General features: G+C 42.6%; 1 protein-coding gene, 1 long non-coding RNA gene and 1 other non-coding gene across 5 annotated transcripts; 2 read left to right on the top strand and 1 right to left on the bottom strand.

Annotated features, from left to right (window-relative positions):
• Positions 1-371: 371 nt before the first annotated feature.
• Positions 372-39,491, bottom strand: ATP7A (ATPase copper transporting alpha). Of its 3 annotated transcripts, none has more exons than XM_033137452.1 (23): positions 39,355-39,491; positions 26,724-26,864; positions 24,385-24,874; positions 22,300-23,037; positions 21,228-21,452; positions 19,419-19,582; positions 18,128-18,289; positions 16,681-16,757; positions 15,782-16,007; positions 14,733-14,966; positions 14,226-14,317; positions 13,772-13,899; positions 13,462-13,616; positions 12,581-12,715; positions 11,286-11,480; positions 9,933-10,115; positions 9,133-9,346; positions 7,990-8,136; positions 6,397-6,539; positions 5,709-5,912; positions 5,499-5,616; positions 2,161-2,263; positions 372-1,196 (listed from the first exon to the last, which is right to left on the bottom strand). In XM_033137452.1, the coding sequence occupies exons 2-23, from the start codon at positions 26,841-26,843 to the stop codon at positions 920-922; spliced, it is 4,530 nt and encodes a 1,509-aa protein (XP_032993343.1). In that variant the 5' UTR covers positions 26,844-26,864; positions 39,355-39,491; the 3' UTR covers positions 372-919. The 3 variants fall into 3 exon arrangements, with proteins under 3 accessions (XP_032993343.1, XP_032993342.1, XP_032993344.1); XM_033137451.1 differs by lacking the exon at positions 39,355-39,491 and adding an exon at positions 39,260-39,298; XM_033137453.1 differs by lacking the exon at positions 39,355-39,491 and adding an exon at positions 27,928-27,949.
• Positions 39,492-46,139: 6,648 nt separating this feature from the next.
• On the top strand, positions 46,140-46,264 carry TRNAL-CAA. The gene is made up of 2 exons: positions 46,140-46,177; positions 46,219-46,264. It is a non-coding gene; the product is annotated as a tRNA-Leu (tRNA).
• A 17,113-nt stretch (positions 46,265-63,377) lies between these two features.
• Positions 63,378-64,054, top strand: LOC117040041. Its single transcript, XR_004425815.1, has 3 exons — positions 63,378-63,493; positions 63,726-63,760; positions 63,946-64,054. It is a non-coding gene; the product is annotated as an uncharacterized LOC117040041 (long non-coding RNA).
• The last annotated feature ends 6,170 nt before the right edge of the window (positions 64,055-70,224 follow it).

Raw genomic sequence — 70,224 nt, forward strand, 5'->3', positions numbered from 1 at the left:
CAGAATCATAGAACTGGAAGGAACCATGAAGGACACATAGTCCAACCTGCTGCAATGCAGGAATATTTTTGCCCAACATGGGGCTCGAAACCCACGACCCTGAGATTAAGAGTCTCATGCTCTGCTGACCGAGCCACTCCATCTTTATGAAGTTACAAAGACATAGACCTTTGAGTATTGAAAAACATCACAAGGCATGGCCCTGACTCCTCGATTCTTTGTGTGGCAGTGGCTGTGTCAAGAGTGGAGCTCCTCTATACACTTGAAAGCACCGTTCTCACCAGTAGCCTTGGGTGAGTGCACTGAATTGTATATAGCTCTGCAGCTGAGATGGGGAGGAGAAACAAATAACGGGAATTGTTTGCTTTTTTCAAATCATGGGAAAACCTGTGTTGCAATGTTTTCTGAAAAATGCCATTTTACACATAGCAAACTAGGAAGAAATTATAAAGATAACCGTTACAAAATAAGGCACATCTGTGTTTCAAAAAAAAAAAAGGAAAGGAAAAAAGAAGTCATGGTTTCTATCCTTACTTGTTCACGCTCTATAAAAATGTCTCATTGCATGCAAAGACATGGCCTAGAAACCATGTGCTGGTGACTGCCCTTTCATGATTCCAGCAGCTCAGCGGTGTCAGCAGTGTCTTGCTCTGCACTGGCTTCCAGTGCATACTGTGGCTTGCGAGTGTTGATTTTTGGATAAACTCTGGCTTGCTAATACTGGCAAAGCACTGCAGAAATCGCCAACCTCTTGAGTTAGAAGTGATTTTTTGTGGGGGTGGGGGTAGAATTGCCCTGGTCAATTGAGCAATTCGAATCCAATTCAAAACAATCAGAAACACAGTGCAGCTGGTCAACCTCCAGAATTGATCAGTGCATGAAGAGAGACCAAGTCCACTTCTCAGCAAAAAGAAGCCTTTCAGAGAGTTGTATCGTCTTCCTCCCGGGAATCTACAACTAGAAGGGAGTGCTTGTCTGGCTCACTGAGGACTATGCTGCTGAGGGACCGCTTGTCAGAGAAGAGGGAGTTTAAGGAAGCTCGGCTGTAAGTGACAATTCGGTCCATGAGGTTCAGCTTTGGGGATCTTGGTCCAGTTTCATCAATTCCAATGTGGACACTGATTTCAGAAGGGCTCTTCTGCCTCACCTGGCCATGGGTACGCCGTTCATATTTCTCATAGGTAGGTTTCTTATAGCTAAAGGGAAGGGGAAATGCACAAAAATCAGTTCTACATCGGTTTGAAACAGGGTTGCAATTTAATCATTCTGTTAATAATTATTAAAGCTTGTAGTCTGGACTCTGGATGAGAACCTAGAGGCTGAGAGGGAGGGTGTGTCAGAAGGAAGATGAATTGATATTGATTTTTATATATTCATAATTTTGTATTAATGTATCATTTTTATATGTAACTGTGTGTTTCTGTAATATTTTTTGTTGTCTTTTTTGTACTCCTCTTAAAGAGATTTTTTTAATATATTAAGAGGTACAGAAATTAAATAATCAATAATCAAATCAAACTGTGCCAGTTTCCTCCCCTGACTGGCTCCAGAGGTGCCCAGCTACAAAATCATCCATAACCAGAACAGACCAGGCTGAAGAGACCGACAGTTCTCTCTGTTGCCTGCAATGTCTTTTTGGGAAGGGAGGAATTCCTAACTGGGATGGAAATGTGGATATAAAGTTTCCTACTCTTAAAATGCTGCCTCGGAGCTGAGGAGGACAAAGTGGGAATGTGAAAACCATGGTAGTCCAGCAACTAACAGTATTTGTTAGTCTGGTTAGACAACTGCAGTTTGATCCCCAATTTAACCAAGGATCAAATCAGTAACAAGGCTAACAAGCCCAATTGCCAATAATTGCAAAAACTGGCATGCTCTATATAGAGTTGTGATGAGGCTGAATGAGACACGCAATGCATTAAAAATACGTTATTTAAAGCTCACTGCATTGAACAGCAGTTATGGGGCAGGGGATTCTTCTGGAAAACTGCAGGCACAGGTAAGTCCTACCTGAATTTTGAAAAGGTAGGACAGAGCCCAGCTTTCTGGTTATCCTCTTTGGAAGAGCAAATTATTTTTCTCAAAATGCAACCATGGACTTCACAAGCAAGTAATGAAAGTAAGAATGAGGAATGAGAAGCTTGAGGATACTGTACTTACAATTTTAGGAGCAGAGAAGACAACACAACAGAAACGGAAGAGGCAGCCATTGCTGCAGAGCCCATCCAAGGCTGCAGAACCAAACCAACTGGAAGGAAGACGCCTGGGGAGGGAAATTGGAAATAACTCTTGGGGATGTTAAAGAACAAAGTCACAAACATGATTCTGAAATGTATTTTTTAAAAAAATCAATGCATGTTAAATTAGTTAAAACAAAATCGAAAATTCTTTCTAGTAGCACCTTAGAGACCAACTGAGTTTGTTCCTGGTATGAGCTTTCGTGTGCATGCACACTTCTTCAGATACACTGAAACAGAAGTTTCTCTTCTGTTTCAGTGTATCTGAAGAAGTGTGCATGCACACGAAAGCTCATACCAGGAACAAACTCAGTTGGTCTCTAAGGTGCTACTAGAAAGAATTTTCGATTTTGTTTTAACTATGGCAGACCAACACGGCTACCCACCTGTAACTGTTAAATTAGTGTTTATGTAGGGAGGAAAGCAGAGGTGATGGCAAAACCCAAGTATAGGATTTATGAACTTGCGAAGGACCTAGCTAGAGAGTCAATTGTAGAGTTTTGTAGCACTGCATGTTTAATCAAACAGCTGCACTTAGAATAGTCTAGAAACTGCAGCTGGTCCAAAGCAAGGCCAGCTTGGATGACATGGTGATTATGGTAGAAGATCCACAACAGAGCTTAGGAGAAATGTTAAAGGAGGTGGAGGAATTTGGAAAGCTGGCTGGGTTCAAATTGAATAAAGGGAAGACAAAAATGATAGTTAAAAACCTGCAAAAGACTGAGATAGAAGACTTGCAAACATTATCTGGCATTATGGTGGTTAAAAAAGTCAAATACTTAGGAGTCTGGTTATCACCAAAAAATATAAATTTATTCAATGACAACTACGGTCCAGTTTGGAGGGAAATTAAAAGAGATTAAAAGAGATTTGGACATTTGGAGCAAATTAAATCTGACATTTTGGGGCCGAATTGCGAGTGTTAAAATGAACATTCTACCTAGAATTTTATTCCTCTTCCAAATGCTTTAATAAGGGACGACTCAGTTTAAAGAATGGCAGAGGGTGATATCTAAATATATCTGGCAGGGCAAACAACCAAGGGTAAAACATAAGTTGTTGGTTGACATAAAGGAAAGAGGGGGGTTTGGCTTGCCGGATCTGAAGTTATACTTTGAGTCGTCCTGCCTGATATGGGTAAAGGAGTGGATGACACTGGAAGACAAAGAAATACTGGACATTGAGGGATTTAATAACAGATTCGGGTGGCACTCGTATTTGTGGCACGATAAAGCAAAAGTCCATAAAGAATTTCTATCGCATGTGTTCCGGAAACCATTATATGAAGTGTGGCAGAGAAATAAAGCACTATTAGAAAGGAAAACGCCAAGATGGCTGTCGCCCACGGAAATATTAACGGTGAAAAAAATCAATATAGGAGGGAATTGGTTAACGTATGACGACCTCTTAGTAGAGTCTGAGAGAGGCTGGAAAATTAGACCATACGAACAGGTAGCCAACAAATTGACAGGCTGGATACAATACTATCAGGTTTACAATTTATTTAATGAAGACAAAAGGAAAAATAATTTCGATATAAAAAAATCCAAATTTCAAATCGATATATTGGAGGGAAAGGGAAAATTATTATCAAAGATGTATAATTTTTTATTGGAGTGGTTCACAAAAGATGAAGAAGTAAAGGAGGTTATGATCAAGTGGGCGACTGACTTGGGATACAATATACAATTAGAAAGGTGGGAAAGGTTATGGAATCACCACATAAAATTCACGGCCTGTACAAATCTGAAAGAAAACTTAATGAAAATGATGTACCGTTGGTACCTAACACCGGTTAAAATAGCTAAAATGTATAAGAAAGGTAGCAAAAAATGCTGGAAATGCAACGAGAAAGATGGAGACTTCTACCATATGTGGTGGCTGTGTGATAAAGTTAAAACATATTGGGAAGTAATATATAATGAGATAAAGAGAATTTTGCAGTATACATTCCCTAAAAAACCAGAGGCGTTTCTACTCGGCTTGGTTGGTGAAGAGATCAGAGGGAAAGATCAGAGATTTTTCCTGTACGCCACCACAGCGGCCAGAATTTTACTGGCTCAGAACTGGAAGTTGAAAAGTATACCAACGGTAGAAGATTGGAGAATAAAATTAATAGAATATTCGGAATTAGCGATATTGACTGCAAGAATTAGAGACCAAAGAGATCAACGGGTTCAGGATGATTGGAGCAAATTTTTGAAATATTTAGAAGTCCACAATTATGTACATCACTAACAGGGGTGACAGAACACTTGCAACCTAGGAAAAAATATATATAACTAAAGATGGAGGTATTATAATTGAGAAAATGAAATGTGAGATATAAGGGAAAGCGGATGAATGATGTAAACTAAGAAAACTAAAGTAGAGATGGGGGGAAGTTAAAACTCGGCGGAGTTTCTGTAATATTGTAAAAATTATATGCGGCAAATGTGTGTTAAGTTTTGTTGATTCTTGAAAATAAAAAATATATTTCAAAAAAAACAAAAAACAAAAAACAAAGCAAGGCCAGCTTGACCATTTATGGTCCATTTACGGTTACCATCACTTTTTAATTGGTTTTAACCTTTAAACTCATAAATGTGTGGGAACCAGGTTTTCTCTCATGTGTACCTGCCTACCTATTGCTTAAGGCCCTCTTCTGAAGTACAGCTCACTCAAATAACTTTGGGTTATGGGGCAACATGCAAATGCCAAAAATTAAGCAAGCAAGTAAGTAAACCTAATCCAGTTTGTTCAGCCCAGACACTGAGGTCCAGTTCTGAGGGCCTTCTGGCAGTTCCCTCATTGTGAGATGTGAAGCTACAGGGAACCAGGCAAAGGGCCTTCAGTTGTCAAGGAGATAAACAACCATACAACTTTCAATAGACATCTGAAGGCAGCCGTGTATCAATAAGTTTTTTATGTCTGACATGTCATTATTTTTTAATATTCTGTTGGAAGCTGCTCAGAGTGGCAGAAACCCAGTCAGAAAAGTGAGGTATAAATAAATAAAATAAAAAACTGGAAAAGCTTCCTTTTTTCTACCCACTATAATTTGCATGAACATTTAAGACTGAGTTTGGGCATCAGTTGCAACCCTTAACATTCTTTTTTCTGTGCAACATATTTATATCAACTGCAGCTTTCTTCTTTTACTCACACACAAATTTCTCCCACATAAGGAATTGTTAATTGATATATACTTGCAATTAACGTTGCATGGAAGAAAAAAATGCAATATTATACACATTGCCAAAGTCAAGAATCATCACATACCAGCAGCTACAGGAACTCCGACAAGATTATAAATGAGAGCAAAGACAAAGTTGATTCGTATCCTTCTAACAGTCTTCCGTGATAAATCTATGCTTGCCACCACATCCAGCAAATCATTCTGCCAAGTAAGAATTAACAAGACATTGTTACATTGGTGGCACAATTTGTTTTACATTGAATTAAGAGTCTTCACTCCATCCGATCACTTACCCTAATCAAAACCACATCTGCTGCCTCAATGGCCACATCTGTGCCTGTGCCAATGGCAATTCCAACATCAGCCATGGCAAGAGCAGGGGAATCATTGATCCCATCCCCCACCATTGCTACTCGTTTCCCTTCTTCCTGCAGTTGCTTTACTTTGGCAACCTTGTGCGAGGGAAGGACCTCAGCAAACACTTTAGTGATGCCAACCTGAAAAAGAAAAGGAAGTCCAAAATCACACCAGAAGATTCCTCAGACACAAAAAAGTACAGCTGTTAAGAATAATGAGTTCTGTGAAGCTACGAGATTCTCATCTTCGAAAAACATTCCCCCGACAATGAGTGGCATTGCTTAGGAATATCAAACCATTATTTAACTCAGTACATCTCAAGCGATCTGATGCTGTAGTCCAGCAACCCCTGCCTCCAAATGTTCCAGGGACCAGTAGCATATCTGGTCTCTGAAGCATCCCACCCAACTTGAGCTGTGGTGGAATCACCAGGGACTGGCAGCTGGTGGCTCTCAGAACCTGTCTGTGGACCACCACTTTGAGTAACACTGATTTAACTGATGCGCCAATGACTGAATAAGTAATCTATTGCATTTTTAAAAATTGAAGGGGAGAACCTTTGGACCTTGTAGGCATTAGGAAAACTGCCTGAAGCAAGGCAAGCCAACATATGGAGCAGCTTACCTGAGAGGCAATAGACCTGGCTGTTTTGCTGTTATCACCAGTCATCAGAACAACTTCTAAACCCATAGCCTTCAAAGTACGGACTGCCAGCTCTGCTTCAGGTTTCACAGTATCAGCAATAGCTACCAAGCCACAGAGTTCTCCTAGACAGACATGAATATGTTTCCATTAATCCTCTTTGTTTTCTGAAGAGCACAGGAAGACTATTTTTTCCTCTTTCCTTCACCCCCCTTTCTCCTTCCACCCACAGGGCATTGCACAAATTTAAAGACGGGCTGTTCTTCTCACTTTCCAAGGCAGTGATACTGGCTTCGGGGGGGGGGGGGAGCTTCCAGAAAGTTTCCCAAAGCCCAAGAACTATTGGTATTTAGCTTGTCTTACATGCAGAACACAAAACTTTAAAAGTATGCCACATTACATGCCCTCCTTCCCTTTCTTTCTCTCTCTCTCTCGACAAATCTCAAATAATATTTCTAATAGTCAAAACTATCTGAATTGAGGTTCTGAGGGAATCAATAATGCACATTAAATGTGTCTTAAATGTTATATGCAAATGCATTTACTGGCAGCTTTACTTGGAAAGCATTTTAACGGAAGTAATTGTAAATACACAAAGGTCCTGCTATGCAAACATAATCTGTTCCTCTGAAACAGTTTGTAAGGTGGGTGCTCACATAGCAAGTTCCATTCCCTCCTAGGGAGAAAACCCCCAAATTGCCCCAAAATTGTTTAAATAAAACCCAGTAAAACCATTAACAATGTTACTATAATGAATAAAATCACAAACACTGTTACAATTAAACTTCGTACCTGTATTTGTTCAACAAGAAAGCAACGAAACACAAGCCAAACACAGTTTTGTGGCACAAAGAATTGACAAGGGAGGAAGGGAGTGGGGATTTTTCGGTGAATGCAATTGTATATCTGTAAATCTGTTTCTCCATATATCTGTCTCTCTGACTGTTGTTAGGATATCTGATTCAAGACATTCACTTGGTAATGTTAGGTTACAAATCCTTCATGTGTAGATACCTGAAGACTTGTATAACAAGTGTTTACATACTTGGACCTGTGTGTATTTTAAGACACAAGTCAATTGAAAATACTTATTTACATTGCTTAATGTTTAAAGGAAAATAACACTGCATAGGATTACTCTACTGCTTTGTGTTTATATTTGTTATAGGAATAGTCAACAGGGAAAAAGAAGTCAAGAACAATGTTAGACCTGCCAGCTTGACAGGATTTAGAGCCACACATTAGATTATCTATTAATATTATGAAACAATTCATTTTGAGAACTGGAATATTTTATATAGAAAAATGTAGCACTGTGAGAACATAAGAAGAACCTGCTGGATCAGACCAATGGCACATCTAGTTCAGCATCCTGTTATCATATTCTGCTCTCCTCCACAAATTTGTCTAATTCTCTCTTAGAGCTCTCTTTTATCTGTCTTGAAAATATTTTGCTCCTTATTATTGCTTGAAGTACAACTTTTTCAGTCACTGTTTACTCCTCACCTGTGTTCTTCCCTGCCTTTTCAGTGTATCACACATGAAACCCAGTCCTAATCCTCATAGCAAGCTTACCATCCACAGCCACAAGAACAGCAGTGCGACCTCGACGTTCGTGCTCAATCATGGCATTATCAACTTCATTTCTGACAAGCAGACCATTTCTAGACATCCACTCCCGGTTTCCAATTAGAATAGAATACTTGTGGGAACCCCAAGTAGCTGAAAGGAAAATATTACTGCAATTTCCGAGAAACAGGTGACCTGTTAATTACACACTACTGCTGATGCATACTAAGTTTGCAGGAGCATTTACTCATGGCTATTCACGAACATTTATTCACTAGGGACCTATGGCTAGGGACCACAGGTGTGTGGTCAGAATTATCCAGATTATGCACTTGTGCAACAGTGTGCTTACTGCTGAGCTATGTGAGCAGCATAGTCACATGGTACAACTTGTTGGGACTGTATTACTTCAAGCTGAAGGTAGGGGAAATTACATGTTTGAAGGCGCTCCCAATGTATTCTAGTCTAGTTTTAATCCTGACAAAAGGAGGGAGAGAGATTCAGATACACATCTGTCCTGATCTCCAGTAAGAGATTATTCAGTGCAGTGAGAACTGCAACACATGTTTCTCCCACTTGGAATGCCTTGCAATACTATAAATTGATAAAATAAGAGAAATAGTTAACTAAACAAAACTAAAAGAGAGTGAGAGATGCTGCTCTGGGTAGGAAAATATACTAAACTAAGGCTAGCATACACCCCATTTCACTCTCTTCCTCATGCAAAGATAGACAACTGAAAGCTTTCACTTTCGATTCCAAATAAAAGGCAGTTTCTCAATATAGCTGAACTCAAGAAACCAGTTTATAGGAAACCAAAAGCTGGCATTTTCAGTTGTACTTAAAGGAGGGAAAGAGGTAGTGTATGCACTCATCTCATTCTTGTGACACTAAACCACAGTTACATTGGAAGTGGATCAGAATAAAGAAGATCAAGAGGAAATTGCACCCAGTTCCTCTCAGAGCTTTTACAAGGCACTGCTGACACAATTTAAAACTATTGGGCTGGTATTTTACTTTTTTAAAAGCAAAGAAGACATCAAATCCCACTCTCAGTTAAAAAGAAAGGCTGATGCGCCTCTAGCAACAGATGCCAAAACAAGGCTTCTGCTTACATCAAGCACATTTGACAGATTCATCTCAACTTACTTGGCAACTGCTCATCAATAATCAAGGCGGGTTGCATAATTTCCTCAATCTTCTCATCCATTTTCACAAGGGCTGAATTCCTGACATTGTTCTCTTCCATGGTCTCACTCCTGCTGCACAGCAGGGCTTCAATATTGGTGACTTTACAGCTAATGCCACAGCCAGGGACTACTTGAAAATCAGTACAAGTTCCAAGGGTGTCTGTGTCCAATTCCTAAAGAGAATATATAATTGGATAGTGCTTGGGATTTGGTAAATGCATTCTAGACTTTAAAAGTCATTCTGCAAAAGCATACAGTATACACATCCAAGATTGTAATGCGAGAAACTGAGCCTTCAGAGTCATTGGCCCAGTCCTGTGGAACACCCTGCCACTAGGGATTCAGCAGGTGCCATCTGTGCCAACTTTTAAATGTGTACTGAAAACTTTTCTGTTCTGCCAGGTCTATGAAGGCAATAACGAGTATACTCCCACAATGGCCTCTATTGATACTTGTATTTAATTTCCTTTTGCTTTTAACTAGTTTTTAACTTTCTTGTTCGTTTTTAATGTTTTTAAATTGTTGTAAACTGCTGCGATATATTTTTATGATGCAGTGGTATATCAACATTTTTATAAATAAATAATACACAGTAGGTTGAGAGAACAAAAGTACAAAGGTGTGAATATGTAGCAAATGTGGTTATTTCACTGCATGGCAGGACAGTTCATACATGGCTGTAAGTCCCCCACAATTGAGTTGGTGCTTGGCAGATAGTTAAGAGGGTGAATCAAGAAATCTCTGTATTTGCTCCTCTACCTGTTTGCAGTATTTGGTAATAGCTGCTCCCAGGGGGTGCTCACTGTTGCTCTCAGCGGTTCCCACTAGTGCCAAAATCTTATTGCGTGGCATCCGGTTACTCTCCACTAGGATCTTCACCTGCATCACCACTGGAGTTCCATGGGTGATGGTCCCTGTCTTATCAAATACCACAACCTTAACCTGCAAAAAGAACGCAAACCACATTAGAAGCCAAGTGCACAATCAAAAAACAATGGGAGGATGACATAGGATATGAAATCAACCCCACCCAATGGGCCAGAATGTGGTCTAAACCCTCCTTTAAATCCATATCAATGGGGAAAAAAGAACTCACCCTAAAACTAACCTACAGGTGGTATCTAACGCCAGGAAAATTAGCGCTAATATGCCCAGGAACCTCACCAAAATGCTGGAGAGGGTGCACCTCCACAGGCACATACTTCCACATGTGGTGGGAGTGCCCCAAAATCCAACCATTCTGGACAACAACCATCCGAGAAATATGTAAGATAACCAAGCAAGTGCTAGAAACCACCCCAGAATTGGTCTTACCAAACATCTTCCAAGACAATAATGCCCACTTACACCACAAAGAACTCATAACCTATCTACTCTCAGCAGACAGAAACATCATAACCAGACACTGGAAAGACCTGTCAGGAGTAAGCATGGTACCAAGTAGTATGGGAAACAGCCCTACTAGAAAAACTAACCAGTAAGCTGAAACTGACATGGGGACAAACAGAAGAAGATGCCTTCACCCTGGTATGGTTCCCCTTCATCACACACACAGCCCAACAAGACAATGACAAAAATCTATCGACAGCATACAAATCAATATGGCTAGCCTGATCAAAAACACCCACCCCACTCATATAGGAAAACAAAGATCACCACAGCCAACCACAAATGAACAATCACACCCTACGCCAACCCTGACGTCCCTCACCACCAAAGGAGCACAAGCAAACAACAGAGAACCTACACAAACAACACTGACACCAAACCCTACATATATTAAGGAAAATAGAAACATCGTCACCCACCCCACCCATCACCCCATCCCACCCACCTCTTTTCCCCTTTTCTTCCTAATGTCTCAACAACCGAAACTGATTTGTAAAAATGTTACATGGAAAAAATACGAGAGAGACATTGCACACACCTTTGTAAATCAAGAAAATCTTTAATAAAAAATACTTTAAAAAAAAAAGAAGCAAAGTGCTTTCTATTTCCTTTTCCTTCCAGACTAAAGTCATACAAGGTTTGGGGAAAGATGAAGTTAGCCAGATCCTTTTTAGAAACATGACAGTTTGTGGCCAAACTGTAAAGGAAAGTCTGATTTCTTACCTTGTGAGCCATCTCTAGAGGTTCTCCACCTTTGATCAAGATGCCATTTTGTGCTCCTACACCAGTACCCACCATCACAGCTGTTGGGGTTGCTAGCCCCAAAGAACACGGGCAAGCAATACAAAGCACTGTAATGGAGGCTTGGAAAGCAAAGCGGATTATCACTTCGTCTCTAGAAATGCTCTTATTGTACCCCTATTGACAAACAAACAATTAGTTGCTTAGGTATGAACAAGGGTTGCTCACAAGAAAAATACAGCTTATTCTAAGGCAACTTCGACCACTCACCAACTGGCTCACAAATGTATTTAGGGCTTAATTCGAAGTGTGGTGCTGATCTACAAAATTCTGTGTGGCCTAAGCCCCACATATCTATGGGACCACCTCCACTTCAAGGCCAACCTAAATCAATATATTTCCAGATTTCAAGGCTGGGCACTCTCAGTGGCTGGACCTCAAATTGGGAATTTGCTTCTGTGTTTCACTTGACACTTAACCAAGCATGAATCTGGGTGTACTTCCAGAAGCTACACAAGAAGCATTTGTTGAAATTGTATATTGACCCACCTGGAGTGCTTGGGAAGAGGTAGATCATAAGTACAATTAAATAAAATGCCAAGGTTAAAAATTCTAAAAAGTTAGAATTTGGCCCTTGGTGCTCATATAAATCATGTAATTAAATCCATTACCCTTTTTAAGGCTAGTAATTCCTGATCATGCCCTCATTAAAAACTGCATGTAAACAGATTGGTCAATTGATAAGCACATCAAGAATAACCGCAAATGTTCCCACCCTACTTCCATGCTTGAAGGGAAAGGGGGCTGCTCGTTTTCGCTGGACATGCTTCCAAAAGCAGCACTGGGAGAGGGAAGTGTTCCTCCTTCCCAGGACTCCTCTTTGAGGCAGCCCCATGCACTTCAGTGCTAAGCAGGAGTGACCTCTCTCTCAATTGGCCAACACAAAGGGAGATCAATCCAACTTGATTTGGGTGCACAACTGCTCCCTGCAATAAACTCTTTCTACCTCACCCAACATGCTCAATTTGGCTGGGCTTTGGTGTCCTGGCTTCAAAGCACCAAATCACCTGGCACCATTTGTGACATGTCCTGATTGACAGGTAGATGGCCCTGCAAGGCAGATCTTTATAAGGATCTGGTCTGCTGAGCCAGTAAATTCCCCAGCCTTGCATTACTTGTAAGCCCTTCCAAAGACAATGTAGGGTAGTGTCAACAGCATTAAAGGGTTGAAACCTGGAAGTGAAACCAATCTTCCCCAAAAAGAGTACCAGACTTACAAGAAAATAGGTTTCCACAATGTCGAAATCCACAAATCCGATCACTATCCAGGCAAAAAGTGTAAGCACAGAAACACCAACAATAAATGGAACGAAGTAGCCACTAAGTTTGTCTGCAAACTGCTGAATTGGAGCCTAAAGCACAGGGAAAGAAAAAGAAAATAAATTCTAGCCATCTTCTCTGAGGCTTGAGGTTGTCTCAGAGATTGTCTACACCAGGGGTGTCCAACAGGTCAATCTACTGGTTGATCCCTGGGAGGTTTTGGTAGATCGCAGTCGACTGTTGGCTTCTCCATCCATTGCTAGAATGGAAGAAGGAGATCTCGCTATGAGGCTGTTTCATTAGCGATCTCTCCCCCCCCCCCAAAAAAAACCGGGGCTTCCCTCCCTAAAAAAAGCTCAACAACATTAACCTGAACCCACCCCCCCACCGGCCAAAAAAGGGGTAGATCACTGCCAGTTTTTAATTGTGTGGGTCAATTGCATTCTTTTGGAAGATGGCCATCCCTGGTCTACACATTTGCCTAACTAGCAAATTCACTCTGAGTAACAGGCAGTTTCCCCATCACTGGCACCTTTGCACTGGTGTCTTTTTCTGCAGTACTAACAATACATCTTTTTTGCAATGCTTTGCTTGAATAGCTTCCAAATTACACAAAATGATTTGCTTTACAGTCTGCTTACCAACTGCCATGATCAGACAACATGAGACTTATAAGGATGGGAATTTTAAGTTGCCTCTCTGCTGAAGACCAATTTGGTACACTAAGTAAGCATGTAATGATGTCAAATTTGATTCATAAATTTGCTGTACTGAATCAAAGCCAAAGAAACAGGCTGAAAAACTTTACTTCCTTCCTACTATTGCTTATTGAAAGTACCTTGGATGTCTGTGCTTCTTCCACAAGTTTGACGATCTGGGAGAGAGTAGTGTCACATCCAACATGGGTTGCAGAGATCAGCAGTGATCCATTCTGGTTAATAGAGCCTGCAATGACTGTACTGCCAGGTTTTTTAGTCACAGGCATAGCTTCACCTGCATAAATTGATTTGCCATCAAAACATTAAGAGACACAATTCTTTGCATTTCCCCCTCTCATCCCCTAGTCTTAATTTTCACTTTGTCTCTTTCCCTTCCTACCCACACCATTAGTTTCAAGCACCCATTGAAATAAATATAACACAGCTTGCCTGTGATGAGTGATTCATCCACCATAGAATGTCCCTCAAGAACACGGCCGTCCACTGGAAACTTGCCTCCTGGAATCACTTTGACAATGTCACCACGCTGAACCAGCTCAACATCAACTTGCTCTTCACTAAGAGGATACACAAAATTCCTTAGTCCTTATTTATCCACAATTGAAACAAAACCTTAGCATGTGCAGCTGAATCTGTGCATATTCATGGTTTGACCATAAGCCTTGCCACATCTTTCTCTCCCCCAAATACCAGCAATTTAGACTGCAAGTTATTTAGGGCGAAGGATTATCTTCTGCTTCTATTTCTCTACAAATGCCATATATATTGATGGGGCCATACAAAAATAAAGAGCACGGGGGGAAATAACGAGCACAACATACTGAAATGTATTCAGACTGCCTTTCAAAAAAAATTATTTAAAGACTACCATAAAGCACAATACCTCAAGAGGATGTTGTCTGGGCCTAAAGTAACAATAGTTGCTTCTGTTGCTTGTAGTGAAATTAGTTTTGCAAGGGCTTCTGATGTTTTACCCTATAAAAGCATAGAGCCACATATGTTAAATTCAAAGTACCACCTAAAAGATCATTGCAAGCAACAAAGTCATATGTAGCACAAGCTATGTTTCTAGCAAATAAATAAGTTCTAAGTAAGTTTACACCAAACAGTCTTGTTATTCTCCTTGGGATGAAGATGGACTTAAGTGTGGGGGAAGCATGCATTCCGAAGTATTTGTCTTGAAAACAGTGAATGTATATTTAACACAATTCTGCCACATACAGAATGGCATACCTGAATTCTCTCGTGGATTCCTACAAGCATCATGTAATTGACAAATAACGAAGCGCTAAACTTTTAAGATAATCTTACCAAACTAGCAGTGCCAAGTTTGAAAGTGCTTTAATAAATGCCCCCCTAAATATATGAGCATTTATACTTTTATATTTACCTTGGCCACGTGCTCCAGCCATCGCCCCAATGCAATGAATACAAAGAGCATGGGTGGTGTGTCAAAGAAAGTCACAGGGTTGACTTTTGCCCTCTCAACCATTGCAACCAAAAGAATAACAAAGGAGTAGGCAAATGCAATGGTGGTCGCCAAAACGATCAGCACATCCATATTGGCAGTCTTATGCTTCAGTGCTTTGTAAGCTTGGATGTAGAAATACCAGCCACCAAATAACTGCAAGCACAGCAAAATTCACAATTACATTTTGCACATAAACACACTATTGATAACTATATAAGGACTGGAGATCTGTAAACTGTCATTCTCCTCCTGGGTTCAGATAATTCTCCCGGTGGCTAAACAAACAGGCAGCAGACTGCCTAGAAAAATCTGATGGAAGCTCAGCTTTAATAGAGAGGCATTTTGTTCCATCATAATAAAACTTAAAAGGAGCAAGCATTAATATTTCAGATTTTTGTCTAGAGGGGTGGCAATACAGTAAAAGTAACAGACTACAGGGCCTGTGCTCTCAGCTAATAAGAACAGAAGAAGATCCTGCTGGGTCAGGCCAATGGTCTATCTAGTCCAGCATCCTATTCTCACAGTGACCAACCAGATGCTTGAGGGAAACCAGCAAGCAGAACCTGAGCAAAAGGGCACTCTTCCCTCATGTGGCTTCCAGCAACTGGTGTCCAGAAGCACTGCTGCCTCCAAATGTGGAAGGCAGAGCACAGCCTTTCTGGTTAGTAACCATCATTAGCCCTCTCATCCATGAATTTCTCTCACATTCTTCTAAAAGCATCTAGTTCAGTGGACATCACTGCATCTTGTGGGGATAATATGCTGGGGGCTGGATCTAAAATGGGCAGGGCATCCCCTTTTCTTCCCTTATCTCTGTGCTATTCCCCACCCCCAAGCACTCTCAAAAAATTAGGCCAAGGGTTGGCAGCAAGTTTGCCCACTTGCTTTATTCCATATGGTTCATTCAAAGGAATCTTGGCATGAAATTTAAATACTATCACACTAGCATTTGATTTATTTCTACTTGCCTGCACAGGGACACACAACAGAAAGGAGAGCAAATTCATAACAGACAAGCCAGGAAGGATCTGGCGCTCTAAGAACATTGATGAATGATATGCTTCCATTTCTTCTTTGGTCATGTTTACCATCTTGTGCATGGATGACATCTGGCTGTCTATAACCATCATGTAAATCATCAGCCCCATTACAGGAATGCAGAAAATTAGGCTTACGAGGAAGGATCGTTTCCATCTTAATAAATAAGAGAACAAGATAATAGTGAAAAAATCATAACAACATTGAAAGGAAAGTGTTCGACTATAGAGAAAAATTCATGCATCTAGCACCTTAACCATGACAGGAAGCATTTAGTAGAGTGTATGATTCACTTTAATGGAAGGTCTCCCCCAGCCCATCAATGTAAGTTGCAGGTGCAGCAGGAGACTATGGTTTAAAGATCTCTAGCCCAGGATCCTGATCCAGACTGGCCCTCATGCTGGCAATCCACTGGGAAAAGAAGAACCAAAGGGGATCTCTTTTCTAAATGCAAATTGCAATTCGGCTGTGTGTACACTATTGGCTTTAAAGAACACGCAAAGTGCATTTCCACCGTTCAAAGAATTTTGGGCATTGTAGTTTAATCCTCACAGAATTACAATTCCTTTAACTAAATACAGGCCCCTGAATTCACTGAGGGGGGAAATGTGCTTCAAAGGTACAGTGTGTACACAGCCAGAGTGAATGAAAGAGAATATTCATGAATCATGGACTGATAGGAACATGCAGCCCATTGAAATGCTTCTGAGGAAATAGAGCTATTTGGAAGAAAAAGGTTCCCCACCCCAGCTTTATAACAGAACTTCATTCTGAATTCTCACAGAAGGAATCTTGAATGGGATTGGAGCATGAATAAAAGAATACTCACTGCCTTATCTCCTGTTTGTGATCTAAGTGACTAGCAGATCTATCTTTCTTCACCAGCACAGCATTAAATCCTAAATTCTAAAAAAAAGGGGGGGATTTGTTGTAGTGTACAAATGTTGCAGACAGTTTTGAAAGCTAGGGAAAAACACATTCGGAGCGCAAGAAAGCAGATCCCTCCCACAAAGCTGTTTCAAAATGTTAGAGGAGTTTTAACTGTATTTTGGTAAATGATGCAAGCATATGACTCAAACACATAATGCTTCTTGAGGATACCATGCAGTTGTCTGGATATCTGCATATCACCTGTGCATATACTGCTAATAATAAACACCTTAAAAACATGGTGTTGTACAATATGCAACATAAAACAATGTACACCTACCTACAGGAAGGTTTTGGCCAATCGAAACCAGAGATGGGGATTCTCTGGTCTGCAGGCCAAACTTGGCCTGCCAGTCATCTCCCTTTAGCCTGCATGCCTGTTTGGAGAGGCCATACCCACCTCCCTCATACCAGACACCATATATGACATTAGTTGTGAGGCAGGTAAGGGCAGAGCTTCAAAGGAAAAGTCAGGATCTTAAAGTGGGCTCTCACATGTTCCTTTGCTTGAGCGAGGCATGCTCCCAATGGCCCATCAGCTGAAGGAGGGAGAAGTAGTTCCAGTCACTGGAAACTGCATCTCTCTCTAAGCCTCCCTGCACAGCTTATTTCTACCTCTGACATCCGAAGAGAAAAGGAGCCAGGCAGGGTGGTTTGCAAATCCTCCCATGTTTTTTCTTTCAACTTGCAACATCTGGATTGGAGACCAGTGGGGAGGCTCACAAAGAGGATGAGGTAATTTTCTCTCACTCCCATTCACCTGTCCCCCCCATCCCCCGTGTGGGAAGTAATGGAAAGAAGCCTGCATTTTAAACTTATTTCCTTCTCTTGCTTCACACAGCAGCAGCAAGAGGTGGAATATTTTAAAATGCAGGCTTCTCTCTTGTGTGTCCTTGAGCAGCTACTGGTGCTCCAGAACCCTGAAAGGGATGCTCATAGGTGGTCAAGACAACCCAACAGTCAATCACAGGGTGTCATTATATGACATCCTGTGATTGACCAGAAGATGAGGCCCCAAACAGTCAGACTGGCCCATGAGGCCAATCTCAATAAGAATGTGGCCTGTGGAACCAAAAATGTTCCTTGCCCATGATCAAAGCAGACAAACATAAGGAAACAAAGAAGGAAGCATGAAGAAAGAAAGGCAACTGAAAAAAGATAAGAATTGGGGGAGCAAGACAGGGACAGAGACAAAGTCTCCAAGATTACAATTGTCTTTATACTGGTATCTTTACTATCCACAATGGGCCCAACAATCTTCTGTTGCAAAATACTTTCCGCTAACGTGGTAGTATTTATATGTGAAAAATGAACCAGCAAATTGCTACCTTCACAAGACTACTTACCTCTATAATCCGTATAATATCTCTTGGGCCAACTATCTCAGGATCATACTTAATATGTGCTTTATTTGTTGCAAGTGCTACAGAGCTGTACAGAACCCCTTTTGTTTTCATAAGTGTGGATTCTATTTTATGAACACATGAGGCACATGTCATTCCTCTCACCTGTTAAAACAAAAGTTTATTGTTTGCAGAATATTGTCTCTCCAGAGATAATTTTGCATGCATCATAAATAATTAAGTTGATAAGTAATTCCATTCGGAAGATGGCACTGTTCCCAGACAATGACCCAAAATTGCACTAACTTTATTTTATTGATTCTGTAGTACAATTGTTTCACAGTGTTATTTTAATTTGCAGAAGGAAGGCAGAATGCTTTATAAACAGATGCACCTTAAAGTTGTAAATATTTTTATTTATTTTACTTTTTATCTTTTATAAACCACTTCAAGGTTTTTTTTTTACAATCAAGCAGTGTATAAATGTTGTGAAATAAATAAATAAAGTAGAAATGTAAACCTAGCTGGCCAGCAGAGAGTACTGTTGATCAATTGTATTATGAATCAGACACACCAAATTAAAATAAAAACTTGAGCTGCCAAGACAGAGGGCTCATTCACATGTACCTTCCCCCCCCCACTATAAAGCTTCATGTCCAACACCTTCCCCGCCCCCTCAGCACTTTCCCTAGGAAAACCCCCTCCTTAGCACTGACTTGGAACAAATGGCAACTTGGGTTTTCTGTGGGTGGCCTTTTGCTCCGATTCAGCAGTCTGGAGAGGGTTTTCATGAAGAAAGTGCTAACAACAACAACAACAACAACACTCTGACACAGAGCTTTAAAGGATGGACTTGTGCCTAGAAATGTGGCACAAATGGGCATGAGCTCAGACTTCACCTCTCTTAATTCCACCCCCCCTTTTTTTTACTGAAAACTTGATTAAATGTTTATTGCCCTAACACAAGATGGCATGGTGGAGGGTGGGTTTAAATTTTAAGAATTAGCTTCACTCCACCCTTGCTACAGGCCTGACAAAAATTGTTCCACACCAACACCAGGTATCTCTAGCTAATTGCGGGAGCTTGCCAAGTAGTAATCTCTCTGACATACACTTTCTCACACATGCAAAGGAAGAGGAGGTGGGGGAGATAAATTACTCTAAATGCTTTTGGAATCAGAGTTACTTACAATCTGTAGAGGAATTTTCTTTAATTAACTCTGTTTGTATGAAAAGCTCACTAGGTAAAACGGCTGAGTGTTAAGTGGCATTGATTATTAAATTATTTGCTTACGACAAGTTCCAGGATGCCATCTCCTTCATCATAGTTCTCCAGAACTGTAGCTCCAAATCCCAGCTCCCTAATCAATTCCGCTACAGCTGATGGCTGGATGATGGAAGGATTATACCTCACTTCTGCCTTCCCAGCCATTAGAGCAACAAGAACAGAGTGTATTCCTAGAGACACAAGGCCACACAAAGGAACATTTCATAAAGAAATTAGGAGTGTAATATACAGTGGGATGATCTTGCTCAGCCTTCCACAATCAGGTAGTCTTCAAATGTTGTGGACCACCACTCCATTGATGACTAGGGTTTCATGGGAGTTGTAATCCAAAACATCTGGGGAGCACCCATTAGGGAAGGCTGAGTTATGCCATATACCTCTATACAGATTAGGCAAGAACAGCAATACTGGAACATAATAGGCATTACTTGCAACAGCTAAAGGAGCCAACTTATTCACAGAATGTGGCCTGGCTCTAATTTGAGTCAAAGTAAAGGCTTTGATAGCCACCTTGATTTTTTAAACAGGTAGACAAGCTATAAATGCTGGAATAGATAAATAACTACTTCTCCACATTTCACTTCACTTCATATATTCAATGTAGATTAAAGTTAGAAAAAAGTGAATATGGTTTTTGTTCCTATTACAAAGAAAATATACAATATTGCTTAGTGTGGAAGTTCCCAATGCAGCCCCTGTGGGAACCACAGTGTCCTCAGACAACCTCCCTAGCACCCTGCCAGTCCGTCTCCTCTTCCCAGTTTCTAATGTATTACATGTCTTTAGGAGCCAGGTGAAAACATTCTTCTTTGGCCATTAAGCAATCTATGGCTTTTTAAAAGAGGGGGAGGGGGAACTGTTATTAACATTTTTTCTGTGATTGTTTTATTGGTTTTTATTATTATGCTTTGTAAATTGTGTTTTTAATGTTTTACACCGCCAAGGCATCTTCAGATAAAGAGTGGCATATAAACTGAAATAATAATAATAATAATAATAATAATAATAATAATAATAATAATAGTAAACCCCTGCAATGAAGGGGAATGCTACACAGTTAATTGTGCTGCTGCGACAGCAGTGCCTTTGGAACCTATTTCAGATCTTTTCTGAAAGACAGCCTCTAAAATAAACTATCCTATTTCTTGGCCACTAGCCTTTAACAGTTCAGAGGGAACCAAAACTGATAGCTGACAGTGAAGCATTATGGATTCCACCTTCTATTTTCTGCCACAAGAGACACAGAGAAGACTGGAAGATTGTTACATCTTATGATAAAGGTAAAGTTACCCCTGACCCTAAGGTCCAATCGTGGACGACTCTGGGGTTGTGGCACTCATCTCGCTCTATAGGCTGAGGGAGCTGGCGTTTGTCCGCTGACAGCTTCCGGGTCATGTGGCCAGCATGACTAAGCCGCTTCTGACGAACCAGAGCAGTGCACGGAAACGCCATTTACCTTCCCGCCAGAGTGGTACCTATTTATCTACTTGCACTTTTGGCGTGCTTTTGAATTGCTAAGTTGGCAGGAGCTGGGACCGAACAATGGGAGCTCACCCTGTCGTGGGGATTCGAACCACCAACCTTCTGATCGGCAATCCCTAGGTCTTCTCCTGCCAAAGGATGGCACTCACTCCCACAACATATCACTCCATTCCTTCATCCTTGCTAAAGATGCAATCCTCAGAATTTAAATTGTATAATCAGAATCCCTGAAGAGCCTACATATTTGCGTCACCCGAGCTTTAAAAGGTCAGGTTAAGCATCACTAAAATTGTGTCAGGAAACTTAAATCCATTTTACTAAAGTATATCTCACCATCTTCTCTCTTCAGATTCCTTTCAATGTTTGCCACACAGGAAGCACACGTCATGCCAGTGACTTGAATGTAACACTTGGAAGGTGCATTTGCATCCTGCTTATTGTGGACAGGGGAGAGGTTGGAGTGAGCTTCCATTTTGAAGTGTTTATTATCCTGAGATTCTGCCAGCCTTTCCTGTGAGGGCTGAGTTATTAGCACAAAAGGTTCTGTGCTTGTGGGTCCTGGGAACAGAAAATAATAATATTAATTTGTTTGAACAACTGCTGCAACTAAGTTAGTCCCAAGGACACTTGATGCATTCATTTCACATCTAGAGGAGCTAAAAATACCAGCGCTCCCAGTCTACCTTATTTCTAGCTGAGCCCAGAAAATACCTTTGAATTTGAGAAGCAGAGAAAATAGCAAATCCTATGCTTCCTAATAGAAAATTACCCTTAGGATATCCTTTCCAGTTAAACAGAAGCCATAAGGCATCTCTTCTCTTTAGGGGGCATGCTTGCTTTCTATATGTATGCTCTACAAACATGTGCTTCAAACAATTGTTTTGTGTTCCTGCTTATTATCTTAGAGTATCGAAACATAAAGGCTAGCAACCACTCACAACACTACAGATATTCTAAGATAATAAGCAAGAACATGAAACAATTGTTTGAAGCACATGCTTGTAGAGCATACATGTAGAAAGCAAGCATGTAGAGCTGAAGGAGGGACATCTTCCCAGATCTTTGGAGACATCAGCAACACTCAATCAGATACACCATACCATGCGCAATCTCATAGACCTATTCATTTCAGTAGGGCTATGCAGAACAACATATTGTTGGAATGTACACAATGGGGCAGACCTGCCTATCTCCAAATCAGCTGCCTTTAATGACACCCAATATTTCCTTTCCTGTGCCCCGACCCCCAAAAAACTAGGGCGAGTGCCTCCTGCTTAGGCCATTTCAGAACCAGTATTAAGAGGTTATAATTACCATGTGGATCCGCACAACTCCCTCCAGAGAAAACTACCTTTCAAAATAGCAGTTGGATTTGCTCTATAAGCATAATTTAAAGAGCTATCACCTGTTAAGGATGCATCAAAACCCATATCCTCAATGCCATTCCTTAAGTCATCTGGAGAGGTCTGCATGGGGTCATATTCTATAGTCCCATTATGGTTCAGAAGAGATACATGTATTGCCTTCACTCCTGGCCTCTGGGAAATTACTCTCTCAATTGACTGTACACAAGAATTGCAGGTCATTCCTTCTATATTTATCACAGTAACACATGTCAAGGGATGGTGCATGATGCTGTTGACAGCTCTTGGAGATTTCAGTGGAGATTTAGGTGTGTTCAGAAGAGCAGCGTTTTCATGTCCGTCAAAAAGGCTGACCTTAAAGGTTTCTGGGGATACTGCTTCTATGGCTCTTCTCAGTGCACCTATGCTGATTAGGCTGGGATTGTACTTTACAGTGGCAGATTTTTCCTCCAAAGAAACCACTATACTAGTTACTGCAGGGAGTGCTGATATGCTACTTTGAATATTGAAGACACATGAATTGCAGTGCATGCCATCAACTCGGAATGTTATGGTCTTCAAACATTGTGTGTATTCTGGAGATTCTTGCGGAGCTTTTTCTGAGCATTTGGTTTGTGTGTTCTTCAGCCGCTCTACATCAATAGCACCAAGTTTGAGGGGCTTAGGCTGCTTCTTTATTGATGCCGTGAAACCGGCAGCTTCTATTTGGTTTTTTATTTCCTCTGATGTGATGAGATGAGGCTGATAAACCACCACAGCTTCCTGATTGTCCAGGGAGACTAGAAGATAAATGGTGAATTGTTAGTATGTTTCCCTAATGGTGTTTCACCTAAAACCCTGGTTTCCTCCTCCATGTTAGCAGGCCAATACAAACTCTTGCCCACCTCTAAAAGGTCTGCTGCCACTGGCAAGCTAGGTGGGGAAAGGCTGCAAAACCACAGTCATACCAGTGTGCAACACGGTGTGCAACACGGACGGGGCACATGCCAGCAATGGTGGGGTTTAGCTTTAAAAGTGAGAGGAGCACTGTCCCTATGGGAATGTGATAAACTGTGTCATGCAATTGGGGGAGGAGTTCTGCCACCCTCGAATGAGCCTCTGCTAACATAGCTTTGTTTTTTGCTATTAACACCACTCATTCTACAGCACACAATTGCACCACAACAGAAATACAACAGAAAATAGAAATGGAATATACTGAACTGGGTGTGAATTAAAGGATATGTAACAAGAAAAGAATTATGGAATATTATTTTAACATATGATCACAGTGGAGAAACTTTAAAGAACAAGTACAGCTGAAATTTATTACTAATAAAAATAATTTGGGGACCCTTCTTGGACTTTTCAAGGGAATAGGAAATGAATGATTTTGAGATAGTTGGGCTTAAGAGAAATATTAACAGAAAGTGGTGAAGATGGATATTACCATGAATGTCTTAAATAACTTTTTGAAATGAAACTGGCAGATGGAAAATCAGAGTACTTTTTATCTTTCTTTATTGCTTCTTTTCCCTTTCTCTCCTTTTTAAAATTTCCTTTTCCTTTCCTTTCCTTTCCTTCCTTCTTTCTGCTTCTTTGTTTTTCTTTTTTCCCTATTTCTTTTGCAGCTGTTTTTGTCTCTTTTTAAATTTACATTAGTTTTCTATATTTTATTGCATTATAAAAAACTTTAGTAAAAATCTTAATACAAAAAGAAAACCTCCTAGGTACAAAATACAGAAGCTGGCTTCAAAATGGGTGGGGTGTGTCTGAAAGCCCCCCCCCCCCCCCCGACACACGTCTGATCAGTTTGGAAGCATGGTGGAAAGAGTCTCCTCAGAGGCAGTATAAAGGATTATCTCCTTTGTTACAGAATCCCTGCCCAGAGGCGGCAGGGGAAGTGGACACACAAAGGGTCCTCTCTATGAACTCTCGTTGTACTTGCTTATGCTTGTCCAGCAAAGCATGTATTTGTGATTTGGCTGCAAACCCCACACAGAAGAGGGTAAAAGAAAGAGTCCACTAAGTTACATGTACCTAGTTGGGGATACCAAATAAAGGGTTGCAATGCTGGAAAACTCATGGGAAATGATTAAGCAACATATAAGACCAGGAAAAACCAAACTCCAATCCTTTTTAATTACCTTTAATGCGTGTGACACCTTGCAGTTTCCCAATCTTTCCTTCAATAGTGCTAGTGCAAGAATGGCAGGTCATCCCCTCTACTTTCATCCTTAATGCAACATCGCTTGTTTGGAGTAAATTTGAATCTTCTGACATACCAGGATTCATTTCATGCACTACATTCTCTGAACTGAATCTTGGCACTATTTGGTTGATCTGCTTGCCATTTATAATAGAGGAGACAAATGTTACAACTACAGACTTTCTGTCGGAAGAGCTTTTCACATCCAAGATGCCCTTCGTTTGCAGGAGGTTGGTACGGATTTCTTCACATGTCAATGCTGATTGAGCTGGTATTGTAAGAAAAATGGTGTCTGCTAAAACAGGTTTAGAGTTTGCATTAGCAAGTGTAGCATCAAATCCCATGTCATCTATAGCTTCTTGTAGTGATTGTGGAGTTTGCTTTTGGGGGTTATAAATAATGGCTGCATTCTTATTTTCCAGTGAAACCTTGCAGGGAAAGCAGAAAAAGAAAAAAGAAAAAAAAACATGTTAGACAACTTTGCCAAACAAAGATTAAAATCTCAAGGTGGCATTAACATATCAGGCAGCTTTGTTCTATTATAGTGACACCCTGCACGTGATTCCACTCATCTAAGAAGGAAGTGTAAGACTATACCTATTAAACCACAAATTAACTTCGATTTATCTGTAAGACAAGATGACTGACTACAAGATGAGTCACAATAAAAGTGGCCAGATTCTTTCTGAAACCCACACACAATAATACAGTATAAATTTCTCACATAGCACTTTCCAAAGTGCCCTAAGCATACATAACACTCTACATACAGCGAAGATTATACTAATCCCATGTTGCAGTGTCCCTTGCACTGATCAGGCTTGAAATGAAACTACTGGTTAAAAGGTTAAAAAGAGAGAAAAAATAGCTGGTATAGACTTAGAATAATTGAACTGTAGAGTTCAAAGGGATCCTGAGAATCACCTAGTAGTCCAATTCTCTGCAATGCAAGAATATCAACTAAAACATCACTGACAAATAGCTGAACCTCAGCTTTAAAATCTCCAAGGAAAGAGTGTCCACCACCTCCCAAGGGAGTATGTTCCACTGCCAAACAGCTTTTATAAATCCTTTCTTGCAACTTCAATCCAATGGTTCATGTCCTGGCCTCCAGAGCAGGAGAATACAAGTTTGCTCCATCTTCCATGTGGCACCCATTGTGATGTTTGGAGATAGCTACCATGTCTTCTCTCAGTCTCCTCTTTTCTAAGCTAAACAAACCCAGTTCCCTCAACCTTCCTCATAATGCTTAGTTTCCAGGCCATTTAATATCTTGGGAAGTTCATCAACTTCCCACTTGTCCAGATTCATGCTCCCTGCTGTCGTCCAGCTGATACTTGGAGGAGTGACCCATATCACTCTTAACATCTTTACCGTTCCCACCCACCCACCTTATTCTAGTTCACTGATTAGTGTGATGGTTTCAGCAGAAATTATAACATTTACTCTGAATTTCTCTTCCTTCTCCCGGCCCCATGGAACTGAACTTCTAGTGCCTGACCAGCAAATCAAAACCTGTTCCAGGAAAAACAGCCAAATGATGTGAGTGACAAAGAAATCTTTGAAAAAGAGAGCATATATTTCATTTTCGGAAATGTAGCTGTTAAAACTGTTTTAAAACTGATCCTGATCTTTTTCAATAGGGATAGAAAAGTCAGGAATTCACTAACCAGGATAGAGAATAAGGAACTGATGAATTAGTAGCAGCAGAAAATAATTTGTACTTTGTACACAACTTTGCTGACATCACTAGCTTTTCACATCAGACAGGGCAACTGTCTCAAAATTGGATTTGCTTTCAACAAGCTGAATTCTTTTCTGACTATTTCAATTTTCAAAAGGGCAAACTGATGCCACTAAAAAGCCAATTACATTAATTCCAAATTTTGTTATTTTCCTTAGGCAAAACACAACCAGGAAGCCACTATTATGATTTAATTACACAAACGTAATCTAGTTAACTAACATAGCTTCTCTGCTCTGTGTTTGCCTAAGGTAGAAATGATTGATTTACCTGCAATTATGTGTAAGATAACCAAAATGCATGCTCTCTGAAACAGCAGTAAACGTATACTATTTCCCCCGTCATTAAGAACAGTATTTCCAAAGTGCACAACTTAATCCCTTAGCGCACAACTTGATCTCTTAGCAAGAACCCAGATGGCGCTCTTCAAAAAAACTTTAGATGGATTATATCCTGTGAACTGCTTAGCAGAACAAGGCCCACCACACCTCATATACCCTTTGATCTGGTAACAATGTGAAAAAAATACTTACTTTAATGTGGTGAACCCCATTTAGTTTTCCAATATGCTGCTCGATAGTCTGTACACAAGAATTGCATGTCATTCCCTCCACACAAACATCAATTGATCTGGCACCTGATAATGGATCCATTCTATTTACTGCTTCACATTCCTGAAAGATGTAAAGGAAAAATAACAGATGAAGGGCCTTCACACTAGCCCGATTTCATGCCATCCCCACAGCATTCTTACAGGGTGTATTTTCCAATACTCCTCTGGAACTTCGACTCTGTCCATGCAACAAGGGATAGAGGACATGGCTCCTTAGATCAAGGTTGCAGTCGCCAAAATGGAATGTCTAGTTGCCATTTGGGGGTAAGAAGGCTCTAAATTCTTATTTTTCAAATGATGGATTGACTGTGATTAACAGATGTATTAGTAAACGTCTGGAGTGGGATAAGTGAAGACAAGCTACAACAATTAACTCTAACATTGTTCACTATACCTGCTCAGGCTGCAGAGAAAAAGCATTTTGGTTCCTGAAATTCATTATGATTGTGCAGATAAAATATAACTAACAGAATTCTACTGGATGTAGTATTAGTGTGTGAAAACAGTCAAGATCCAAAGATCCCCAGGCATGAACCTCCAGATGGTGCAGGTGTCAGGTACCATCCAGGCACCCAGGCATCTTCACTTGATCTCAAGTAACTGATAGTCAGGTGAAAAACGCATTTGGCGCATTTTGAACACTGGCCAGAAGGTCTGGTTGGTCCATGCAGATGTCAGGCTATTGGTTCATGCAGCACTCCTCCTGATTGATTGAGCCGTATTTGGAGTGAGGCTCACCCCACTTCACCTTATGTAGTGAGGGGCTATACCCTGAATTTGAACTTCATGCAAAACACATTTCACCCAGGTGGGATTCAATCTGCAGCCTCTGTGCACCCAGTACCTATCATTTGTTCACTGGGGAACGCAAATACCCTGTTATATTTGTGTTGTTTGTCTGCTGCTGTGCTTGCACAGTTAAGATAGGGAGCTGTTCCACGGAGTTTGCATTGCAGATTTGTCCCAGGAGCTCCACTGCTTTTGTCCAGAAATGGTTTTTGCCAGTCTTTTTGCCAGTCATGCAACTGGAAGTGGGACCACTTCCCCGATGTATCTTGAATTCCCATTTTCTGCATGCAGTGACCGATTGGAGGCTGCTACTCTTGTGTGTCTATGGCTCCCACCTTGTTGCTTCCCCAGCACCTTCCTCTGCCTGCTTGTCTGCCCACAGAGCTACATGGGTGCTAGGTGGGCTTCCAAATGTCAAGTTCTAGAATATAAGGTCCTTGGAGGTAACTTTTTGGAGGGATGGAGATGGGACAGAACTTTATAAAATATCATGTATGTTGATCAAGGTGCATAATCAAACGAAGCATTGCTTGCATTCAGTAATTTTTCCAAATAAACACATAAACTAAAAGAATACCCTAACAAAAATGCCAGGTGCATATAGGCAAGATTTTCCATAATGGAAACCACCACTACATCACAGGCCATTATGTGATGCTTTAAATATATACCTTCCTATGACAAGCAATCTGTGATTTTATTCAGACTTTTGTATCCAAAGGTAAATAAAGGCCGGGGGGAGTAGAGTACATGGTATCATCACCAGTAAGCACTGCAACCTGTATCAGTCCAAAAATATCCAACAGCAAAAGGGATGGCAGGCCAAAACTGTACCATCATGTGTGTGCACAAATCCCTGGAAGATTGACCCAAATAACAAATGTGCAATATACAATTATCTCTGCAATTCAAATGTGACCAAGCCCTTGTTTACATAAATTCCAAAACAGATAGAATTAGGTCATTAGGAAAACAGGTAATTAAAGTCTTCCTTTCATGCTGACAATATCCTCATCTTTGGAGGAACTGGGATACTGTATAATGAACAATTAATTCAAATTGTATAAATTTCCAGAATAAAAAATGGACATACAGCCCTCATATATAACTACCCTCTACATAATATTCCTGAAGAGTCCACAAGATGTTTGGCAATTTGCTAATTAAAAATCAGATTAAAACAGAGTGTTTGCTATTAAATTGGGATGCAGCATTGTGCACTCAATGGGCTGAGATATCGGAGGCCAGCCTTTTCCATCTTCATGCCCTATAATAATAATAATAATTTATTATTTGTACTCCACCCATCTGGCTGGGTCTCCCCAGCCACTCTGGGCGGCTTCCAACAAATATTAAAATATGTTAAAATATCACAGATTAAGTTTTATCAGCCCCATTCACTGCAGACATGCTTGCTGGAGCTTAGAAGTTGCAATCCAAAACACCTGGAGGGCACCCCCACAAAATCCAACATTGTCCATTCACCCCAAACCAGTGTCAAACATTTTTTGTGCTATTTTGTACAAATTTTGCAACATGCTTTCCGTAGTCTTCTGAAGCTTTTTTGGTGGGAGGGGGGTACCTATGACCCCCCGTTTGAGTATCAATTATTCCGTTTGGGTGCAGCACAAAACACGGGGGTTGCACCACAAAACTTTGGCATCAGTTTGCAGGGGATCCAAAATTGCAAGGTTACATGTTAATGAAGCTTTTTTACTTCCCCAAATCTCTTGAAAAACCCTAAACACAAAACATGTACAAAACAAGGGGTTTTAGAATTTCATATTCACCTGCTGCTAATTTTACACCTGATGGTATAAAACCCCTGTTTGTCACATAACAATTTCAATAAAGATTACTACCCTATTGCAAATACAGACACAGAACAAGAAGTTTAGGTGGCAGTTAAGTAGCAGGTGCAAATCAACTTTAACAAAAGATGGTTTTCACATAACTAAGTTCAAATAATAGATAAAAGGGGATTTGGCTAAGATGCATTTCCCACCCTATTATTATCTTTACCTTCTATTAGAAGATTGCTGTAACAAGTGTAATTTGCACAGGTTGAGATATTTTCTGTAAATATTAGTTCACTGAACAACTACATTTTAACCTGACTAATAATATCATGCTATATTAAACCACAATGGTATGAAGATTAAGTAGTCGATGTGGTCTTGACAGCACCTAAGAACAGTTGAAATCCATCTGTCTTGGGAGACCATGGAGGAGTACGCATTTGGGGGTGAAGTCAAACTTTTGGAAGGTTACAGCACCTGCTGTGGCTGTAGAGACTGATATGGGCGTGACATGTTTTGTTACAGCTGGGGCAGATGAAGGTGTCCAGTTGTGCTGCTGCAGATGCACCATGGCGTTTCTACTCTCTGTTCCAAGTGGTTATTCCTCCTCTGGTCACTGCTATAGGTGTACGACCTGACCATCTGTCTCCAGGCACTGCGTCATCTGAAAACAAAATCTCTTGTATAAGGACCCGCAACACTTTTGTCTTGGTGCAGAGACATGCCAGGTTGAACAGACCCCCCATTGCTCCAAAGGCATAGGAGACCACCAGGGAGAAGAATTTGCCAAAAAGAGTTGGGGCAAGAACGCAACCCTGTTTCACACTTCTCTATATAGGGAAGGCGTCAGAGAATGAGCAGTAATGTATTACATAATGTTAAGAAAATAAACTTCTTGTTTTTTCAGTGAACAACTAGCTAAAACATGACTTGAATCTAGGCACAGAACTTCAAACTTGGAAATGTAAACAAAAACGCAACCTTAGCTCAAAAAGAAAAAAAATGGTGTAAAATTGCAGTAAAGCTTAGCTTGAAGCTTCACTGTTAACTCTGCGTTGCCGGACAATAGCAGAGAGCTACCCTGTGAATGCACAATTGTGGAAATCAATTTGCTTACAGCTCAGCTTCCCTGAACTTAGCACTCTGAACTTCCCTCCTTGCCATTCAGTTCTAAGCACTGACACCCACTGAGTTCAGATAAGTCAACCAAAGTTTAAATTCTTGGCTTGGCATACACTGGCGGGAGTCCAAAAACTTGCCATAGGTTCACATCCAAGATACAGTTGCAGATGAGCAAAGATTTTTATTTTTATGTTCTCTTTCATTAGCACACTTCTGAAGGCCCAATTTACTTTTAAAATTCAACTAAGTTTCAAAGTATGTCTTATGAAATGGCCCAAGGGGCTGCTGTTTTGGAAATACAGTGGTGCCTTGCTAGACGAAAATAATTCGTTCTGCGAGTATTTTCGTCTAGCGATTTTTTCGTCTAGCGAAGCACCAATGCAAATAGACGAGAAAATAAAATTTGTCTTGCGAGGCAGCCCCATAGACTTTTTCGTCTTGCGGGGCAGCTTCCGCTAGACGAATGCCGTTCGTCTAGCGAGTTTTTTGTCTAGCGAGGCACCACTGTACAATCTAATGCCGTCATGGGCACAAAAAGTTATACAATTCTCTGCATCCTGTCCTTTATCTACACAATTTGCATTTACCGGTACATTTTGTGCATCATGAAATTAAGCAAGTCCTGGTTACAGGTGGGTAGCCGTGTTGGTCTGCCATAGTCGAAACAAAATAAAAAAAAATCTTTCCAGTAGCACTCAGTTGGTCTCTAAGGTGCTACTGGAAAGAATTTTTTTTTTATTTTGTTTCGACTTAAGCAAGTCCTGTCAGAGATACTTTAAGTTTAATAAATGTATAACTTGCTTGTTAAGAAAAATTCTTCACAAAGATGAATACAAAAAATAGGAAACAAAGCACATGCAAGACAAATACATTTTAAAACTTATGACCCCCAAAGTTCTCAGTGTTATCTTTTAACTAAAGAGATGGAATAGCTTGTATTCCCAACTGCTGTTTTTCATTCAAAGAGCCTGAAATGATAAATTGAGGGAGGCCAGTCTCTCCAACTTTCACACTACACTCTCATGACAAAGCAGTAGACAAAGCCCCTTTGTTCTCTCCAGCACTAGAGGAAACCACTAGAGAGCTACTTTATATTTTTTAACATTAGGCAGCAGAGAGCAGAGCCAAGGCAGTACATGGATATACAGTAGTGTTAAGAAGAGATTAAAATATTCTCCCAAATTAAGGAACTGAAGACAAGAACACCTTGGTTCTGTGTAAAGATGTCACCATAATCACTTACCGTAGATGACATCACCAATGCACAAGGCAAATAAAAGCAACTTAGTAGTGTGTCTTTAACAAACACTCACAATTCTCTGGCCTTCTATTGCAACAGCAAGACCTACAAAGAACCCATAAGAATCAAACAAACCACTAATATATGGTTATTTTTAAATCTCTCCTTATAGGACACACACATATCCAGGCACACCTACTTTGCTATTTTCTTGCATTTCTCAAGCCCTCTGTGTAAACCTAAGGAACTGTTATCTACTGAAGCTGGAAAAGCTTTTCGTTTTGGGGGGAGATTTTAAGAAAATTAATATGAGGGAGGTGAAAGAAAGGGATGCAGGAAGATAACAAGACAGGTAATGCAGGAAGATACGGGTTGCAAGTTAATGAAAGAATGGGCCACCTCACTGACTGCCAACCACTGGTCCAGCAGATTATACTCCATGCCTTGCTCTGTGTTCTCACCTTGGTGTGTCACACAAATTGTGTAATGTTGGGTGGCCACTTCACACATGAACAAACCAAGATGAATTGAAGAATTAGTTGTTGTTTTTTAATTCCACATTCACAACGGGCATGATATTTCAAAAATATGCACTGATTCATAAATTCATAATCTAAATAATGATGGGAACTGTAGCCACTCTTGCTGTAGATTGGCAGCTACACCTCAACAGTGGCTTGCTCTGAACACTTAGTAAATTCATGATGGAGACAGTATTTGAATACTAGGCATTATAATACAGCAAATAACTTACATATTATTTTCAATACTTCTATTCTGCAAACCTGCAACTTGCACAGGGGTTATGTTCTGAAGACCACACCTAAAGCCAAAATTGTATATTGTCAAAACACAATGGGTGCAGTAGCATGTGGGATTGCCAAAGTCTTTTTTCTCAGAGCCAAACCCTTTTCTCCCTCTTAATTTTTTTTGCCAAGCACATAAAGCTGAATGTACACAAGTTAAATGCATATAAATTGCAAGTATACTTTGTTGCCTTTCTTCAAGGCACAGAAGTATCGTTTAAAGTACAAATACTTTTAAAATAAGAAAAAAGCCAATAAAACTAATAATATTTGGCGATCGGTGGTCTCCAAATACATAAACTCTCTGGTTTGGGTCTTTTCTCCTTTGCCTCCCTCTCAGGGAAAAATGATTCAATAACATATGACCTTCTTTTTTTTTTTTTTTAAAAAAAATAGCAATAGGAATGTTTGCTATCAGTTCTAGAACCTAACCAAATATTTCTACATATACCAGTAAATGTTTCTTGTTTTGCTTATCTGATGCCTTTGTTCACTTCACTAATGATGAATAAGACATTTGTACGCCAAGCTGGTACATCAAATATCTTTTAGTTAATTACTCACCTAATTTATCAATATAGGTGTGTTTTTATGATATGAAAGAAGTGCAAGGCACACCTATAGCTTCATACATATCACCTGCCAGCCATTGCTGGAAGGAAAAGCCACATACAGTATTGTCTTCTTCTGCTGAGTCACACACCAGAATTTTTAAAAAGCCCCAGAATATAGCATGTACTCCATTATCCTCACCAAACAGTCAACTAAAGATTTAGCTAATAATTAAACTGGATAATTAAATAACCAGTGTTAGAAACTCAGATATATAAGTTAGGCACCTAATTGCTCCTTAAACCCAGTGACTCAGCTACTGGTACATTAGTCCAAAAAAACAGCATTTTGAATGTGTTATAAACACCAGATGATGCTGGAGAGCAAAACAAAGTATTTCTTTGCAATTTTCCATAGTGTTTCCCCCTTTTGTTATAACAATTTAATTTCTAACTTATTTATAGTGTTTTCTTTCTGTTTGTAGATCCACCCGCGTTACAGTCAAAAAAATGGAATGTTTAGTTGCCATTTTTGGGCAAGACAGCTCTAAAGTCTCATTTTTCAAATTATGGGCTGACTGTAATTGATTCTTAGTTAAGCATCTGGCTAGTTCAGATTACAACCTTATGCTAGGTTAAGAACTTTGAAAACTTAAAAGTAGAAAAGTTGCTTTATCCAGAGACAGCCAACATATATATTGGCATATTCCTACCTCTTTTTATTAATGGTGACACAGACCATTCATTAAATAAGAACATTCTTCACAACAGTGAGTAGAACAGTGGGGTAGAGTAAGTGAGGACAAGCTACAACAATTAACTCTAACATTGTTCACCACACCTTCTCAGGCTGCAGAGAAAAAGCATTTTGGTTCCTGAAATCTATTCTGATTGTGCAGATAAAATATAACTGACAGAATTCTACAGGATGTAATTTAGTGTGTGAAAACAGTCAAGTTCCAAAGATCCCCAGGCACAGGGGCGTCGCTAGGGGGGGCAGTGGGGGTGGTACGCCCCGGGTGACAAGCAGCGGCCCCTCCCGCCACTCCCACATGCCGCCGCTCCCTCCGTCACCCCGGGAGCAACAGCGCACGGCCGAGCGAGCACCCCGTCCATGCAGCGCTGCTGCTCCCAGCGGTGCGTGGGGAGTGGCGGGAGGGGCTGCCGCTTGTCACTCCCATGTGCCGCCGCTCGCTCCATGGGGCAATGGAGCGAACGGCGGCGTGTGGGGGTGACAAGCGGCAGCCCCTCCCGCCATTCCCACGTGCTGCTGCTCCCTCCGTCACCCCGGGAGCAACAGCGCACGGCCGAGCGAGCACCCCATTCCTGCAGCGCTGCTGCTCCCGGGGTGACTGGCAGCGTGGGGAGTGGCAGGAGGGGCCGCCGCTTGTCACCCCCGCACGTTGCCGCTCGCTCTGTCGCCCCGGGAGCAGCAGCGTGACATTTCGCGCAGGTGCACTCTGTCGCTTCCACGGGCTCCTTTTGAGCCGCAGAGTGAAAAGGCAGCTCGTGGGGCTGCCGTGCGCGATCGGTGGAGAGCCACCGATTGCGCTCAGCAGCCCCATGAGCTGCCTTTTCGCTCTGCGGCTTAAAAGGGGGCTGCGGAAGCGGCAGCGGCACTCCATCGTGACGTCACGACGCCCCGCCCCTAGGGCGTTTCCTTTTGCCGCCCCGGGTAGCCTTCCTCCGCCACTGCGGAGATGGTGGAGATGTCAGGGACCATCCAGGCACCCAGGCATCTTCACTTGGGTCTCAAGTGGCTGATAGTCATGTGCAAAATGCACTTGGCACCTGGCTAATTTTGAACACTGTAAATAACTAAAATGAAGGCTGATGTTCCAGTACTCTTCACAAAAACAAGTTCATTCACACTAGCTCTTTCACACAAAATCAAGCCCTAAGCCAGGAGTGGGGAACCTGTGGCCCTCCAGATGTTGTTGGACTCCAACTTTCATCCTAGTCAGCAGGGCCAAGGATAAGGGATGGTGGAAGTTATAATGAAATATCAAGAGGGCTGCCTATCCCTGCCCTAAATCCTATCTTTCTGTATAATGCTTTATTGCATCCCTGTACTTTTTACAGCTTTTTAGTAGTGTGTATTGATGGGGTTATTATATAGTTTGTAACACCTAATGGCATTTAAGGGTCTCTGTCCACAGATTTCAAGTGGAGTTAATAGTAACTTTCTCCATATTACATTCAGTGACTAAAGTAAGGACCCTAGCCTAAACATATAATTATTTAAAGCCCTCAAAGCACCTCACAACAAAAAAGTGACACATTGAAGTTCAATAAAAATAAAAAAGTGTTTAAAAAAGCAAGCAAAAGAGTAAAAACATATGAAACAAATGAAAAGCCTAAGAAATTAAAAAAGGTATCCATCTAACATTGAAATGACACCAGAGGTCCAAAGTGAGCATCCCTGGGGAGGGCATTCCACAGTTCAGAGCATCACAGTGTGTTCTCTTCTGTAGCCACCATCCATCCACACTGGGCCTGGAAATGGGCTGGACTGGGCTCAAGATGGTGAAGCACCAGCATACTGTTTGTAACAATCTTGCACCTACACTCTGAAATACTGTAACTGAAGTTTCTGAATCATTTGGAAAGTAGCCCTATGCATAATGCATTGGAGTAGCCCAAATGGGAAGTTACCAGCTTAAAGATAACAGACGAAAGGTTATCACTGAACACATAGGGTTGCACCTGGCAAAGCAGCCAAAACTGATAAAGACACTCTTGTACACAAACATTACTTCTGTCTCTAGTGACAGGTGGATTGATAGCCTAGAGGTGCTTATCTTGGCTTATTAAGCTAAGATGACACCTGAACTGTTTGGGGAAAGGTAAAGGACCTTGGACGGTTAAGTCCAGTCAAATTCGACTACAGGGTGTGGCACTCACCTCTGCTTTCAGGCCAAGTGAACTGGCATTTGTCCGCAGATAGCTTACCGTGTCATGTGGCCAGCATTACTAACCCACTTCTTGCACACAGAAACACCATGACGAGCACCTTCCCACCACAGCGGTACCTATTTAACTACACGCACTGGTATGCTTTCGAACTGCTAGGTTAGCAGGAGCTCGATCAGCAAGCCCAAGGGCACCCTGATGGCACCAGAAGTGGTTAACAATCTAACTTTAGCATGTCTGAAAAGCATAGATATACTGTGCGTGTATCTGAAGAAGTGTGCATGCACACGAAAGCTCATACCAAGAACAAACTTAGTTGGTCTCTAAGGTGCTACTGGAAGGAATTTTTTTTTTTATCATAGATATACTGTGTGCTTTCTAGCAATAGCTACTTATATAAAATTTAGTATAACTTTTATTTTAGATCTAACTAGTATTGTGTCCATTCCATTTGCCAAATCTGATGTCTATTGTATTCAGTCATTACATTATCAATGTTATGAAACTATTCCTAAAATCAGAAAAATTTAGTAGTAGTGGGAAATGTTGTACCACATACAACTTTACTGACAGCCAGGAAGCCCCTTTCGATTATATGTAAAGGGGAAGGAGGATCTCTGATGTACGGTATAGGAAGCAATTATGGCTAACAACTTGGATGGCTTTAAATGAAGATTAGGAAAATTCATTAGGAATAAGGCTATCAATGACTACTAGTCATGATGGCTATGCTGTGCCTACACTGTCTGAGGTGGTAATGCTTTTTAATAGCAATTGCTGGAAACCACAGGAGAGAAAGAGGGCTCTTGTGCCTGAGTCCTGCTTGCAGGTTTTTCACAGGAATCTGTTTGGCCACTATGAGAACCGGTGTGTTGGAACAGATGAACCATTGCCCTGTTCCAACAGGCTCTTTTTTTGTTCTTATATGGCTCAATCAGTTACGGACTTTACATGGAAAAACAATTCACTGAAATCGCTGCACTTTCATGTAGGGCACCAAACTTAACTTCATTGACCACTATATTCATCATCTGAGTCGTCTATTACAGATATCACTTCCATTCAAATAATAATAATTGTGTGAGTATTTTATACTATTTTACTCTAAAAGAAAGTATTCCTTGGCTCATTACCCTAAACTACAAGAATGAGTTTAAGCAGAAAGATCTGTTCTCCACTTGTATACAATATTATCAGAATAAGATCCGGATCTCATAATTATTCATTACCACCATTTCTAAACCAACAGAACATGCATCTACTAAACTGTACCATTATAAAGAACAAAAGTAGTTCAGCTTGTTTTTTAAATGCAACTGTTGCAAAATAAAGTGTCCCTATAATTACCTTAATAAGGTCTAGTGACCTGTTTACTGTGTAGGATTTGATCAAAATATTATGCAATTTCATATGAAAGGAAGAATCTACTCTACCAGCTTTCCTCCCTTCAAATCCACTCACACATATGTCAAAAAGAGAAAAATCGCTTAGTGATTCCATGTTTAGTGTTTGTATATTTATGAAATTTTAAAGTTGTTGATTTGATTGTTGTACATTACTTTGGTACTTATGTGAAAGTGAGTTCACATAAACCTTTTTAAAAAAAAAGTAAGAAGAAATGGAAACAGCTTTAATCAGCCTTCCTGAACTTTTTTTGACCACCTGTCATACATACATATATATTTCCTACCTTAATTAGTAGACACTTACAGGTTCAGTTTAACCACAGCATTTTCCTACTGCATTATATATAGTTAATGCGTTTATCACATCCAATATTATGTTGAAAGAAGAAACAGTTGAAGGACTATAATTATACTTGCACAAAAATGGATGAGGATACCGGTAGTTTTAAAAGAGAAAAGGATGGAAAATAAATGCGAAAGAAAAAGAAACTACAGTGGGAAGCAGGAGTTAGTTAGAATTTTGTTTGCAAATTAACTTGTCACAGAAAACAGGAACCAAAGAGCAATTTCAGACCACTCCAATCATATTCTGTCCCCACCCTCCCATGAAACAGCAGACTTTGCCACCTATTCCTTATCACAAACTGCCTTGGAAACACCTCTCAGTTACAAAAACAGCTTGTCATGTGGAATGAGAGATTGCTATTTGAAAAACGTAAGTGCAAAATTGCCCCAACTCCTGGGACTTGTGGAACTAGTTGCAGTCTATGGGATCCTGGCCCATGCTCCATCCCACGCAATCATCTCTGTTTGCATAGTTTTGGCACCATCATTCCTCAGATGTTTATCAAAAGTTCACACTGTTTTGCACAAAACAAGAAACATCAAGTCTACAATGTCCCACATAATTGTCCTCTGGGAACAAGCTAAACACCTTGAGCCAGAAGACAAGTAACTAGCCCTAATATCACAGATTTCACAAGGCTGATTCGACAGAGGGAGTAAACTTGACCAGTTCATTGCAGGAAGTAGCATCAGCATCCCACTGATCATGGGGCTTTTACCCTGTGTTCTACAGTATATGCTATCTCTCCCTGGTAAATCACCTCAATGCTAACAAGGGACTAAAACAAAAACAAAAACTTTCGCACATCACAAACATGTATTTCCAAGTTTTGAAACCCAAGAACACACCAAATCAAGGGAGAGCATCTGGCCCCATCCTCTGGTCAAGGTGGGCAGACATCTCTAAAACCCAGGCACAAGATACCCGACAGAATGAAACCTCCACTGGTGGGGCTAATCTGGAGCGGGCCTCGCATCTCCAAGCAGAATCAAATGCTTTTCAGGAAGGTCGGCTTTAAAGACACACACACACACACACACACAATGTAGCTACATCAGCATTAATTAATGAATTAAAAGATGTCTCTTGAGGGACATCTCGCTCTCGCTCGCTCTCCCTTTAAGAATAAATAAAAATGTCCAAGTGAGTTTGTTTAACAGAAAATTTCAAAAAAACATTGTTTATTTAATGAAAGGAAGAAATCCCTGCCCCAAGAGGCTTGCAATCCAGAAAGCTACTCCCCACAACAGGCGCTGCGGGAAGATGGCGAAGAGGGAAGCGAAACCGAGCAAGCGATCCCTTGAGCCTGTGCAGAGTGCTTCCCCATGCCGCACTCCGACTACAGCACGCTAGTCCTTTCACGGAGGGGTCGAGGGAGTTACACACCCAGTAGTCTCCGCTCAAGAGAATAAGGAAGCTGGAGAAAAGGGGGGTGGATGCGTTTCATCTATTATACTTATAATATTTATTCATTCGCAGCCCACCTTTTCCACCTCCAAGGAGCTCGAAGCGGTCCACATGGCTCTTCCTCGTTTTGTCCTCACAACAACCCTGCAACATAGACTGAGGAGCGATTTACCTCAGGCGCCAGGCGAGGGGTGTATCGTTCGTTCTTGCTTCCGTCTGCCGGCCTCTCACGTGGCAGGAGGGCGCTCCTCTCTGCCCGGACAGGCTCCTTCCCTGGCCAGATTTCTGCCCGAGCGCAAACAGTGCGGCGGACGCTTTCCCCTCCTGCGTTCCTAAGTTCCCCCCGCCCCCTTGAGGCTTGGCCCCGCCCCCTCCCAACGACGGTTGCTACACACTTTGCTCTGTCATCGCGCTCGTCGCTTCTCTCCTTCCGCCCCGCCTGTAAGACAAAAGGAATCACGTGGAAGAGAAATACTGTCAAAGGATCATGTGACAAGGAAGATGACGGGAGGCCACGTGACGCTCCGCCTCAGTAACCTCCAAGGCTGAGCTGTGGGTATAGTGGCCGTTAAAGGCACCCGCTGCTGGACTCCAACTCCCATCAGCCCCAGCCAGCAAGGGCGAATAGCTGAAGGGCGGTGGGAGCTGTAGTCCAACCACACTGTAATCCAACCTTCGTTTCTCACCCCTGGTCTAAAAAGAAGGCTGGAAGTGTGCAGAGGCAGCATTGCAGGGGGGAGGGTTCAGTTTAGAGAAAAGGAAAATTGATGCAGAAGAGTTTCCCCTTCTCTCATAATGATAGGAATCCAAGATCTGAATGATGGAAAATCCAGGACGGGATAAAAGAAAGTACCTCTTCACGTAGTGCAGTTAAACTGTGGAACTCACCTCCATAGGAAGCAGTGAGGGCCACCAACTTGGAATAGCTTTGAAAGAGGATTAGACAAGTTGATGGGAGGATAAGGCCATAGATAGCTACCAGTCATGAGGGATGTATTCTTCGTCCACTAATATCGAAGGCAGGAATGCTTCTGAATTCTGGTTACTGGAAGCCACAGAACAGGAGAGTTGCCCTTGTGCTCAGGTCCTGCTTTCTGGCCTCCAACAGGTAGATTACTAGATTAGATGAGCTATTGGCCTGATCCAACAGGGTGCCTTTGGACAGATGCTTAAAAGCCTGTCTGAGGAACTGACACTTTGCCCTGGACTCAGGCATGAGGGAGTTAGTTCTTAACATATTATGGTTTGGGTGGCATTGCAAGTAACAAGAACAGCCCTTTCTTATGCTATGGTTTAATATAAACTTGAGTGCACTTCAATAAAAATAGTATCTAATCCTTTTAGAACTGCTTTAACTTGTTATAGGATGTGGATGTAACTGTTGCAAATTGCACTTTAGAAATGTCCCTTTAAGAAAAAAAGAAAAGCAAGCATCCTTTGTGCTTGTGGCAGTGGCCTTATGTAGCATGTTCCGGTGTTGTGTTATCCCCTTTTCTGTAGATGAAATTAAAATTTTAAGACCCAGCTAATGAGGGGAAAGATGCTGTTGTATTGAGTTGCAGAGATATAACTGTCAACTGGTTTCTTGCAGCAGTCTGGCAGCTTCTAAAGTTTAGTCCATTTTCTTGTTTCTTACAGTGATAACATGAAAAATTGGTGTGCTACACTATATATTGCATACTTTATTCAATCGATAAAAGGCTTAAAGACTGACAACCACATATTTAACTACACTAGATGTTAATTATACATCTATACCACGAGGCAGCCATTCCAACATTTAGTTTTAATTTCCCAATCCATCAGATAGCAAACCTATTTTTTAAATTAGACATTATTCCAGAAAAAAACTTTTAAAAATACTCTTTTTTCCAGGTAAAGGGGGTTGCTATGGGCAACCCAGTAGCTTCCATCACTGCCAGTTTACATATGACTGAGCTTAAGAATACCATAAATTCTACCCCTTTAAGAAGTATTTCAGATATTATGAAAGAGGTTTTCCAAGGTGTCTTTGTTTTTTTGTTGGATTAACTCAATTAACGATAATGTCAAGTTTGCATATCATATGGATCTAAATAAAATTCCATTCTTGGATGTCTTTGTGTAACTGGGTTTACTAAGCCTACAGACAGAAAATCATTGTTACATCATTCTAAGTTACCCCAAACATCTAAAGAACAACCTATCATATGGACAGTTTCTATATTAAAAGAGAAACTGTACATCATAACAGTTTATAGGCTGATCTATTCTTTCTGGATTTATACAAGGGCTTCCCAAAACAGGAGGTTCTTGAGTCCAGATTAAGAGCTGACAATATCAGCAGACATTCATTGTTTGTAGCTCAGTCTGTTACCAAAACACAGATCATTCTAGTCCTTTGAATTACAGTAAACTATTTTACCTACAGTATAAAACAGATCGTACACAATGACATAATATAAAATACTTACCAGAGTGCCACAGAGCCCATGTTGCGGCATTTCACATACAGGTAATTTGTAATTTGGCAGATAATTAGTTCATGTGTATATTTTGCATATGACACCTCAGTTACATTAAACACTTTAAGTGTGGTCACTGTACATGTTCTCAAAGTTTAGAAATTAAATAAAAAATTAATCCTATTGATAAAGGAATATGTTAATATCATTTACCAATTGTAACTCTATGCATGTTGTGTTCATGTCCATGTGTATTTTATTGTGTCCAGATACCAATGATGGAACAGTTAGTGAAGTTATTCTAATCCATGAAGAACATCATGTCAAACAGGTATTTCACATTGTTTTGGGGCCCTTTTTTAGTTTCATAAGCACAATACTCTACTGACACAATACATTTTAACAATTCAGTTTAGTAATCTATATTACCAAAGTACTCTTTTCCACCAAGCTATAAGGGACAAAATTAATCGAACAAAGCCAATAATTTTACAGTTTAAATGTATTTATTACATCACAGATAATTGTGCCCTCTACAGGCATAGTACTAGTATATTCCAATAAAAGCTCCAGCGAACCCATGGCTGCTCCCAACTTTTCAGAAGAGGATTTAACCCAGCATCTCTACTTCTCTCTCCATTCTTTTGGGGTAATTCGACCAACAGGAGACAAATTCCACTCTATCCCTGTTTGTGTTACAACCTGCAAGTAACATGACAGTAAAGAATCAACAGTCAAGCACAGTGAAATCTTACGTTCCAACAGCTGCAACTACAACTTTCTCTTAGAAGTTTTATGCTACCGGTATATCCTCAAAGGCAAACCAGCTGAATGTACCTTTCTCAGCAACACCCATTATATTTTTTCTCTTTGTAATGAGACAGTGGTACCATCAGTGAAACAACGAAAAAATAACCAATAGTCCCCTTAAGTTCTCTTGAAGCATTCTGATCTGGATTTATCCAATGTAATTTTTAAAAAGGGTATTCTATACATATGGTACATAGCAACGTAGTGTCATATATTGTTAAGCAGTGACAGGTGTTTTCTTCAGAGAGCGAGACATGTCTCTCTGAAGCTATAAACTTCCTGTACTTTGGTGTAGCCCTCAACACCACTCAACCAGCTGCACAAACAGAAGGCATGAAACCTAACTGTAAAATTATTGTGTGTAAATTAAGGACCAGTTATACATCAATTTCCACAGAACAAACTTCAATATGTCAAGGCAGAACTCAAGTTCTGGCAGCTTACTATTTCTTCATTCTACTGATGTCCTAGTTCTGAATAACCTAAACCACCATATATTAGTTAAATCTAGCTCCCAATCTAAGACTTTATAATCTATTTGGCACACATGGCAGGGTCTTCTTAGTTGCAGCATCCAGACTGTGGAGCTTCTACCTAAGACTAAGCTGCCCTCTTCCTCATTAGCCTGCCTCTGACTGGTGAAGGCTAACCTAGATATTATTTCTTAAATGTTGCTTAGCTGTTTCCCCTTATTTCATTTGGTTTTGATGAGGCCAAAAAGTCGCTTGTCGATTCTGCTCTTATGCTGCTGAAATTATTCATATTACAGAATCTGTGTCCCGAACTTTTAACTATTATGCTGCTCTGAGGGCCCTCCTTTGGCAAAAAAGTGGCTTATAAATCTTAATAAAAATAAACTAAGTGCAACATATTTTTTAATGTTGCACTTCAAAGGCAAATCTGTCTTGCAAAATCTTTTAAGTGCCATACCAACACTGCAGTACATAAACCTTAGGATGCTAAGCAATGCAAGTAACCATATTTTCTTTTTAATAGCAGAAAAGGAAAATATATTACACAATTTCAGGTAGTGATTTCTTAATGTGCTGTGACATTTCAGGTACTCACAGCCTCTCATTCCCATTGGATTTGTTGTGGTAACACTTGACTCAGGTTTTTTTTTTTGTAAAATCAAATTTTATTCACATATAGCCTGACCTATAGTTTTTCTAGAAGAAATTGTTACTTCCAATTGACAGAGCTAAATGCAAAGCTGAAATACTTACATAGCTCCAAATAGAGACACAAAACAGAGCTCCACCAAGTAAAATCAAGTTGCCATATTTGTCATGAAAATCAGGTCCATGTTTGTGGTGAACTTGTCTTGCCACAGTACGCTGCACGCCACGAGCTAAAACACAAGATGAAACCTTCAGTTAAGAACCTCTTTTACTACGTGCCGACTTGTGCATTAAATAGGAAAGAACTACAACCTTCACCACAGGTATTTTCAAACCATTTGAATATTACAGTGCATATATATGGCTGCAACAAAAACAACTTGGCAAATTTTGAAGTTGCATGACTTGTTTGCAATGTGATCCACTCGTTCAGACACACTCCACTTTGTGATCAATGGGAAACTAAGTCCACCGTCTGATGCATTTCCATACCCACACACTTTATTATCTCTGTCCCTCTCTCTGTAGGAAAAGAGAGCCTCTTCTATAGCCAAGCTATTGAAAGACATCAGTGAACCCACATTTCAGGTACTCACAGCCTCTCATTCCCATTGGATTTGTTGTGGTAACACTTGACTCAGGGGTGGTTTTTTTTTTGTATTTTTAATGCTCCCCACTTAGGGTACTACACACTGGATTTGCACCTGCTATTAGTATGTAGAATGAAATCTCTAATTATTTTACTGTTCTGACATCACTATTCAGAATTCCTGCATACTTACTAAAGTAGTTTAGGATAGCTGGATGAATTTGCCAAATACAAAATGTTTTCACAGGAAGCCAACAAAAGTCTCAAATGTTTGAAACAAATATCACTTTCAAAAGCTTGCATGGGTAAGAAGTTCTACTTTGAATGTGCCATTCTCTAAAATTCCAAGAAATAAATATGTACCCACAGCCCAATCCTATGAAGTTACAATCTTTATTTTCAATGGGGCATACTCACACTGATTACTGTGCGTTCCCCATACAAGAATGAAATTGAAAGATTATTATTTATTAAGTTCTAATTGTTGGGTGTCCTAGGACTGCATAAACAAAGGCAAATATGCTATGGCCTCTGCCCCCAACCAGGTAACCTGGGACTCCCAGAAAATGCACCATGGCACAGACAACTGCAACCTGGAATTGCAATTGCAACCCCATCGATTTGCCAGTGAATAAGCAGCCAATTCAGCGCTTGCTCTCCTCTTCTTTTCCCAGTCACCTTGTACCATGTCTATTAGGTTATGAGCTTGATATAGGAACCATTAAAATGAGTACAGTGCTTAGAAAGTGTTATGTACTTTTGTGTGTTTAAAACCATCCTTCTTTTGGAATAATAAGGGACAGATGGAATCCCAAGCGCCTGCAAGTAAGGATGAGAAAGACCTCTGCCATGAATCCCTGGAGAGCTACTGCCAGTCAATGAACACAATCCTGGGCTAGTTGTGGAGTAAGCCATTCCCCCCTGGGTCAATGGAAAAACGAGAATACATCATCTCCTTTACAGCTGCCAATGCAAAGAGCCGTCTCCATTAAAACTGCTGCAGTCTGCGAAGCAGTTTTCTTCGTCTCGCCCTCCTTTTTAGAAGAGGGAGCCGGCAAAGTTGGATTTTATTCGCCATGTGCGATGCTCGGGATGGCCTCAGAGAGAAGGCGCTCGTGGGGGCGTAGCCAAGGGGGGCAGGGTAGGGCAGCTGCCCTCCCCCTAAATCAATTTTAAAAAATACTTAACTGAGGTTCTGCCCCCCGCAACTCAACATAAAGGCTCCCCCACCGAGCATAAATCCTGGCTACATGAAAGCGATGCACTACGGCCTCCCTTCAGCAGCATCCCACACCTCCACCAACATAGCCGTTTGGGGCTTCAGCCCCTACAGGTAGTCGTGGGTGCCACCTCCCGCAGGACCCTCGCAACTCAGCAACTGGCGCTACCAAGTGAGGTCCGTCCACGCAGCCAGGCAGCACAGAGCACAGCACATGGCGAGGGAGGAGGGCCCTAAACGCGAGACCCCGGCGCCGAGCGCGGCCTAAGCAAGGGAAGCCCCGGCCAGTATGGAAGAGAAGTCGGAGGAAGGTTTCCTCTGTCCGCCGCCACCCAACTCCGCGCGGAGGGCCGACCTTCCCCTGCACACTCACCCGCGAGGCCCAGAGCTCCCCTCGCCAAAGGAAAAAACATATCTCTGCCTCAGGGTCGGACTCAGCCCCTCAGAGTTCCTCTCCCGGCGTCCTTGTCAAGCACAGGTGAAGAGCACAATGGCCGCAGCCGAGCAAGCCATGGCCAGCGCATGCGCCCCCCGCCTTCCGAGAAGAGCATGCTGGGAAATGTAGTTTGGCTGGAAGAACTGGCGAGTGACGCTACCCAGCCCGGCACCCCAAGTTCTCTTGGGGAAGAGTAGCTTGTGGCTGGCCTCCCTCTGACCGGTTTCGGGGTCCATGGGAACCTTCTGTGGGTTCAGGAAAGGACCGGGAGCGAGGGAAACCGAGGCCTGCTGCGTCGGCGAGGTTGAGAGTCCCTTTGCACGCTTCTTCCCCGCAGTGTCAGGATGGCCGAGTGGTCTAAGGCGCCAGACTCAAGGCGGACGTATAGAGGCGCCTTCCCGCGAGCGGGGCTGGGTGTTCTGGTCTCTGTATGGAGGCGTGGGTTCGAATCCCACTTCTGACACATCCATTTTTCTCTATCGCTCTTTTTTTTTTTTTTTTGCTCCGTTGCATTTTGTTCTATTAAATAGTGGGTATAACACTTACCCTCCAGATCTCCCTGACCAGTTTACTTGGGTTGGGTGAGGGTTCAGTGGTGGCTGCTGCTTTTCTTTTTTCTTTTAAATATTTGTTAGCTCAGGTGTTCCATTAAATACTGACATGACAATGTAAAACAATAGTAGCATAAAACCTGTACACAAACCGATGGGTGGCGACTATTGCCATTCACGCGTAATTACTTTGCACTGGGATCATTTGCAGCAAAAATAGAATGATTATAAATCAATAATTAAATTGCAACGAAGGAACAGTATTGCGCTCTCTCTCTCTCTCTAAAGCATTGCGAGTGTTATCGTCATCATCGCCAAGAATGAAACTCAAGAACTGATTTAGGGAACTCAAACGGGCAAGGATGCCAAACAGTGTTCTGAAGTCCACATTATGATAACTGTTTCATAAAATGTTATCTGGAAAACATCCCTATTTGGGGAAAACCGTATAACCAGTTGGTGTTTCTTGGTGATTCCTCTGCCTCCTGTAAGGGGCAGCGAGCAACTCGCAAGAGCAGGACGTAGCAGCCGATATGCTTCTTTCCATTCTGCAGTGAGTCCTGGCTCGCTTGCAAGACATGGTGCATATAGACTATTAAGTAGTGGGTGGACATAGCAGACGACGCAGTGATTCTCCAAGCAGCTCTCTTTATTCTCAGGCTGGAACAGAAATGGACTGAAGGCCTCAGCCAGCCTGCTTATATAGTACTCAGTAACATGCAACAGTAACAACTCTCTCTAGCTACCCAATCCGTGAACGGCACTCTCAATTCTTCATTTGTATGTTGTGGACCTGAGTGAGAACTGCAGTCATGGTGGGCAGAGTGAAACTATATACACAACACCCCTAGTGGCCTAGGGTGAGAACTTCAATACATAACATGTTGTTCAGTCATGTCCGACTCTTCGTGACCCCATGGACCAGTCCAGAGCACGCCAGGCACCCCTATCCTCCACTGCCTCCCACAGTTTGGCCAAACTCATGCTAGTCGCTTCGAGAACACTGTCCAGCCATCTCATCCTCTGTCGTCCCCTTCTCCTTGTGCCCTCCATCTTTCCCAACATCAGGGCCTTTTCTAGGGAGTCTTCTCTTCTCGAGGTGGCCAAAGTTTGTTCTTGGTATGAGCTTTCATGTGCATGCAAACTTAGTTGGTCTCTAAGGTGCTACTGGAAGGATTTTTTGATTTTATATTTTGTTTTGACTATGGCAGACCAACACGGCTACCTACCTGTAACTGTACTGAATACATAACATAGACTATTTGAATGGCAATGTGATTTCTGTGGATAAAGTCCCCACTCCTTTGTCGCCACAAATCCCATCTGCTTATCTGTGGCTTGTGAAATGGGTTGGTTGGCTTGGCAAGCTTGGAAGTAGGTGTGTGACAGCCGACTATTGTTTTTTCCTGAAATGCTGTTTATTACCCAGAATGCGCTTTGGGAGGTGTGGAAACTTCATGGCTTACGGTAATTGTCGTCCCCATCCTGCCCAGCTTGTGGAAAGTCGGTGTAGCGACTGGTTTCAAATGGGTTCTGGGCATTAAGGGGCTAATAAATCTATTATGACCTTAGAAGGGTTTGCACCCTAAAGTATTGTCAATTGCCTCCAACAAGTCACCACATCCTTTTGAATCAGTTTTATTTGTAAAGGAGCTGTTCCATTCCTGGTTTTGCACCATTATAATAAAGTGTGCTTAAAAGCAGCCCAGAAATGTTCTTATAAATTGGGCGTGGGAAATCTGTGGCACTCCAGCCGTTGTTGGTCTCCCAACTCCCACCATCCTGAACCACCAGCCTTGCTTGCTGAGACCAATGGGAATTGGAGTACAATGATGCCTGTAGGGTCAACAAGGCAAAGGTTCCCCACTTTTTCTAAATAAAACAAAAATGCATTCAAGTTGGTTTTGCTTATGAGTAAATAAGCATCTTATTGAGCTCTAACACTGTGCACATTACCTGGGAGCAGGACTGGCTAAAAACATTTTGGAACCTTAGGAGTAGGCCCTTGCAGAGCCAGGCAGAGGCCAGGGCCAGGTAGATAATGTGGCCCTTTTTTAGTTTTATTTCAAGGCTCGAACCGTATCTGCATATAAAGACAAAATGGAAAATATAGATATACAATAGTGCTTTTTAAAAATACACAGGGAAAAGGAGTATTTTAAGTATTTACATTTAAATGATGGTGAGGGATTGTGAATATGCTGACCGAGGCCCCCTTTGGAATCGGAGGCCTGGGCCAAGTGGCCCATATGCCCCCACCCCTCTGTTTGGGCCTGCTTAGGCGAGCCACAAAATGGCACACACACACCCTTCCCCAACCTGGAAAAAAAGGTGAATGAAGATCTATATCAGGAACAAAGAGAAAAATAAAGCTCTACATCAGAATCCACTGCCCCTGTGGATCCTGCTGCCTGAAGCAGTCGCCTCACCTTGCCTCATGGGCCCTACCTAGGAGTAATGGTTGGTTGGCATCTCTGTCTCAGGGGACAATGGAAGAGTGCACCTTTGGGGTTGAAGTCAAACCCTAATTCATTTATATGGGGCTTACATCTGAGTAAGCATGCATACTTGCATTGGTTTGCAAGTGTTCAGAGTGCTCCACTTAAGCTATTTTGTCACAGACCACCAAGTCTTCATCCTTTACACTTATACCTCTGAGGGGGGTGCTGATAGTACTAACATCCAGGACCCTCTTTTCACTGTGGCCAACCAGATACCCCAAGGGGAAACCCACAAGCAAAGCACAATAGTGCCCTCCCCTTCTGCAGTTTCCAGAACATGGTAAAACTCTGTTCACCACGTGCTTTCTACACAAAATAAAAAATAAATGGGAATGCCAGAAGTTGCTGTCTGCTGGGCAGTTTGCAGGTGAGGAAGAGCTGGTTTTTCCACTGACATTAAACCAAGGCAATATTGCAGTCACTACCAGCAGAGGGCAGCGGAGCCTGCACAGTGCAGCCTGTGCAGATTTAAAATTAACAGCACAACCCTATATACAAATTACTCAGAGATTCCACTGAATTCAATGGAGGTTGCTCCCATTTAAGTGTATAGATGACTGCCACCTTAGTGGCTAATCTCTCCCTGCCTTCTTTTGTTGGCATCCATCTGTCTTGGGAGCAGGGGTGTAGCAAGGTAAATTGGTACCCGGGGGGCAAAAAAATTTTTGTCACACCCCCCCCCCCAGGCATGGGAAGGTCAGGTGGTACCTGGTGCGGAAAATTTCTTGTCAACCCCCCCCCCCCATTGATTCCCCCCCACACACAAAAAATGGTTTTACATTATTTCATATTTTCTTACAAAGGAATAATAACAAGTAATAATAATAAAAAACTTTTATTTATAACCCGCCCTCCCCGGCCAAAGTCGGGCTCAGGGTGGCTAACATCAGATAGTAACATTGGTATAAAATCAAACAATAATTAAATTACCTCCTAAAAACATCTCAAAATCAAATTAAAGTCTAATTAGATGGCTTTCCACAGGGTTAGGGTTGGGAACAGTAAAGTGTTCTCTGAACTGAAATTTCAGCCTTTATGACATAGGAAAACAGCCAAGTGAACAGCTATTTTGGTGGAGGAGGGTCAAGATATTAACCGATATGCATGAAATTTCATATACAGCTATATAACCCCTAGTATAGTAAGATAAGACCTTCGGAGCAGGCATTTTCATATTAAATAAATAAATAAATAAAAATTTCAATAAAAGTTTTTTTTCAATTATTTTTTTTTAAAAAAATTCCTTCATAATTTGTCACCCCCTCCATTATGGAACCCAGGGTGGCCCGCCCCCCGCCCCCCTTTGCTAAGCCCCTGCTTGGGAGACAATGAAGGAGTGCACCTTTGGGAGTCAGTGAGTTAAAGCTCAGGGGTAGGCAACCTAAGGCCCGTGGGCTGGATGCGGCCCAATCGCCTTCTCAATCCAGCCTGCGGACAGTCCGGGAATCAGCATGTTTTTACATGAGTAGAATGTGTCCTTTCATTTAAAATGCATCTCTGGGTTATTTGTGAGGCATATGAATTTGTTCATTTCCCCCCAAAAAATATAGTCCGGCCTCCACATGGTCTGAGGAATGGTGGACCGGCCCCCGGCAGAAAAAGGTTGCTGACCCCTGGTCAAGCTGTTGGACAGTTGCAGCAGCTGCTGTGGCTGTAAATACCGAAGCAGCACAGCCGTGATTTGTTGTAGCTGGGGAAGATGAAGGCTGCTGCAGATGCCCCATGGTGCTTCATCTCTCTATGAGCCACCCAGTGGTCATTCCTCCTCTAGTCACTGCTATGGATGGACAACTTGACTGTCTGTCTCCAGACACTGTGGTCATCTGCAAAGAATTCCCACACATGTTGCCAACCTTCATGTCATGATTGCAGACATCTTTGTAACACAGAGTTGGTCTGCCAATTGGCCTGTTGTCGGAAGCCAGTTCCTCGTAGAGCACACCCTTGGGGATCCTGCCATCCTCCATTCTGTGGATGTGACCAAGCCAGCACAGATGTTGCTGAGACAGAAGTGTGAGCATGCTGGGAATGTGGGCTTTGTTTGAGACTCTGTCCTGCCATGTGATGCCCCAAATCCTCGTGACACAGCACACATGGAAAGCATTGAGGCTTTCCTCCTGGTAAGCTGCCCACAACTCACTTCCATAAAGCAGCATGCTCAACATGCAAACCTGATAGACCTTCATTGTTATGTATTGGGTTTAACACGTTATGATTCTAACCAATTGCAGAGCGTAGGTGGATGAAAGTTCTAATGGCAAGCTCTGTCAACTGTCAACTGCCAACTGGCAGTTCTTCTTGTTGGGCTTTCAGAGTGTGTTCTTGTTTTAATATGGAAGTGAGCTGTTGAATAAACGAAGTTATATTGGGCTTCTGACTGTTCTTGAATATTTAATACTGGCGACGAGGATGGGATGCTGGCCCTCCCGGTTTTGAGGCCTGCCACTCACAGTGAGCTTGAGTTGGAGGCCTGGATTTGAGGCCTGAGTTGGCACTGCAGCACCGCCCTGCCACTCATAGTGAGTGCGACATCAAGTCACGCTGGACTCTGCGGAGAACTCCGGTAGTGAGGAAGGGCCAGCAGCGCCTTCACAATCAACCAGCTCCCAGATGGGAGGGAAGTTCCAGTGGCTTACTTCTCCCAAACTCTCACGTCGGCAGAGCGCAACTACTCCCAGATCGACAAGGAGGGTTTGGCAATAGTTAAAGGAGTCAAAAAGTTTCATGACTTCCTCTATGGTCGGCCTTTCACAATCATTACAGACCACAAGCCACTCCTGGGACTCTTTGCGCCCGACCGCCAGACACCCCAGATGCTTTCGCCACGAGTATTGCGCTGGTCCATTTTCCTGGCCGGGTACCAATACTCACTACAGCACCGACCTGGGAAAGCCATGGGTCACGCAGACGCGCTCAGCCGCTTGCCACTGCCGGAGAGCGGCCCTGACCCTGCTCCTGCCCACCAGATCCTGCGCCTGGAAGACTTACCTGACCAGCCCCTGCATGTGAAGGACATTGCTGCCGCAACCGCGAAGGACAGACTATTGGCCCGTGTCTCGGACTGGGTGGGGAGGGGGTGGCCCGGGAAGCCGGGTCCAGAATTTTCATGTTACACAGCCCGCAAAGACGAGCTGTCTACTCACCGAGGATGCGTGTTATGGGGTAGCCGTGTTATAGTCCCCACCCCGTTAAGAAAAAAAGTCTTAGAAGGGCTGCATGTGTCTCACCCGGGAATTGTCCGGATGAAGGCATTGGCCCGTAGCTATGTGTGGTGGCCAGGCATAGATGCGGAGATAGAGGGTTGGGTGAAACGTTGCGAGCCCTGCCAGGTCTCCCGGCCGGATCCACCCAAGGCTCCAGTACAGTCCTGGGAGTCCACACAGTCCCCATGGTCCCGGGTGCATGTGGACTTCGCGGGGCCTTTTCAGGGCCAACTCTTCCTAATAGTGGTCGACTCTCAGTCCAAGTGGCTAGAGGTGGTGCCTACCTCAACCGTGTCCACGAGAGCAACTATAAACGCGCTTAGGAAGCTATTTGCAACACATGGCTTGCCAGACACACTGGTGAGTGATAATGGGACTGCTTTTACTTCGGCGGAATTCAAAGAATTTGTAACAAAGAATGGAATCCGCCACATTCGTTCCGCTCCTTTTCACCCAGCCACTAATGGCCAAGCTGAACGCATGGTCCGTACTACCAAAGACGCACTGAGGCGCATAGTGCATGGTGACTGGACTCTCCGGTTAGCGGAGTTCTTATTGGCCCAACACACCACTCCAAGCGCAGTGACTGGCCGGAGCCCAGCGGAGTTGCTTATGGGAAGGAGGCTCACTACCCTCCTTGATCGTATGCACCCCGACCGGGCTCTTGAGCAACGGCCATCGACTGTGGTGCGGGGGGCTCCTAGAGGGTTCTTCCCTGGGGACACTGTGTACGTCCGGAACTATGGGCCCGGACAGGGTTGGGTCCCAGGTACCATTGCCCGCTGTACAGGTCCGGTCTCCTACGAGGTAGGGCTGGAGGGGGGTCTGGTTTGGAAGAGACACCTTGACCAGATCAGAACCAGGACACCTCCGAACAGGGAACTTCAAGCGGAACCAGAGTACAGAGAAATGGGTACTTTGGGAGAATCTGTGCCCAGGCCAGGGTGGGAACCAGATGGGTTGCCGGTGACCGAGTTACCCCAGCAAGGTGACTTCAGGCCGGAGTCCTCAATGGTGCCATTGGCCATTACCCCTTCAGAGCTGGCCTCCCCACTTAGACCGCAGGTACCGGAGGAACCTCCTGGGTCACCCATTCGGGCACAGGAACCACGACGGTCCCAGCGGGAGCGGAAAAGGCCAGCACACTTTGATGACTATGTTTGTTCCTTTTGTTAGGAAGTTGGGGGGAGGAGTGTTATGTATTGGGTTTAACACGTTATGATTCTAACCAATTGCAGAGCGTAGGTGGATGAAAGTTCTAATGGCAAGCTCTGTCAACTGTCAACTGCCAACTGGCAGTTCTTCTTGTTGGGCTTTCAGAGTGTGTTCTTGTTTTAATATGGAAGTGAGCTGTTGAATAAACGAAGTTATATTGGGCTTCTGACTGTTCTTGAATATTTAATATTCATCTTGGTATTGGACATTAGCATCACATTTTCCCATACCCTTTTGGAGAGGCGAGCCTTTGCTGTAGCTGCCTTGCCAATACACTTGCCCAGCATTGATGGAGACGTTGCTAGTTATGATGGGACCCAGGTAGACAAATTTGTCTATCTCCTTAAGTGGGTGGTCACCAATGCTTAAGACCAAGGTGTTGGTCTTTGTTAGGCTGATGGTAAGGCTGAACAACCTGCAAGCTTGGGGGAGGGGGTGCAAAACGTCTGATGAGCCTCTATAGAGCTTCCTGGGAGTGTGCTGTCAAGGCTGTGTCATCTCCAAACAACATCTCTCAGGTAAGGATCCACCACACTTTTATCCTGGCTCTGAGATGTGCCAGTTTGTTGCTCCATGAATGGATGTTCACACCATCTTCAGTTGAGCTGAAGGCATATGAGAGCAACATGGAGAAGAATGTGCCAAAGAGAGTTGGGGCAAGAACAGAGCCCTGTTTCACACTGTCCTTTATAGGGAAGATGCCTGAGGATGAACTGTCATATTGGATGGTGCTGTGCATATTCTCATGGAAGGACACAATAATCTTGTGAAATTTAAGGCAGGTGGTAACTGAACAGTGACCAGTGAGACACAATGATCTCTCCCACAAATTAAGGCAACTCATAGTGCTTGTACCTTACTCTAATCAGATTGAGCTTATAAATCATAACTGATGCTTCCGTCGTTTTTGCTGCATTTTGCTGCATTTTCACTAAAGTGACTTCCCTGGGGGCCAAGCCTGGGCAGTGTATATCGAGGTCCTAGGCTGCCCAGACAACAAGACCTCCTTCTTGGCCTCACTGATGTGGTCCAAAGGAAAGCAGAGCAATGCAGGAGTTGCCAGAAAGAGGCATACAAGGCACCATCCAACTGTCTTAGGGATGCCACTAATGATTTGTGTAGGGTTTACTTCTCCTGAAGATGTCCCACAAGGCAGGGGAGATTTAGGATCAGAGTTTTCCTTCTCCTAGATGGGCTACCTTATCAGGTTGGCAAGTCCCTTCTGCCTCTCACTTCCCTCTATATCTTGTGCAGAAACCAGCTTCTTTACTATTGAACCCACTGTTGGTCTCATATTCTCAGTCCGCTGCCTTCTTTACCGTCTGAAATTACGACCTTTTAGGTGAGATCTGAAAGCCCCCAGATTTAGGACTTTTGTGTGATGTAATAAGCAACAGACCAGATATATCAAATACCTGAAAGACCCTCTTTTCCTGCAGACCTCTGTGGGTGTTAAGATCAGCAGAGAAAGTCCACCTGGTAGTTCATCTGCCCTAAGAGGCTGGGAGAGAAGGCACCTTCATGGCATAGCCTCTGGAGGATGCTGAAGATGCAACTATTTACCCTGGCCTTTCCACACTTGATGTGTGCAGTGCTTATTTTTCTACAAAAAATGTTTAGGGGTACTCTCATTTTCCTACTCATATTGAAATACTGCCCCTCAACGAGGCCAAACTTAGATTCACAAAATGTTTAGGGATATGCGTACCCCTGCATACCCCTCCCCCCCAAAAAAGCACTGGACATGTGTATTTTGTTCACACCCCTCACTTATGCGATCGTATGTTATTTTAAACTGTATTTAATACTGTGTTTTAGTATTAATGCATTGTTTTAATTCTTGTAAGGTAAAAAGGTAAAGGGCTCCTGGATGGTTAAGTCCAGTCAAAGGCGATTGTGGGGTTGCAGTCCTCATCTTGCTTTCAGGCCAAGGGAGCTGACATTTGTTCACAGACAGCTTTCTGGGTCATGACTAAACTGCTTCTGGGGCAACGGAACACTGCGACGGAAACTGGAGCACACGGAAGCGCCATTTACCTTCCCGTCACAGTGGTACCTATTTCTCTACTTGCACTGGCGTGCTTTCGAGCTGCTAGGTTGGCAAGAACTGGGATAGAGCAACATGAGCTCACCCTGTCACCTTCTGATAGGGAAGCCCAAGAGGCTCAGTGGTTTACACCACAGCACCACCTGTGTAACACACACACACACACACACACACACACACACACACACACACACCCTGGGACTTTCAGTTAAGGGCAGAAGATATATTGTAATAATAACCACAACAACTGTGACTATTATTCTCCTACCTAGCAACTAGGCAAGGTTGGGAGAGGGAAAGACCTACCCATTTGTTCGTAAGTAATATAATAATAATATACATTATTTTTTAAAAGGGATTTAAAAAACAAATTTCTCATTTATTGCTGGCACCTTAGATCTCTCAATAGAACCTCCTAGCTATAGCCTGCACTGAGCTATTACAATCAAGTCCATTGTTATAATTGTAGTAAATCATCCCTACAGATGTTTATGCAAACATGATAAATGTTCTGGAAACCAAGTCATATGATGAACAGTTGAAGGAACTGGCTATGTTTAGTCTGGAAAAGAGGAGACTGGGAGGAGATAGGATCGCATTCTACAAATGTCTCATGGGCTGTCACATGGAAGATGGAGCAAGCTTTTTTCTCCTGCTGGGGAGAGTAGGACGCAAACTGATGGGTTCAAGTTACAAGAAAGGAGATTCTGACCAAATATCAGGAAGAACTTTCTGACAGTAAGAGCGGTTCAACAGTGGAATTGTCTCCCTTAGGAGTGTGTGGACAGCCTTCATTGGAGGCTGTTAAGCAGAGGTTGGGTGGCCATCTGTCATGGATGCTTTAGCTGATATTCCTGCATTTGCAGGAGGTTGACTAGATGCCCTTTGGGGACCCTTCCAATTCTATGATTCTCTGAATATACAGGGTTCCCAGGTCCATCACTTTGGTCATCTGCAGGAACATCCCTGGTCATTTTGTGAGTTGGCAAGGTTCATTTGACGTAGAAATTGGAGTTCTTGGTAATACCCAGAAGTAAAAAATTAAAGAATCCAAGAACTCTGGCCAGGCGGGAAATCTTGGATTCTTTAATTTTTACTTCAAGGTTCATTTGACAACAACAAGAAACCAAGCCTTAGTCAGATGGATGGGATATATTCCCCACTGCAGAGATTCAGCGGGCACATTCTTCTTCTTCTTCTTCTTCTTCTTCTTCTTCTTCTTCTTCTTCTTCTTCTGCATTAATTTTCTGTTCTCATAACAATTATTCAATATCATCCTTTAATATCCATTTTCTAGTCCCCCCCTCCCTGTTGACTTCCCCAAACTTCCATTTCTGGTTTGTTACACCAAATGTTATATTCTGCTGTTTATACATAATGTTCTGTTACCACTAATTGTATTTCTTGTTCTCTGTAAATAAAGTTGTAAATGTTTATTTAAATCCTGCCAACGAGTCCATTTTTATTTTTATTTTTATTTTTTTGTTTCTGCAAGTATGTTGTAGAGGGTTCCCATTCTTTCCCAAAGTCACTACAGTCATACCTAGGGTTGCATTCACTGTGGGTTGTGTTCGGCACAGGTTACGAACGTGCCGAACCCGGAAGTACTGGAACGGGTTGCTTCTGGGTTTTGGGACGCACGCATGCGCAGAAGCGCAAAATCGGATTCCGTTCACAACCAGAGGTACCACTGTATTGTCCTTTTCACGCAGTTTGTCAGTTAACTTTGCCAGTTCTGCATAGTTCATCAATTTTTCTTGCCATTGCTCTGTGGATGGTATTTCTCCAGTCTTCTAGTTTTGTGCTATTAGAATTCTTGCAGCTGTAGTAGCATCAGGCCCGTCTTAGAGGGATCTGCCGCCCTGGCGCAGCGATCCCTCGGCGCCCCCAGCCTGCCGCCTCTCCGCCCGCCTCCCTCCCGCGCTGGCCGCCCCTCGGGAGGGGGGGGTAGGCGAGCGGGGGATGAGAGGCGTGGCGTTGGAGCGGGCGCCCGCGCTCCGGCGGACGGAGGATGAGGGGCGGGCGGGCGCGCGCTCGCGCACCGGCGGGAGGGCGGGCTGCAAGCCGGCGGGGGGGGCGGGCTGCAAGCCGGTCGCCCTCGCCTCCCAGAGCCCCAGCTGGAGTGCTGGAAGGTCGCGCAAAGCCCCGCGCCGCTTCAGCGCTCCAGCTGGGGCTCCGGGAGGTGAGGGCGGGCGGCTTACAGCCCGCCTGCCCGCCGGCGCGCGAGTGCCTGCCTGCCCATGGGGGTGGGGGCGTGTTGGGGAGGGGGAGCCCGGTATGCCGGCGGGCTCACGGGGGCGCCCCTGGGGTGCCCTGCGCCCTGGCGCGCCGCGCCACCGGCCTCTATGGATGAGACGGCTCTGAGTAGCATACATGAATAATGTCCAATTTTTATTCGGCATTTCTTGTCCTAGAATACCTAACAAAAAGGCCCATTATTTATTGCAATGCCCACTAAACATAGATCCAAGAGACTGATTTATAAAACCAGAGATATCACCTTGCCGACAAAGGTTCGTATAGTTAAAGCTATGGTTTTCCAAGCGGTGGCCCTATTTCTCTCTCCATTTTATCAATAATTCCTTGGTTTGCTCATCTTTTAATTCCCACTCAAGCGGCAGGTTATATGCTTTTGAGAGATTTTTCTTTGGATTTTGTAGAATTTCTAATTGGAATTTAGAGCCTTCCTTCAAAAAACCTATTTTCTTGTCACAAACAAATTTATCATTTAGTTAGTAATACTGGAGCCAGCTAGTGCAATATACTTTTAGTTCTTCATACGATTTAAGTTTTAACTGTCCTCCCTCCTCTTCTATCAATTGTCTATGTGGTTCTAATAATTCTGCCCATATTTTTTCTTTTTAATTGAGAGTATTTCAAAGTCAAAGTCAAATTCTTTATTGCATTAGCATTTAGCCATAGCATAAACCCAACAAACAAAAACAAACAGCGCAGAATATGAACAACAGAGCACATAAGTCGCATTGAGCTGCAGACATAGCAAGGCATAATAAAACTTAAATTACAATAAAACAAATAGAACTAATATCTAAAACACCTGAGGCCGATTATCTAAAATTACTAGTAGATACCAAGTGAATAGAAACCTGGGTTAGGCTCTAAAAGTTCAACTAAAACAAAATGAGGACAGTGATGATAGTCCTGGGCTGGGTTGCACACCCTGTCAAGGGAACCCTTTCAGTGCCTGCAGAATAAAAATGGCCACGCCACATGAGACTTGGGGGTTTGCGTCTACTAGTAGGAATTTCAGGCAGTCATCCTTAGATATAATGGAGGATGGGATCAGGAAAAGAAGTTTGGGTCTTACTGAATCATATAGGGGACACTGAAAAAAGAAATGTAAAAGGTCCTCTATCTCTTTCATGTTGCAGGGGCAGAGGCACTGATCAATGGGGATCTTGGGGTGTATACCCTGGAGGAAGGCAGTGGGTAGAGTATGGAAGCGAGCCACAGAGAAAGCTCTTTTTAATGCAGGCTCCATCAGATCACTCAAGTAATTGGCAAATGATCTTACGGCCTTCGCTCTAGGGAACCACATTGAGAGGCGGGCTGACTTGGACCGTGCCAAGTCCATAGCTTCATCTTTAGCTAGAATCCAGTCATGAATTTTATCTTGATCCCAGGATGACAGCTCGGGAAATTCCGGAAGGGAATAACGAATAAGGATGGCCTCTATGCCCTTGGTCCATGTGTATCTATGGAAAAAAGTTTTAAAAGCTTGCCTGGCTAGTAAGGAATTTGGAGCATCTGCTAATAGAAGCTGATGATCCTAATATGAACTCTTGCTACAATGGAGGGAAGGCCCAGTTCCATTCTTAACTGAGAGGCTACAGACCCCTTGGGAAGACTGAGGATCTTTCAAATGGGGCCACCCACCAAGGGATTTTAGGTTCCAAAAGCCCATGATGTTTCCTCCAGACTTTAATTCATGGATTCCTAATAATATGATTCATGAAACCCTGGTGTACTTTTGTCTTATCTTCCAATAAATAGGCATGCCATCTGTATCTTAGATCATGCCCCTCTAAATCCAGTATATCCGTGTTCTCAAGCCGAATCCACTCCTTAACCAAACAGAGGCAGGAGGCTTCGTAGTAGATTTTTAAGTCAGGAAGACCAAATCTCCCCCCTTTCTCTCCTATCTGTAAAAAGTTTAAATTTTATGTGAGGTCTTTTACCCTGCCATATAAAATTTGATAGTATCCTTCTCCACTTGTCAAAACAGCCCATCTTGTTAATTATAGGGATCATTTGGAAAAGAAATAAGACTTTCAGAAGAATATGCATTTTGATTGCCGCTATCCTCCCGCAAAGAGATAACTTTAGTCTATGCCAGATTGCAAGATCCTTTCTAATTTTGTTCCTTTATTTAATATAATTGTCTTTGAATAAATTTCTACCTTTCATTGTACCATAATTTGTATATCTAGATATCTAATCTTGTTCACAATTTGTAATCCCACCTCTTCCTGCAGTTCTTTTCTTTCTTTTTCTTCCATATTTTTAACCATTAGTTTAGTCTTTGTCATGTTTAATTTAAGGCCAGAGACTTTCCCGTAACTCTCCATTAATTCTAAAAGTTTTTTTAACACTCTCTTTTGGGTCTTCCAGTGTCAGGAGTAAGTCATCTGCAAATGCACGAAGTTTATAAGATTTGTATCCCAGGGCAATCCCTTTTATGCTCTCATCTAGTCTTATATGTTGATTAAGTGTTTCTAAAGTTAAAATGAACAGGAGCGGGGAGAGTGGGGACCCTTGCCTTGTTCCCTTTTCAATCTTGAAGGTCTCTGACATTTCAGAATTAAGCTGATAATTAATTCTGAAGTGTGTGTTTTTCTTTTTGTAAATCTACCACAGAACAAAGTAAAATCAGGATTAAGGGGTTTTCTGAGGACTGAGGAGGGTGGGTGTGCTGTGTGCCCCATTGTTGCAGTGGTGCTGGTGGAAATAATCTTTGGGGGTGGGGGACACAAAAAATAGGGGGTTGAGGTGGGATAGCTCAGTCAGTAGATCATGAAACTTTCAATCTCAGGGTCATGGGTTCAAGACCCACATTGGACGAAAGATTCCTGCATTGCAGGGGGTTGAACCAGATAGCCCTTGTGGTCTCTTCCAGCTCTACATTTCTTTGGTTCTACCTTCTCCATGTGAAGCAGAGGCTCAGCCACTGAGCAAACATGTTTATATGCATCTACTGGTGTCCAGATCTCATGAGCTTAGCTAGAAGAAAGGGTCTCTGAACCTCAGCAGAGTGCATTTCTAATAACCAGAAGGCATCCCTCCCTTTTCTAAGGTTTCCTCTGCCATATCAGCAATTTCAGGTCTTTCCAGCTGCCTGGAAAAATGTGAGCTGTGTTCGCAATTCTGCAGCTTCCAATATCTTCTTGTTTAACATTCCTCACTCCAAATAAAGCTTTGTTGTAGTTCTATCTTGTGTGAAGTTCCTTTACAATGATCACTGTCCAATCCCAGTTCTGAAGGTTTTCTCTTAGAATTGTAGAGTTGGAAGGGATCCCTAGGGTCATCTAGTCCAACCCTCTGCAATGCAGGATGGTCGTCCAACCTCTGCCTAAAATCCTCCAGTGAAAAAGAGTCTGTACTGTTCAACTATTGCTAAACATGGGTTTTTTAAAAAAATGTACTCTCCTTGTATTTCTATTCCATTCTATTCCATAAAGATAGTAGCAGTAGTTGCAATACTTGGCAGCCAGTGTTGAGCATGTCTTCCTATTTGTGGCCATGAACATGTATAAGCATGTGTATTATTCCTGGATTCAATCATCTTTTATTTTCCAGCTCTAATATACAGTAGCACACTAGTAACGGATAATACTGCAACCAGGTGTCTGAAAAATAAGTTTTTTTGAACAGTTTTGTTAACAAAAGTAATAATAATAGAAAATTGAATAGATTTTCCATATTGGAAGCATCTTAGTGTTTTTTGCTCATTTGGAGGCAGCAAACATTTTGGGTTATGCCACACCCCTGTTGACAGCCATTTTGTGACTGGTGCTCTTGGCACCTTTTCAAAATTCAGAATGTGTCCAGAGACTCCAAAAAGTTGGCAGACGCTGCCCTATGCATAGCCATTTGACACTTTGGAAGTGGGCAGTCAGGGGAGGAAGCAAAGAGGTAAATACATCAAATCCCCTCCTAGTAGACAAAACAATTAATGGAGATTTCCTTGCTGGGAACATAACAGATACATGGATATTGGAAGGCAAGTTAGCTGTGAATTAGGACACTCACACAACCCAACAGGCACAGCAGAGGTCTTCTGTGCTATCCCCTGCTGCAGGAGGGACTTTGTCAATGGTGGTAGCCATGAACAGGTGCTGGCAGGCTGGGGCTCAAGTCAAGCACTTTCAGCAGAACCCTCTGCAGGTTAACTCAGAAAGAGGCCCCACTGTGTCCATAAGAAGAAGCTTTTGGATCAGGCCGGTAGTCCATCTAGTTCAGCATCTTGTTCTCACAGTGGCCAACCAGATGCCCACAAAGGGAAGCCCACAAACAGGACCTGAGCACAGCTAATCTCCCCTCCTGTTATTTCCGGCAACTGGTATTCAAAAGCAGTACTGCCTCCGACCATGGAAGTAGAGCACAGCATCATGGCTAGTAGCCATTGATAGCTGTATCCTCTGGGCGTGAGCTCCGTATATCATGTAAAGACATACCGGTAGTTTATTTTATCTGTCCTGAATCTCCCAACATTCTGCTTCGTTCATTGTCCTCGAGTTTTACTGTTAAGAGAGAGGGGGAAATAACCTGTCTGTATCCATGTTGTCCATGCCATGCATGATTTTGAAACTTCAGTTGGGTTGCTGTGTTAGGAAAGGATGCACAGATGGCAACCATAGAGAACTACACTGGCTCCCCCCTTTTTCTAGGCACAGTGTTATTTTGTGCAGGAATGCAGCACCAATGACATTGTTGCAGAGGTAGGATGTTTCCCTCCTTTTATATTCAGGAATTGTGTACTTGTGTTCTTATATAGAAAGACCTTTCTATACTATGAATCATGAAAAGGTGTGGATGTGCATGTCTTGTGGAGAATGTTGCTTGTTCTTAGGATAAACAATGAAACAGGAGTATAAAAGTAGGAAGTTGCACTGGCTAGCAGTAGCTCTCCAGGATTCTCATACAGTGTTTCTCTCTCTCTCTCTCTCTTTCTTTCCCAGCCCTTTCTGTCCCAGCCATGGAGATGCCAAGGATTGAACCCAGAACCTTCTGCATGCAAAGCAGAACTACTGAACTACATGCCTTCCCCTAAACTTGGGAGGTTTGCGTTCTCTGCTGCATATAAAAGGCATTTAGGATGGTCTCTCTCCTTTAGAAATGTTGCTGAAAGAAGAAAAGCCTGGCCTATTACAGAAACAGGGTTATGGAAATGAAGAGATACTGAAGCAAGCTGGCAGACAAAACAACAGCTGCCTCAAACTTCTGAAGGAACACTCAGGTGGAGAAATGTCTGCTGTCCTATTAGTTGGGCTGTCAAGGTTGTTAATTTGGGACCTACATGTTAGACCTACAGGTGCATGTCATCAAGCAATTATGGTACATTTCACAAAAGAGGAGCAATGCAGGATTCAAATGGATTACACTAGGCTAATATAATAATAATAATAATTTATAATTTATACCCCACCCATCTGGCTGGGTTTCGTTCTGTGCAGCTTACAAGTTTTATACTAGCTTTTTACCTTCTGCAGAGGCTTCTTGAACTTTTGCGCACATATTTCCAGTTTTGATAAGGCACTTGGAGACCTTGGCATTGTGATTAAAGGGCAGCACTGCTGCCATTCCGTCTAAACAAAAAGAGGCAGCGCAACTTGTTTTGGATAACCAACAGTGGAAGCACGCCAAAGTTCCCTGAGTGAGAAACTGTTGATACGGAAGGGGTCAATGATGCTGATTCCACCCCCGCCCCAGATGGGTTATGGTCGTTCATAGGCTACATTTGTCTAGGTCCACCCACATGGATAGTGAAATTGGTTGGAAGTTTCAGTAGAAAGGTCCAACCCCCTGGTCCTATCACTGATGTAGGTAGTCCTTGATCTACTTTTTGCAGTGTATACTTCAGTTTCTCCTGGTTTGCTCATATGTGCTTCACTATGTGTAAAATTCCTCAGGATCTGGATGATTGCATTGAGATTGGTAACTATGATTTTTTGTTTATTGACCTGATATGCTAGGGGCTGGGTGTAGTGGGGGGGGGGAGAGATAAGAGTTGTATTATTTACTTTGATTAATTGCTTTGGCAATGCTACTTTGTAGTATTGTAGAGTTGGAAGGGACCCCAAAGGTCATTTAGTGCAACCCCTTGCAATGCTTGTCCATGTGAGAAATGCAACAGATGGATGAAGCTTTTTTCCTCTTTCCATTGCAGAAATTCAGGGGGAGCAAGCTGACCCAACTCTGGAGGTTAGTATCTGTGGGAGCAGGAGTGAAGACCAGGTACAAGGCCCCTTGGCACAGAAGGTTCCCTTGCCTCCACTTCCCTCATCTCAGGAAAATGCCAATTTTAGGTTTTTGTCCCCTGGCTTTCACAGTTCTGTAGTCTAGGAAAGTCATTTGCTGACTGAAAGCCTGACTTTTTCCACATTCAGGATCTTTCTGAGGATGATCTTTTCCTCTTCTGTGTGGGCTTCACCTGTGAACAAGCCTATAATGAGGGTGTGGATAGAGTGGAGTATAATAAAGATATTGCGTCCATGGTCATAATGGTGAGTGAAGTTCAGGATGAGAAATCCAGTGGGAAGGTGGACAGAAGGGTTGGGGTGGGGTTTGGTAAACACTGTGCATGGGAAGTTTGTGGGTCTGGCAAAGAAGAAGAATTTGCAGACATTTGGGACAGGCATTCCAACTGCAACTGAAGTCAACCCTTGAGTGTGGGGCTTGAGCAGCCCCCTGAATTCCATGGGGAACTGACTTTGCTCTTCTGCTCTTCTCAGGACATCATGGAAAAATGGACCCAGTTTCCGAATCCCGCCAGAATACTGAAGAGGGGAATGGAAGATATTGTCTGCCTCACGTATGTCATTGGCACTGTTTGTTTGTGTATTCATGGTAACTGAATATTAGAAGTGGTGAGTGTGTGTGTGTGAGAGAGAGAGAGAGAGAGAGAGAGAGAGAGAGAGAGAGAGATACTTGAGGAAAGGGCAGCCAGTGGTTGGCAATTTGGCAGTATGGGGCAATGGAAGTTTCTTTTTTTGAAAAAGAAATAAGTCTTGATTGATGACGTTTATGCTTCCAGGTATATTGCCCCCCCCCCCAAATCTCATCCTTTCCTTGAAGGAATCTGGAACTTGATGGGTCAGTAGGGAGCTGTCTGGCATGGAGGGGGCTATTTACTCAGTGGGTCATGGAGGCTTTGAATGTATAGACTCCAAAGGTCTCAAATTGTGGGGCTCTGTCTCAAGAGCTCTGATCCAATGGGGTCAGTCTGTGGGTCAGGCATGGTCCTGATTCTGGAACCTGGCTTTGTGTCTGCTCCCTCTGGCCCCAGTGCTAGTGGCCTAGGGGGAGCTAGCTGCCCCCCCCCGACTTAGTTTGAGACACCGCCCAGACTTCTGCTGGGCGGTGGTGGAGGGAGGCAACATTTTAGAAGAAAAAGATATAAGAAGGGCATGAGAGGGGCTTAAGGCTGCCAACACCCCTGGAAACCACGCACAGGTCTTTGGAAAACTCAGCATGTTATTTCTTGCTTCATCATGACAGCTTCATGAAACCTCCATTTATGCAAAGTAGGAAATCGGCCATCATCCATGGGATGCTTTATCCGATTGCTCACACTTATGGACTGAATAATGTTGACAAGGAGGTAAAGTCTTTGTAGCTTTGATGGTTACTCTTGAGTTTTAACTTCTATTGGTTCAATTTATCTCCTGAAAAATTTGCACATCTTTTCATTTCTTACTAATTTTTCAAAGAGACCATAAGCTTAGATACAGTGGTACCTCTGGTTACGTACTTAATTTATTCTGGAGGTCTGTTCTTAACCTGAAACCGTTCTCTGCCCCGGGTTCCATAGTGGAGGGGGTGACAAATTATCAAGGAACAATATTTTTTTTGGGGGGGGGGAATTGAATTTCCCCCCCAATTTTATTTTTTTTGAAATTTTTGTTTTGAAAATGCTTGCTCCAAAAGTCTTATCTTACTATAATAGGGATAATATAGCTATATATGAAATTTCATGCATATTGGTTAATATCTTGACCCTCATCCACCAAAATAGCTGTTCACTTGGCTGTTTTCCTATGTTGCGAAGGCTGAAATTTCAGTTCAGGGAGCACTTACTGTTCCCAACCCTCACCCTGTGGAAAGCGATCTAATTAGACTTTAATTTGATTTTTAGATGTTTTTAGGAGGTAATTTAATTATTGTTTGATTTTATACCAATGTTATGTATCTAATGTTAGCCACCCTGAGCCCGACTTTGGCCGGGGAGGGTGGGATATAAATAAAAGTTTTTTATTATTATTACTTATTATTATTCCTTTGTAAGAAAATACGAAATAACGTAAAACCATTTTTGCGGGGGGGGGGGTCAATGGGGGGGTTGACAAGAAATTTTCCACGCCGGGTACCACCTGACCTTCCTATGCCTCTTGGGGGGGGGGGTTGACAAAAAATTTTTTGCCCCCGGGTACCAATTTACCTTGCTACGCCCCTGAGCTAATGGGACCTCCCGCTGCCGCTGCACTGCCAGAACACAATTTCTGTTCTTATCCTGAAGCAAAGTTATTAACCTGAAGCGTTATTTCTGGGTTAGAGGAGTCTGTAACCTGAAGCGTCTGTAACCTGAAGCATCTGTAACCTGAGGTACCACTGTACACAGATAATGCTTTTGGTTCCAGTGGTTTCCAGTTATTACACACAAGGATTTTTTTAAACGTCATCTCCATTCAGAAAGTGAATTTTGCCTCATTATTTGTCCATGAGTGAAAACTTAGTCTCATTTGAAGCTGGCCTTTGTCTCTATTCTGCCAGTGTGGTGTAGTGGTTAAGAGCGGTAGACTCGTAATCTGGGGAACCGGGTTCGCGTCCCCGCTCTTCCACATGCAGCTGCTGGGTGACCTTGGGCTAGTCACACTTCTTTGAAGTCTCTCAGCCCCACTCAACTCACAGAGTGTTTGTTGTGGGGGAGGAAGGGAAAGGAGAATGTTAGCCGCTTTGAGACTCCTTCGGGTAGTGAAAAGCGGGATATCAAATCCAAACTCTTCTTCTTCTTCTTCTTCTTCAGTTTGCTTCAGTATCACACTCCCTCTTATCCAGTGCTAAAAATCTGCTAACTATTTCCCCTCCCCCATGTCTTTTCACATCATCTCCTCCCATGAATCTGTGAATCCACCTCTGTGAAAATGGTTTACACCATCAGGCCCTCAAGCAGCTGTTTCATGCAACTGTGAGGCGCCTGCTGACTGAGGACCCAACCATTGAGTGCCTAAAAACCCTCTTGGAAGTAAGTGTGTTGGTGGGACGAGGGTATTGATTCATTTCAGCAGAGCCTGTTGACATAAAAGCTTGATCAGGCAGCATCACAAACTTAGAGCATGGGTGTCTCCTGACATGCTGGGGAAGGGCAGGCCACTTAGAGAAGGGGCCACCCTTGTCAAGGCCCTTTCTTCAGTCTCCACCTGGGTACAGCATCCACATGGGGGCCCCAAAGCAAATTTGGGGCTTGGTGACTTGGGAGGAAGCCTTTTTGTGCTGTCTGGAACATTGAGCAAAGGATCTCCCTCAGATACTGGGGGAGAGTTCCCAGTTTGCCTCTCTAGCTCAAACCAGCCCCCTGATACTAATGTGCTTTTTCCTCCCACAGACGCTGAGCATTTATTTCAATGAAGACAATATTCAGGAAAGAGCGTTGGCTACCAGCAGCATCCGTGAATTGCTGGCATACGCCTTAAAATACAGCAACCTGACTGTAAGTATCTGCTTTATGGCCCAGAGAGGTTACTCAAATCAGCTTACAAAACACTATCTCAGTGAAAGAGACATCCAAGCCTGTTCTCAGGCAGAGAAGTAACATGGTCTCCCAGTGTGTCCAGGATTATTCAGGTGGTAGTTTTTTGCGCACTTCTTTGATGCTCCCCTTTGGCCTCCACCTACTAGACAGCAGAGTCCAAAGAGGTCCTTGGAGGCAAGGAAGTGGGGTTCAGCAGCTGCTTTGGGGTTTAAAAAGGACCTGATTCAGGCTTTTCTTGATTCTACAGGCTGGGGTCATAAATATGATTCTCCCCCAGGAGCTCTCTGCACTGTTCCAAAACTTCAGTCAAGGCAAGTTCTCCATTCTGCAAGCACAGAACAAACCCACAGGGCTCACTCTCCACACCAAAGCCATCCTTGGCAGCCTAACTGGGGTCTGAGGAGGGCTCACTTCTTTGCTGTAACACACCTGCCTCAGGTTGAAATCCCAGCCCTGCATCGAAGCCCCCAAGCCAGGTGGAGAGTGAACAACTGTTCCCAGATGCTATGGGGATGCTGATTCCAGGTGGTGGAGGCCGGTGACTCCCAATGGTCTGTCAATGGAGGTGGTGGTGTTGGGGGTGGGTAGCAGCTCCACTGGGCTTTGCCAGGGCATGGGGGGGCATTAGCTGCCTAAGGATGCCCGGTGATGAGTCTGGACCTGGTTGTAAGGAAGACTCACTTCACTTTTTTTTCTCTTCCATCCAGCGGACATCCAGCCTGAAGTTGTGGATGTGTTCCCAGTACTGTATTACGAAGAATGAATCCTCTTCATAAACCAGATTGGTGTGTGTGGAAAGGAGGGATCATTGTCTGGTGTTATCTGATGGATTTTCCCATTTTAAATAAAAAGCCAATTTTGTTCTGAGCTTACATTTGTCTTTGTGATTTCTGTTCCATCATTTTACTTGCACCCCTGTGCTGTGGCTTAGAGCAGTGTTTTTCAACCACTGTTCCGCGGCACACTAGTGTGCCGCGAGATGTTGCCTGGTGTGCCGTGGGAAAAATTCCAGCCAGAATATCAGCTTTGTGTTCAGCCAAACACGCCCTGGTTGCGCACTGAATAAAGTATTTTATAATTTTTCATATTTCTGTTTACTTACTATTTCATAATAAAGTAATTATAAAATACTTTCTTTGTGTTTATTTGATTCCTATTCAAGAGAATTACTTTATATATAGTCAATATAGGCACAGAGTTAAATTTGTTAACATTTTCTAATGGTGGTGTGCCTCGTGATTTTTTTCATGAAACAAGTGTGCCTTTGCCCAAAAAAGGTTGAAAAACACTGGCTTAGAGGTTTCTTTCTGGGGTGCGGGAAGGAAAGAGACACTGCTGGCAACTTCTGAGGGCGATTTAGATCAAGTAAAAGGTTTGGGAGGGACGGGTTAAACCCCCCTACTACCACTGAAGCTGCTTCCCGATATATATATACACACACACACACACACACACACACACACACACACACACGATGATCTGGATGCTCATATATATATATAATGGAGCATCCAGATCATCATGTGTGCCTACTTGAAGAAGAGATTGTCTTTCCCAGGCTTCCTCAACCTCGGCCCTCCAGATGTTTTTGGCCTACAACTCCCATGATCCCTAGCTAGCAGGACCAGTGGTCAGTGATGGTGGGAAATGTAGTCTCCGTGTGAGCAGCAGAACACTGTTCCACAGTGATGCCACCTGGACAGGAGTTGGGGGCAGAAGCAGAATGGTCAGGAGCCACAGGAGGGCAGGTGGCACAGCACATTGTGAGGCTTTGATGGGAAGAGTCTGCCCTTTTTAAAGTCAGCAGGTGCAGACTTCCTCATCAGTACTTCTCTGGACTGGGGAAAAGAATGATGCAACTGTAAAAAGCTGTCAAAGTAGCTGTCTTAATACAAAGAAATTTCAGAAATAGACTGGAAAGAGAAGTGGCTGAATTGCAACTAATCACCAAACTTAAAACCATGGAGAAACCTGGTTTGAACAAAGACATTGGATTCTTATCTCATTATACATAACAAAGCCATCTTTAGCCATCTCACCCCTTGCATTTCCCTGCAAGACTAACTGCAGCCGTTTAGAGTCGTCAACAGGTTTTCCACACTTATCAGCCTATCACCCATTCCCACCACGCTTCTGAGTAATACCCCTCCCCACTCTGTCACTATATATAAGGGTCTGGTGACTTCTGTTTCAGTGTATCTGAAGAAGTGTGCATGCACACGAAAGCTCATACCAGGAACAAACTCAGTTGGTCTCTAAGGTGCTACTAGAAAGAATTTTCGATTTTGTTTTGACTATGGCAGACCAACACGGCTACCCACCTGTAACTGTAAAAAGCTGCAGAACAGGCAGGAGTATAGCAGGTGAAGGGTTTATCTTGAGAGCAGTGGTGAGAAGGCCTGGCCTGTTATGTGGCTCTGAAGGTACAACAGCCCTGCCAAGGAAATTATATATGGTAACATTAGATGCTAAACAATAATATTAAGAAGCACTCAAACGGTTTATATTTTGACAAGATTGCCTAAAATATTTGCCTGTGGCCTGAGAGAGGAAGGGCTGGGTGGGGGAAAAGGGTGGGGGAAAAGGCAGGCAGGCACACAGGAAGATCCAAGGACCTCTTCTGTTGTCCCTTCTGGCACTTGTTCCGCAGGGAATAATTCCTGGCATTAATATGGTATTATTTTATTACTTAGGCTATCAATTATAACAAAATCGAAAATTCTTTCTAGTAGCACCTTAGAGACCAACTGAGTTTGTTCCTGGTATGAGCTTTCGTGTGCATGCACACTTCTTCAGATACCATCAATTATGTACATGATATTGTTCCTCCTGCAGCTTTCAGATAGTATTCTAAAAGATCAATCATATCTGTCTGTATACTTCTTCATCACCATCATCATCATTCTGCAGTCAAATT

The sequence above is a fragment of the Lacerta agilis genome, chromosome Z (genome assembly GCF_009819535.1).
Source record: "Lacerta agilis isolate rLacAgi1 chromosome Z, rLacAgi1.pri, whole genome shotgun sequence".
Lineage (NCBI taxonomy): Eukaryota > Metazoa > Chordata > Lepidosauria > Squamata > Lacertidae > Lacerta > Lacerta agilis.

Coding starts and splice junctions, on each gene's coding strand:
- ATP7A (XM_033137451.1), bottom strand. CDS start 39,295: ATGTGGACCGCTTCGAGCTCCTTGGAGGTGGAAAAG. Junction 14,967..15,781: donor TGTTGTGTGTCCCTGTGCAG/GCAAGTAGAAAT, acceptor CTGTGCTTGCAG/TTATTTGGTGGCTGGTATTT. Junction 5,617..5,708: donor CAGATGTGGTTTTGATTAGG/GTAAGTGATCGG, acceptor CTTACTTGGCAG/AATGATTTGCTGGATGTGGT.